Here is a 60948-nt window from a genome sequence, read left to right on the forward strand (position 1 = left end):
AAGTTATCTAAATAATGAAAACACCGTTGTACTCATTTCTGGCTGTTTCTGTATCTTAATATGTACTCTGCTAGATTATAGCATTTATAACATGATGTCAGTAAACAAAATTAATATAACTTTGGCTAATGTGTATAATCCCGTGAAAATAACTTTGCATTGCAAGAGTTCCGCTTACCTCAATGTGTTTCTTAAGATTCGAAGGTGAATTTTTGAAAGCCAGCAATTCTTTCCTTTGCAGCAGACAGCTGAGGCATTGGAATATCCACGAGTCCTTCTTGGAACCGATATATCTAAACAATTCCCTTAAATAGGGCCAAGGGTGGCTAGAATCAGTCTCAGTCTCCGTGTCCATGTTCGCACTGCCGCTTCCAAATACACGCTCTGCTGTCACTGGAGGCCGGGATAACAGAATGTGATTGGTTCAAACTTCCGAGGCAGCGACCATAGTCTATGAATGCATCCAATACTCTTTGTGAAGACATTTGGCGACTAATCAATTATAAAATGTAACAAGGTGCATTTTGGAAATGTAGTGAAGTAGAAAGTACAGATAATAGCTGCAAAATGTAGTGGAGTAAAAGTCAAAAGTATACTCTATATTTTTTACTTAAGTAAAGTACAGATACGTGAAAAATGTACTTAAGTACAGTAACGAAGTATTTGTACTCTGTTACATTCCACCAATGTATATATATCTATATATATATATATATATATATATATATATATATATAGATAGATATAGATAGATATAGATAGATATATAGATATATATATAGATGAATTGAAAAATTGGATGGTTAAATTGTTTCATAATAAGTCTAGAAAAGATCTCCTTGTATGTGGAGACTATAATGTAAATCTGCTAAAAGCAAAGAAACATATCCCCACAAGAGATTTCATTGAGGAATTGTTCAGTATAAATTTGTACCCCCTTATAACAAAACCTTCTCGAATAACTAAAAGCTCAGCCACTTTAACAGATAACATATACACTAATTTACTAGATAATAATATAATCAGTGGTTTGTTGTTAAATGATATAAGTGATCACTTGCCGATCTTTATGGTTTATGATGTTTACTGTAAAACTAAAGACCAAAATGGTTTTTGTCATAACAGGGTTACAACTGAACAATCAATAATGGCATTCAAAAATGACTTGGCTTCTCAAAACTGGGAAGCAGTTCATGCTGAGCAGGAGGTAAATGCAGCCTAAACTCCTTTTTGGAAACATTTGTTGGGCTTTACGACAAAAATTGCCCTATTAAAAAGCTCAGAAAAAAACAGGACATAAATACTCCATGGTTAACAAAAGGATTACGGAATGCATGCAAAAAGAAAAATCATTTATATAGAATATTTCTTAAACACAGAACCAAGGAGGCTGAATTAAGGTACAAAAAATACAAAAACAAATTAATTACAATCATGAGAAATTGCAAAAAAGATTATTACACAAAACAATTAAATAGCAAAAGAAATAATATTAAAGATATGTGGAATGTACTGAATACTGTCATTGGAAGGGGAGTTAAGAGCTTTTGTTATCCAGAGTATTTTGAAGAGAAAAACACATCAATTAGAGATAAGGAGGAAATTGTGGAAGGTTTCAATAATTTCTTTGCCAATATCAGACCTGAACTACCCCAGAAAATTCCAACAGACAATGCAACAATTGAAAATTTGATCAATGTTAATCCAGATTCTATGTTTCTCACTCCTATTATTGAGGAGGAAGTGTTGAATACTATTAAGAATTGTCATAACAAGACTTCATGTGATACCAACGATATTGCCATGAAAACTATTAAAAGGGTAGCGGAAGAAATTATTGAACCATTTACGTATATTTGTAACTTATCTTTTCAAAGTGGTCAATTCCCATCCAGTATGAAAATCGCAAAAATTATTCCGATGTATAAATCTGGTGATAAACATAGTTTTAACAGCTATCGCCCTGTATCTCTGTTGCTGCAGTTCTCCAAAATACTAGAAAAATTATTTGATAAAAGACTGCGTAATTTTATTGATAAATGTAATTTATTATATGAAAGTCAATATGGATTTAGAAAGGGTAGGTCAACATCTCTTGCTTTAATTGATTTAATGGAGGAAATTTCAAATTGTATGGATGCTAATAAATTTGTAGTAGGAATTTTTATAGATTTCCAAAAAGCATTCGACACCATCAATCATCAAATCTTAATTAAAAAAATGGAGAGCTACGGCATCAGAGGAATAGTCAAACAATGGTTACAAAGTTATTTGAGTGAGAGACTCCAATACAGTGCCTATCATAAGTATTCACCCCCTTTGATGGTTTACCCTTTTATTGCTTTCAGAAATCAATCATGGTCAATAAAATTTAGCTTTATTAACAAAAAAAATTATTGGAAAAAACTCTTTAATGTCAAAGTGAAAACAGATTTCTATAAAGTAATGTTAATGAAAGAAAATTATGTAAATGAAAATAATTGTTTGCATAATTATTCACCCCTTTCAAGTCAGTATTTAGTCGATGCACCTTTGGCTGCAATCACAGCAGTGAGTCTGTGTGGATAGGTCTCAATCAGTCTTGCACATCTGCCCACTGCAATTTTGCTCCATTCTTCTTTGCAAAACTGCTCAAGCTCTGTCAGGTTGTGTGGGTATCGGGCATGAACAGCCCTTTTCAAGTCCAGCCACAAATTCTCCATAGGATTGAGGTCTGGGCTTTAACTCTGCCACTCCAGAACATTTACCTGGTTCTTTTTTAACCATTCCTGTGTAGCTTTTGCCGTATGTTTTGGATCATTGTCTTGCTGGAAAATAAATCTTCTCCCAAGATGTAGTTCTCTTGCAGACTGAAAAAGATTGTCCCCCAGGATTTCATTGTATTTTGCAGCATTCATTCTGCCCTCTACCTTTACAAGCCTTCCAGGTCCAGCTGCTGAGAAACATCCCCACAACATGATGCTGCCACCACCATGCTTCACAGTGGGAATGGTGTGTTTTTGGTGATGTGCAGTGTTTGGTTTCCGTCAAACATGACATCTTGTCTGATGGCCAAAAAGCTCAATTTTGGTCTCATCAGACCAAAGAATCTTCTTCCACTTGACCATGGAGTCTTCCACGTGCTTTCGGCAAACTCTAGTCCAGATCTAATATGACTTTTCTTCAACAGTGGCTTTCTCATTGCCACTCTCCCATAAAGCTTTGACTGGTGAAGAACCCGGGCAGCAGTTGCTACATGCACAGTCTCTCCCATCTCAGCAGCTGAAGCTTGTAACTCCTTCAGAGTAGTTGTAGGGGTCTTGGTGGCTTCTCTCACTAGTCCCCCACTTGCACGGTCATTCAGTTTACGAGGGTGGCCTGATCTAGGCAGATTCACACAAGTGCCATATTCCTTCCATTTCTTGATAATTGATTTCACTGCACTCCGGGGGATGTTCAGTGCCTTGGAAATTTTTTTGTAACCATCCCCTGAATTGTACTTCTCAATAACCCTTTCCCTGAGTTGCTTAGAGTGTTTTTCTGTTTTCATGGTGTAATGGTAGCCAGGAATACTGATCAACCACTTTCTGGACCCTTCAGACACAGGTGTTTTACAACTCAATCACTTGAAACACACCCACACCACTTAGGTGATCTTCATTTCACTAATTGTGAGACTATTGGCAACAATTTGATGGACCTCTATTGAATTAGACCATTACATTAAAAAGGGGGTGAATAATTATGCAAACAATTATTTTTATTTATATAATTTTCTTTCATTAACATTACTTTATAGAAATCTGTTTTCACTTTGACATTAAAGAGTTTTTTTCCAATACTTTTCTTTGTTAAAAAAGCTAAATTTTATTGACCATGATTGATTTATTAAAGCAATAAAAGGGTAAACATCAAAAGGGGTGAATACTTATGATAGGCACTGTATGTAAATATGGACCAAAATAAATCAGGGTATAGGAATGTGACATGCGGGATTCCACAAGGATCAATACTGGGTCCCACTTTATTCATAATGTATATTAATGACATGGTTAAAATATCCAAATTGTTTAAATTTGTACTTTTTGCAGATGATACAAATATAATATGTTCAGGGCATGATATGAAACAACTTTTGGTGCAAATAAGGGTTGAAATAATTAAACTAAAAAAGTGGTTTAATGCCAATAAATTATCCTTGAATTTAAAAAAGACAAAACTTAAGTCATTTGGTAAAAAAGACATGACATACCTGTTCAAATTATCATTGACAACATAACTATTGAGAGAGTGAAACAAAATGTATTTTTAGGCGTTGTAATTGATGAAAAGATGTCATGGAAACCACATATTAGTTATTTGCAAACAAAAGTTGTCAAATGTGTCGGCATTATGAGGAGAGCTAGTCATGCTCTTAATCATAATGCACTACTTATCTCCAAGAAACATAAAGAACCTCTCAAAAATTTATAGTTTACTCTCAAAGACAGATTCTATTCACCTACCAACTCACAAATGGGAAGAAGACTTGTCCAAATCCTTTGACTCTGATTTTTGGACCCAGATCTGTGAAAACACATTTAAAATGACAAAAAACACCAACTTACAACTGATCCAATTTAAGGTTCTTCATAGAACGCATATAACCCAATATAAATTATATAAAATGGGCTTCTCAAACTCAGACACATGTACTCAATGCACCCAAAACATGGCTGACATATTTTCACGCTCTTTGGCTATGTACACCTGTCTATCAATTTTGGGCACTAATCACACAGAAACTCTCCGATATATTGGGCTGTGGGATTCCACATTACCCGAACATTTGCCTAATTGGTGACCTAACGCTAACAGCCTTACCGGACATCCACATCCAACCCACACTTGCAGCTATCGCCATTGCCAAAAAAACTATTTTAGTTAACTGGAAAGATAAGAAAGCCCTCAACATCATCCATTGGCTGAACCTCCTCACAGAACACATTTCACTGGAGAGAATGTCTGCTACCCGGAAAAAACAATTAGACTCATTTAAAGAAAAATGGTCTCCATTTATTAATTCATTAAATATTAACCTATAGCTCCTGCTTGTAGGTGGGCGTATGCCACTGCCTCCATTATAAAAAAAAAAAAAATTGTAATACCTGTTCTGTCTGTGCATATGGTCTAACTTTCCTCTGCTTTATTTCAGTTTATTAACACTCCAACTCTCAAAGATTGATAGCACCATGGACTTCAAGACCGTATGCATGCACTGGTGGTGTCCTTTCTCTATGGTTCCCGGGGTTGCTCTCTGGCTCTGCAGGATCGGGGTGGCTTGGGCCCCTCTCCCTGGTGGTGGATGTCTCGGGTGTCTCCCCCATTGAGCTCTGGGTCTGCTGGGTCTGCACGCTCTCCCTGGACCTCAGGGTGTCGGCGGCTGATCTCTTCTGGGGCGCCTGGCTGGTCCTGGGGCCTGGGGTGGGTCGGCCCCTCCGTTGCTCCCCTGTCCCTTCCTGCTCCGCTTCCCTCCTCCTCCCTCCTCTCCTGCCTGCTTGCCCCTCCTCGCCCCTCTCCCTCTCCCGTGGGGGGCCGGTGGCCCTCTGCGGGCAGGTGGTCTGGCGTGGGGGCTGGGTGTTCTCTCCTGGGGGGGTGGCTCTGGCCCACCTGGGCACAGGCCTTGATCCTGGCCTGCGTGCTCCCACTGGAGTCCAGTTTCTGCTGGCTGGGGGCCTCCGTCCGGGCCTGGTGCTGTCCTGGGGTGTGGTGGGGTGGGTGGGGTCTCGGCAGTGCTGCAGGGTGGGCGCCCTGCGTCCTTGGCGTACTGGCTCCTGGGTGGGTGTGGCGGCTTGCGGCCCTCGCTTCCTTGTGGCGCGGCCTGGTCCCCTCTTCGGGGTGGGGTGCCGCGTGCAGCTGACCTGTGTTGGGGCTATGGTGCCTGCCGGGGCGCTGCTCTGATCTGCAGCTCCCGGGGGGCTCTTGTGCCGGCTGGGCCAGTTGGTTCGTGTGGGCCCTCCTCGGTCCCTTGACTCTTGGCTCTGGGCGCCCTCTGCGTCAGTACCGGTGGTCTTGCTACCTGCCTCCCCCACTGCTTTGTCCTCTTGGGCCGGATCCACACCAGACTGCCTCTGATTGTGCACTTCACATTTTTCACACCTCACTGTAAATAGCAACCTTTAGGCACATATAGGGACACAACATTTAGGGCCCCGAGGGCAGGTGGGGGTGGGAACGATGGGCACTGTGGTGGGGTGGGTGGCAGGGCTATACGGCCCTTTCTCCCCCTCATCACCCTCTTGCCTGCTCTCCAATCTTTTTTTTTTTAATGCACCACACACACTCACCTTGGGGGTAGGTCTGGGTTGGCTGACGCCCCCCCAGCCTCCCCACTTTTAATGCACCACATGACACTTAGGGTTACACTATCACGGTGCTGGGATAATGTTTCCCGTTAGGGATTGGGAGACGTATTAATATGAGAGTAATGGGTGTGTAGCACGTACACACTTCAAAATATTTATGTTAATATTTTAGATTTTAAAATTTAAAAGTAGGCTAGATCAAAAGACTAGTTTCGGCTCTTGGAGGTGACAGTGCAATAATTAAACACAAGGAGGCAGAGAATTATGCTTGGTGTTGGTACCATATATTGTAGTGAATTTTAAGTATACAAAATAAACAAAAAACCAAATATTTACAATCTGCAGGTAATATAGCATGCATGCATTTAGATGGAATATTTACAAAGAAAAATAATAAACCAAACAAAACAACCATTTGACCCACAATCGGAAACCAGTTTGGTATCGGATCACACACACAAAGAAGTGTGATAATGCGTAGTTCATCCCGGCAAGTAATTCAGTTCAGTTCGACTGGGCAAATGTAAAGAATCCTTGAGTGCTCAACACAAGAATCTCTTAATGTCCACAAGCCCTGGATGATGCGCACAGGTGTGTGTGAGTAAACGTGGGGTGGATTTAAGGCTGCCACAGCCTCCTACCAGCACCAGCAGAAGGTTGGAGGCTGAGGTTCTGGGCTCAGGTTCTGGGCTCCAGGTAACTTAGCTCGCCATCTGGTGATCACTTCAATAGGACGCAAGGAGACCTGGCCTGTATAATATACAACAGGACCCATGTGTCACAATTTATCATCACTAGCTAGTTTTAAAATTAATGGAACATCAGGATTGTCAAGTTACTTCACTATCTTTCTGTGTACACAATATGCAACCATCAATACTTCATCACAACTCATCCATTTGTAGAAACAGAATCACTGAACAGTAACGAAACATTTCAATAAGAATGGTGTTGCAGAGTACAAATTAAACCAAATGGACTAGTGTTTACACATTAGTCTACCGGTATTATACCCACACAACAATGAATGAGAGCTATGTAGTCAAAATTACATTCCGTTTGGCATGCTAATGCTAACGCTAACGCTAGTTAGCACAACCAACAACACTGAACAGACAGACTCACCAACTCCCTTGACGATTCCCACATACCCAGCGATCAACGGTTCCTAATCTCCATGGTGGACGAAGACTAAAAGAATAACCGTTTGATGAGTATTTTTGATAAGTTAGACAAGTTATTTCGATGGAATTCAGACGCTACTGACCTGTGGCAGCCATCCAGTGTGCTTCCCCTGAAACCAACACCGAGCGGCTTATAACCATAGATATACACAAACGCCAGATGTCTCAAGACGGAGTCGGCGGCGTCGTCACTTGGCGGCCATCTTAGGACAGGGGACTGCTCTGGCGCACTGTACTGTAGTCAATGGTAAGGTGGATGATTTCCTCACATTAACACTCATAACTCGCTCAATTCTTGATTGATTTACAAACGGTTTAGTTTATTACAAGCCTTATTAACGTGGCTATGATTCAGGCTCAATTCCGAAATCGCAGCTTTTCGTTTTGAAAAATGCGGCATAGTTGTGTGTCTTTTCTGCCTGGCTACTCACATTGAAGATGGTGTTACTCACAATCTGATTTTCAATTATTAGGTTTTCCTGAGACCAACGTTTTTTGAGAACCTAATCTTTAGGTGAAATTACATTCTTTGTGGTTGTGGTTGTATTTATTTGCTTGTTAAGAGACTTTGATTGAGACCTTAGACTTATTGTTTGTATTCACCTTATTCAGCTCCGCCCATTTTCCAATGGGCGGGACTTCCTGTTTTGAGTAGCACTTCCGGTAACTCGGTCATGGCGGTGTTTACAACTGAGAAAGTGATGTGGGAAGTAACGAAAACCTCTTTAAAAAACAGAAATGGATCAAGTCTGCCGCATCCGTGACTTATTACAGAGTGGGAGGATGACATGAAAAAGTGGCCACAAGTCATGTATGGTGATATTTTTAAGTATTTCGTGTTGTCTTTTTGCGTTTATCGCTCGGCTATGAGGAATTATAACAGCACTGAAGCCTATCAATATTTGCACAGTGGTAAAGTCGGCGCTGTTCTGTTACATCAAGAACGGGAATATACGTTTCTTAAAGCTAATGTCAGCCCGAGTCAGGCTAGTACCTCCTCACACATGGCGTGGGTGTTGGTGACAGCTGATGAAGCGGTGGAGACCACAGGATGCTCCTGTATCGCTGGGTTGGGACGGTCCTGCAGTCACGCTGCTGCGATATTATGGAAGGTATGTTGATTTGAATAAAACTTTATTTGATTCATGTATATATGATGTGGTAGTGCAAACGGAGGTTGTTATTGTCATATCTGAAACAGCTCCTGCGGTTTACTGTGTTATTAGCCCTGTCACAAGCTAATGCTAATTCCCTGGAGCAACAAAAAACTGATTCTGACTAAACCGCAGTCATAACAACGTTTCAAAATAGCAGAGAGCATCTTTTTACCTCACTGATGGCACAGCTAGGTCTTTAGTGGAAACTGAACTTTGGTAGAATCGCTGTAGCTGCGCTGACAGTGACCGATGCAAGCTGTGTGTTTACATAGCCATGAGCTGGTCCGCAGCATTCAGATCTAACCTTTCCGTGCTCTAAACAATTCTGAGAGAAAGCTTCATTTTTCCCCAGTTGTTGTGGCACCCACGGACAGCGCAATTGATGCCACACATGTTAAAATCGCTTAAAAGAACAGTTAAAAGTAGCTACAGTAGCGAGAGGACTCGATGTTGTTGTCGTGCGAAGACGGTCAACCGGAAGTCGATCTCAAAAATGGCGCCGCCCTGCCTCACTTCCTGAATAAGGTGAATACATCTATGCCTGGATTAGTTAGCCTGCAGCCAAAATGCATTATGGGTAATGTAGGCACCAGGTTCATGAAAAGAAAAGACAACATCTCTGTTTGTTGTGCATTGATTTTGGTTGAGCTTTGTTTTTATCTGTGCATTAGAAAGCTGATAGTAATAAAGAAGTGCAATGCTAAATAATAAAATTACATTTACATCCATTTATGCTGAAAAAAGATGATATCTGTGTTCATTATTATATGAATTCAATGGTTTTAATTATTCTTATGTAAACAGTAAAATAAGTACATCTCTGACGTTTATAACAAACCAAGCTGTTCTAAAATCGGTTGAAAATTGATCAATCTACAGTGATTTTAAAATCCATGCTCCATTGACTTTAATGTTATGAGTGATCGAGCAGCCCTGTCCCAAGATGGCCGCCATGTGGTGACGTCGCTCCCCATAGGCTGACAGCGCTCATGAGCCATCCAGCGTTTGTATATATCTATGCTTATAACAAGCAGCACCGGCTGAGCGAGCGACGCAATTGGTCGGCCACAATAACCCGGAAGCAACCGGTCATATGACTAGGACTACGTGTATATATATATATATATATATATATATATATATATATATATTGTTTTAATATAATAATTTTTAATAGGATCTTCGCATATTTTTAATATATTACTCTTCGTATATTTTAATATAATATTTTAATATAGTCCTATTTTTAACCAGGGTTACAGGTGGGTTTCACAGTTATGGCCACGCTGGTGGGATCTGGCCCCCCATACGGCTATGGGGCGGCGGGGTGCACCATCATCCGTGTCGCTGTGGCTGGGGGTCCCCGGGGCCGGGGGGCCGTGGCCTCTGGGAGTTCTCCTGCGTGTCCGACTGGTCCCGGCTGGTGCGGTGGCTCTTGCTGGGCTGCGGGATCTGGATTGGCTGTCCCAGTGGGTGCTGTGGCTGTGGCGCGGGCTGGTTGTGTGTGGTGGCTCTGTCCTGGTGGGGGGGTTGGTTCGCGTCGTGGGATGTGGGGGCCTTGGGTGTGCTGTGCTCGCCTAGGGGCTGGTGTGGGTGGGTATGCGGGGTGCCCCCCCATTGGCGTTGCCGGGCCCCACCGCTCTGTCCATTTTTGCCCTCTGGACTCGCATTGGGTCCCGGCTCCGGTTCCCTCTGGCCGGCCTCCGGCGGCGGCCTGCCCGGTGATGGGCTGGTTGCCGTCCCTTCGGTGGGGCGCTCTGCCCCTGTGTCTGGCTTCCTGGCTGCTTGGGGCCGTCGGCCCCCACTGGGGGTGGGGTGCGGGTGGGGTGTGGGCGGGTGGGGTGGTGGGGTGCGGGGGTTTGGTGGGGGCTGGGGCAGGCGGGGTTGGAGTTTGGGTGGCGGGTGGGTCCTCTTGCCCCGGGCTGCCTGGGTCGGTTCTGGCGTGCTGGGGGTGTCGGTAGCTGCACCCTCTTGTCTTCGGGGTCCATGTGGTACACGGTGGCCCCGGTTGCTCTCTGGGGGCGCTGCCCCGTGGCTCCTCGGCCTGTGTGTGTGTGTGTGTGTGTGGGGGGGGGGGGGGGGGGGGTGCCCTGTCGGCTTGGCACTGCATTGCTGTGATGGCTGTTCTGGGCTTCGGGGTCTTTCACACTTGCATGTGCATGTTTGCTCAGGTCCCACCAGCTCCTGTTGAGCAGTGATGGGACCCGCCGTAATGTGCTGAGACTCTCTCCAGAGTCTAATCTCACACTAAACCCTCTCTCCTTTTCTCTAGTATCTTCCTCTAGTATCTTCTGGCCTATTCCACTCTATACTAACATGACACCCACAACTATGGTGTTCAGTACTGTCTGGCTAATTATTCATTTATTTATTTATTGTTTGTTTGGTTTTCTGTTCTCTTGTGTATGTGTTTGCTTGTTTGTCTTATTGATGGGTAATTATTAGTTGGGAATAACACAACACCTGATATTCTTCAGATGTAATAGCACCGCTTGCTAGTCCCTGTCCCTGTCCGTCCCCTCTCGTCCTGTCCACCCCTTTGTTTCCCCTCACATCACCACTGAGGTGTAGCACTGCCCTCCCTGGCTCTTAAACAGGGAAATGTAATAAAGAGTGTCAGCTTAGCTTTCAGGGAGGGCTGGTGATGGTCACACGCATGCACTAAATAATAAGATATTTGGCTGCAAGACTAAAATATGCATTAATCTCATAAAGTGTTGACACCCCTTCCATGGAGTTAAACAATGAGAATAAATGCAGACATAAAAAAAATAAAATAATAATGCACTACTTATTTTATATAATTCATTTGTAATGTCATATCTAAATTAGTGCGTTGAAGTCTGGGGTAATTGTTATAAAACCAATTTACTTCCTCTAATTGTATTACAAAAGAGGGCAATAAGAGTTGTGCATGGTGTACAGTATTATGACCACACTAATCCTCTTTTTCTAAAATCGTCTGATCTGAAACTACATGATTTGGTCGATTTTAAAACAGCACAAATAATGTTTAAGGCATCTAGAAACTCTCTTTCTGCAAATATACAAAGTCTTTGTCATGATAGAAATATCCATCATTCTTATTATTTGAGAGGAACTAATATGCTTTATCAACCAAAAGTGAGAAGTACTTTAAAATCAATGTGTATTTCTGTTTGTGGAGTTCAATTATGGAATAAACTTACAGAAGATGATAGAGCTTGCAAAAATATTTATCAGTTCAAAAAAGCATTTATAAGGAATGCTATGTTGAAATATTTGCAACAGAGAGACTGATGCCTTCGACTGTGTGGATGTGTGCGGGTACTGGAAAAGTGCTTACACACACGATGATGATGATGAGGATGATGAGTTGGGTGGGGGTCAGAGTCAGAGAAGATGGGCCTGTCTGTCTTTGTATGTCTGTCTCTGTAGTTTGTTTTTTCTTGTGTTGTTGTATTGTCATGTTTTTGTGATGGTGAGTGGGGGATTGGAAATTGAAAAGCTTTTGCTTCATCCATCCCCTTTTCAAACCAAGATATATTTTTATGTCTGTTGTTAAAAGAGCTGTGTGCAGGTTTGAAATAAATTTTCGGAACTAAACTGAACATACATGTTACAGGCCAAATTAGAATCCAGGCAGATTTTAAATCCGCCTAGGCAGAATTAGAATTTTGATTTTGCCTATGCTAGATTGAAATTTGAAGGGTTTTGAATATGATATGCTCTGTTAGTGTAATTATTTGTTTTCCCTAACATCATGTACCTTGAAATTTGGTTTTAGATGACTGACTGAAAATGAGTAGACATTGGTGTTCCTTATAATGTGCAGACTATAAAAGTAGGTAAATAGTGTAAACGATGGTTGCTGCTTCTATTTTCTTTTCTAGGTAGGGATGTCGTAGAAGTGACCTATATATATATATATATATATATATATATATATATATATATGTGTGTGAAAGGTCATTTGTTGTGACAAAACATTTTTTTAAAAATTATTACATCCGGACACTTGAAAATACAAAACAAAAAACAAAACAAAAGTAATTAAAAATAAATGAAAGAAACGGAAGAGTAAATTAGGTAATTAATAAAAATGAATAGTTAAATGAATTCAATATTAATATATATATATATATATATATATATATATATATATATATATATATATATATATAGGACTAAAGGTCTCTTAACGAATATCCCTATTGTGAAAAGTGAAATATTATTTGTTTTTATATATATTTTTTGGTTTCATGTCGTTATTGTATTTATTTTTATTTTATTTGGTTTTTCTTGTCTTATTCTTTTGGTAATATTATGTTACGTAATTATAGAGGATGTGTATGTATGTGTAGGTGCGTCTACGCATTTTTGTAGGTATGAATGTAGATGTATTTGTATCTGTATATATATGCATATATTATTCATTTCTTTTTTTCTTTTTTTTCTGTGGGTGGATGGGTTGGGGGTTGGGGCGCGGCGGGGCAAACAAAAAAAAAAAAAAATGGGTGTATAGTTTTGTTAATGTTATGTGTATAACCCCAAAATGCAAACTTGTGTCTAAATATTTATGGATATAGATTAGTTACACCTGTTATGACTGCTATCAGAAAACATCCACTGTAACTTCTATTACTGCTGCTGCTGCTTCTTTTGATGTTGTAAAGGGGCCAATAAACGGCAATAAAGGGAAAAGGACGAAAATTAAAAAAAAAAAATAGCATTACATCTGATAAGAATCGGTGAACTAGAATCAGCGAGTCGACTGTCTACATAATTTGTTTGAGGCGAAAGATTTACGGTAAAAAAAAAGTTGGAGGACAATGAATGTGTAAAATCCTTCAAATTAACAGAATCAGGAATTATTTGCAGTTTGGTCACAGATAAAAGTGGATGAGCAGCTCTGTAGTTTTACTTAGTTAATACTCGTGCACTGGAAAAAGAAAAGCAAAGCTGTTGTTCATTTAATGTATATTTTCACATTTGAATGACTGAAAATTATTTGGTTGATCACTGAATCAAATTTTTTTAGGTTTGAATCTAGTTTTTTTTTTTTTACATTTAACGAATGTAAAATTTGCCGCAGGACATGAAACTGGAATTTTTCATTTGATCAGGATATTTTTTTAGATTGAGCGTGGTTTGTGGGTGTAGTACACATATATTTCTAGAGGGCGGTATTGTGCCAGAATGGTGGTTGCACCTGTCTGACCTAGAAAATGAAAGAAGACGGAGGACTGATACGAAAAAGGTCGAAGTAGCGGCAAAAGAGAGAGGACAGTATCCATCACAACCTCACTGCTTTCAGAGAGCCTGTGGCACGAAAAGCAACGTTTGTGGTGAATATCAAACAGAAGACATTATATACCGACGGTGGTAACTTAAATTCAAGTAAATGTGTATCTGCTTTTGGCTTTACGATCGAGAGCGTGTGTGTGATAGCATGTTTTAGCTGGCGCTAATGTTAGCTTACATTGTTCTAACCTTAGCTAGCAAGCAGTGGCGGTTTTTTGCACAGGCCAACTAGACGGCCGCCTAGGGCAGCAAACTCAAGGGGGCGGCATAATGAAGGGGGGAAAAAATCATTATATACAATTCCCTTCATAAGCACACAGCTGAGTAAGCATCCATTGACACTCTGATGGTGTTACGTTACATAACAAATGGCGCCCTCTTCACGTCAAGACTCAGAGGTGCGCCCTCTGCTCTCTGACCGACGAGACCGTGGGGGCGCGCGGCTGCGGCGGAGACGGCCCGATAGTGTATAAATCCCAAAATAGCCACGGTCGCAGCCACCGCCGCCGTAGTCGCGGCTGTTGGCGGTCCGCCGCCATACAACATAACGAGCTGAGCCCGGTTGACATTTGCCCCGACCGCCGGCGACTCCCGGGCCTTATTGTGTTGTGGCGGACCGGCGACCGGGGCTGAAGCGGGCACGATATCTCCATTTAGAAAATAGCTGTTGCGGGCAGGGCGGTGTCAACCGCGGCTCATAGCGTTTTCCTACGGTGACCGGAGTTCAACCGGGAATCATTTCTGTGCCGAAATCGCAGGTGCAGGGGGTGGAGCAGGGTCGATATTGGTCTCACGGTCTAAAAAAACAAACAAACAAAAAAACAGAAGATGGCTCAGTGGTCGTTCAAGCAGTCCAGTTGCTGGTGGTATCGACCATTGCTTACTGTTATTCTGTTTGAGAAGAGTTTCTATTAAGTTTTGTGTTTTAGCCATGTGCTGAACAAACAGTACAGAAACTAGAGGTGGTTAAAGCTGCTGTCCGGAGTTTCCGTTTGTTTTCAATCTATGTATCATTTTTTAACAAAGCTTAAATGTGTTAGTCTAGTTCGATACTATAATATAATGTTAGTATAACGCCATATGAAAATTTATTCCTGAGCTCCGCCTTCCTCTCATAGACCCCCATGTTATTCCAAAAAGCGCCGGTCGCTGCCGACCAATCAAGTTCGAGCCTCCGCTTTGTCATGCTGTCAATCAACGGTTACGTGCACAGCAAGCAAGCCCATGCAGAGGTGGGCGAGCTACGCACTACGTAACCGCGCGCACATTTGTTTTGCTTGTGGAGGAGAGAGCATCAGGGATCAGCAACTTCCAGAAAAGTTACCAATCCCACGGCTTGTCAGGCCAAGAGACTGCAGGACGTTTCTTGGCTCGGGGTGCTCGCGTCGCTCCCCAACCACGGCCTCCATAGCCCGCCTGACGGCTTCGTTTAGATGCCCGACCTCTGGAGGAAGATGCTGGGGCGTCTGGGACATACTCTTCGTCAGAGGAGTCATGCAATTCTGAACTCTAGATAGAAATAAATAAACAATGTAACACATATACACGCGTAAATGCACTAAGTTTGATAAACAACGTCATCGAGAGGGATACACGAGTGTAATCACATATTGAAACTTTACTCGTTCGTCCTAGCACATTCATGTTATTTTGGTATTAGGACAAGTTAGACTCAATACAGAATTCTAACGTAATTCCTTTATTATTTACTAAATGTACTAAATGTAGAAGAGTGGAAAACAGCAAAACAGGCAAGATGCTGCAGCACTCCGGGCACTCCTCTCATGTACTGCACAAAATAAAGGGGCGAAATCAGAGGGAGGGAGGGTGGGACCAACAGTGTTTTGGGAGACGCTGCGATTCAAACTCCGGACACGAGCTTTAAGTCTCAATATTTTATTTTGATCTTACTGTTCTTCTGCTTTAAGGTTTTCAAGTCTGGTGTGTAAAATAGGTGGCAATTGCATTTACAATATTTGATGTGAAAATGTAAAATTTAGATTATTTCTAGATTCACTGCTAAAATTATTTTTTGCAAGGATTTTTCAATTTACTTGAATTTCCTTAAATTATGATTAATATTGAAGTTGCCACAATATTACACATTTTTGGGACGCATTAGTACACGTGACATTAGGAAAACAATTATTTCATGCAGTAATTATTTTTGCCGGTTTAAAATGGAACCATGAAGGACTCCTAAAGCTACAGATTTTAGCAAGTTCTGTCAATATTACAAGGGTATTTTTTTGTTCTTTGAAACAAATAATTATCTACAGTATAACTAAATGTTTCTCATTCAACTACAGGGAAGCACCTGCCAATCATTGCGTTCCTGCTGTGCAATCTGTTTAGGAGCTTCAGTCACGCATCATTGCTTGTGGTAAGTTGTGTGTACAAAATCGTGGACCATTTTTGGTAATTAGGTTATCCTACTAACTGGGTTGAGGAGAAATAGGAAATCTAATCAATTCCAGCAAGTTAAGCTGGGCAATTGTCTTAACTCTACTCAGTAAATAAATATGAAATTTGTTCTTTGTGGTGAACTGAAAGTATATTTTGTTTTTTTCTCTTGTCTCATGTTTCCTCAGTTATCCATGCATGTGTAAATGTAAGGAATGTGAATTCTAAAACTTATTTCTGTATGCTCTGGTGTGTGTTGTTTTCCAAATCAGTGCTGAGTTCATGCGAATTACAACCATTCCGTTGGAGACCAAGTTCTTGGCCCAGTTGGACAAGTACTCTCCAAAGCTACTGGAGGTCATCAGGAGCAAGGGTGGAGTTGTGAAAGAAAAGGCCACCAGGACCTTCCAGGTTTTAGATGAGGTATCAATGAATGAGTTCTGGATCTATAAATAATAAATAGTCCTTTTTTGAGTGCCTGTAATCAGTAATACTATCTGTTCTTTCTCAGACAGTGGACATAGACATCAGAAGACAATGCAGCCTCAAATTGGTGATGATCTACCTTGGTGAACCTGTTGACCACCTTATCAAAGAAGTCCAGGTAAAGGCATCTCTGTCACATGCACTGTTGCCAACTCCTCAGTATGGAAAGTCGCTATTGGCTGTCCTAGAAGTCGCTAAATGACGTCATCTCCTAATTTGCATATTTCCCAGTTTGCACGTTGTAGGAGAGAGGAATAACGTTGTGGAAGAGACCAAAAAGTGAATATAAAACACCCAAAATATGTTTTTGAACTAGAGGCTAAATGCTGTGGTTTATTTTAGTATGACAGTAAAGAAACATTTTCATTTATATCCCGCTCCGTAAGTCTGGATGGGATCTGTAGTGACTTTGCGCATGCGCGATTCATCTGCTGTCTGGCCACGGAGTGATCAGACACTGGGACTGCTGCGGGTTACTGGACTGACAGCCTGTGCTTTGGGACAGGGAGAAGCTCACAGCAACACCTGCTGCTCATTGAAAACAGTAACTGCGGAATGATCTGAGTTTTCCTGTCAGAGTCTCCAAAACGGCAGAAAAAGTCGCTAGATTTGTCGCTTGTCGCTTTTGACAAAAAAAGTCGTTAGGAGCTTTGAAAAGTCACTAGATTTAGTGAGAAAGTTGCTAAGTTGGCAACACTGGTCACATACTCACACAGCCCTGTTTTATACCTGGTGTTAGGGCTGGGCGATAAATTGAATTAATTCGCATTTTTAAAACCCGACTATTTGAAAATTTGCCAAATTGTAAAATGGAGGTGAGCTTAAATTATGTCGCAATACAGATTCTTCTTCTGCCTATCACGACTTGTGCACTGGCGTTTGCTTCCGCCTCTCATCTCCTTCCGCCAAAACACTCACATCCCCGTCATGGCGGACACAACAGCAGACGAAGAGTTGGTCGCGAGAAAAGGGCCTCATGTTACATCGATTATATGGAAGTGGTTCGGCTTTGACAAGACTGACACAGAGCAAACTACAGTCATGCAGTGTTGCCAACTTAGCAAATTTTTCGCTAAATCTAGCGACTTTCCAAAGCGTCCTGGCGAAAGAAAAAAATTGATGAACTGGAAAGTAAGAAAGCCAGGATGCTTCTATCTAGATTCATGGCTTAATGATTTTGCTGATCTGTTAACGATGGAGCAAGCAGCTCCATTCTGCAGGGATGGGAAACTTGGAAATTTGTGGTCATATGTTCAGGAATATATTAAAGACATAACAATTAGCATCTCTTACCTTCTTGCTTTGTTTTTAATTTCTTTTTTATCTTTTTTTTCTCCTATTTACATAGATTAAAGAAAGAAATTATGATTTAATGCACACCATCTCATGAATGTGTGCTTTGACAGCTAATTTACTGCTCCCTGACATCCTTGTTGTTTCATCTTTGTCATTTTTTGTTGTATGTAGTATTGGTACTGATGTTTGTGTATTTTGTTTCAACTCCCTTTTTTTCTTTTTTTTTTTTTGTTTTTGCTGTTGCTTGGCTGATTTGTGTGAATTGATTTTAATTTTTTCTTGTTATTTGTGTATGTGTGTTGTGTTGTTTTAATCAAAAATGTAAATAAAAAAAATATATTTACCTGAATATAAACTTTGTTTACCACAGCAGATCAACTCCTTCATGCTGCTGAGGGGAAGAAGGATGAACACCTGTTGCTTCAAATCAGTGGAAGAGATCTTGTTGCGTCAAGAGGCCGTGTATCACTACAGTTGCTTCGCAAATTACACAAGATACCTGAGAGGAACAAAGAGAGAGGTTTCTGAAGAGGCAAATCCGTATCAGGCAGACTACAGACATTTCTGTCAGACAGTGGTGGAAGAGCGCCTACTGGCAAACCGTGAAGTGTTGAGGCTTTCATGGCTAAATGACCTCTTTAAGGAAAGGTTGATGCTACAGGTACGGACCCGTACCTGTAGCATCTGTACTAGAGGTACGGACCCGTTAAGGTCACTGAAGAGCTGGCGCCGGTTAACTACTATTTGCTGCACATTACAGGCAGTTTATATGAATGACTTTGACGGCGAACATTGTATAATTTAACCAAAAATACACCGTCTCCTCTCACACTTTAGACATTGCAGTTTTTACGCTTTTAGACGCCGTGTCTAAATTGTTTGAAGTCCAGTTCCTATTAATTAGTTTACCGCGTTCAGTGGTGGAAGCGGCTGACGAACTCCATTGCAAATGTTCCCATTTAATTTCGAACGCTAATTTACAAGATAAAGTTAAGGATGTCGAATATGAAACAAACACTTGTGAATGGTGAGGAGCAGCTCTTTAATTCGGCATGAATAAAAAAAAAACCACAAACTCGATTTACTGTGATATTGTGAGATTTGTTTGTGGTGATGTAAATTAGCCATTCAACAGAGTCCGCTAACATTAAAGTGACTGACGTGCAGTGTCTGTGTTGACAGACGTAGAAAATACATCAGGGTTTTGTTTAGGTTGTTAATATGTAATAGTCTGTCGCTACTTTTGAAGGTAAAAAAATACTTGTAGTTTGCTGGCTGTTAGTTCCGCCATTTGTTTTGTTTGCTGTTTGTGCTTTATTAGAACAGGGTCACGTGAATAAAAAGTTTTGCTATTTTTAATAGTAGTGCTGATTTCAACCCCCAAATCGCTGTCCGTGAAAAAGTCAGATAATGATATTTATAAGACATTATGCATGATAGAAAAGAGAACAGCAGATGACTGACATGACAGGCTCGGCACGCAGATTCACCTCGAATCACGGAAGCGCCTTCATCACTCGGATTACCAAACCGGCTCATTAATATTTATGTACGTCGGATTACCAGCCAATCATAAAGCGCGTTCATCAGCCGGCTCATTAATATTCATGTACGTCTCATTAATATTTATAGAGAAGGGAAAGTGCCGTATCCGTAGGCCACAGGCTACGGGTCCGTATCTGTAGACACTACCTTAAGGAAATTGTTAGAGATAAGGAAGGACTGGACATTTCGACTTATAAAGCATTTAGCTTAAAATCAAGGAAGCCTTGATTTTATTTCATTTAGGACATGGATGGGACTTAGGAAGCTAAGTCCCATCCATGTCCTAAATTCCTTAAAGCAGCCAGAAATGACTTTGTCTATGTAGAGGACCTAACTGCTGATGAGGTCATCCAGGATGATCCTGCACAGCCTTCATCAGACAGCAGTGACTCAGAGGAGGATGGCATGGAACCCACTCATTTAGGCCATCAACACAAGAATGACCCTGCAAGCATAGGTTGGTTTGACATTTCTTAATCTACATTGTCCTTGTAATTATAGTTAAGTTGATGTTACACACCTTGCTTACCTGCATTTCACCATTATACCTGGTTGTGTAGTGACAGTCTCTGACTTCTCCACAGACAGACCCCTGTACCATTCAGCCATGCTACTGAAAGAGATCATAGAGACCAAGTGTAAAGTGACTCCAAAAATGCCCTGGCCACCAACATCACAAGACCTTAAGATGGACACTGCCTCCAGTGTTGCCAGTGCAAAGCACTAAAATGTGTGCAGGGGAGATGCACATGCAAACAGCACCAGCTACCATGCACAGACATGTGTGCATGTATTGACTGCTCCAATTCTGCAGGACACGAAACATAAGAAGAGAAAAAAGAGAGCAAGCTTCATGGGCATGCTTATGCCAAATTTGTGGCTTTCATAGCACTTTTTTGTATAAAGTTCATCTTGTTCAAGTTAATTTTTTTCTGGTGTCAGTTCATTTAATGTCCATATGATAACCTACGCTTGCATATCCTAGTCACTGATGCACAACAACTGAAGCTCTAACAAAACTACAAACTTCATTTCAAAAAAATAGAAATTAATTAAATATATATCAATAGCAAAGCTGATCAGATCGGGGAATCTAACGTGTTGGACATCTAATTACTGCCACTTGTTATCTTAAACATCTGCAGCTGTTGTTCCCGGTGGATCTTGACATGCTACCTGCAGCGACGTTACGTTTCATTAAACATAAGCTTCGTTTGCACCCATTGCATAAACTTTTCATATTAAAAATATTACATGATAATTGAGTAATTAATAATATCTCACCTTTTTCTCGTTTAAACATGTTGGACATCTAGTTACTGCCGCTTGTTAGCTTAAACAACTGCAGCTGTTGTGACTGGTGACATGCTACCTGCAGCAACGTTACGTTTCATTAAACATTAACATTAATTTCGGCATTACAATGTGCTGTCAATATGCTTCGTTTGCACCCATTGCATCAATTTCTCATAGTAATCAAAAGTTTCCACATGACAATGGAGTAATAATATAATATCTTACCTTTTCCTTCGTTTGCTCTCATCCCTTAACCAGTTGTGTTAACGTTCTGTTATGGCTTTACCAGAAGTACGAGGAATCTGATTGGCCAACTGAAGTCCATGAAGTAGTAACAAAAGCTCTCATTGGTTTGTGGTTGCTGGAGCTAACAGCATATCTATTAGCTCGTGTGACGAATATATCAACGTTATTTATGAAAATATGCAACTTTTGAGGTTGGAAACATTAACATATATGTTATATGATAATTATCTACACAATACTAAAAAGTCTGAAAATTACCGGCAGGGGATCAATTGTTTCGTAAACGAAAGCAGATAGACGTATTCGGCCCATTGCCTACTGGTGTTAACCTGCATTTGGTTGAATCTCACAGCGAGACAGTTTATAGTGCAGTTGTGATTACATATATTGAGGATGCAGTAAGATGAGAGAAGTTGGACGACATTTGGAGGTGGTCTGGGATGCATATGGCCACATTTTAGCAGTGTGTATGCACACTCATGAAAACTAAAGAAATCCCAAATTTTCTCTGAAATAACTTGACACTGACAAAAGTCATTACAATCCATCATTGCTTGTTCCATGATAAATAAAAATCAGACATTGCTTTAGATTTTTGATGCAACAAAATATGTTGAATAACAAACCAAATGAACTAAAGGAGGAATGAAGCAGTTTTTTTTCCCAATCAGTCCTGTGCAACACGTGATAACACTTACACACTGCTGACATGATTTAGCAGTACATGGTTTGTTTACAGATATGCTGACATTGCATTTTAGATAAAAAAATTTTCAGGAAGCGTTCTATTGTTGGGGCTGGTGGGCATTCTTTTAGTTTTACTAATGTATTGGGGTTTTTTGTTGTTGCAGGAAACAGAGGAAAGTGAGACTGAAGAATTGGAACAGACAGCCATGGCAATCGTCATCACTGAGAAAGAGGATCCTTTCCATCAAGCCAAAGACCTGAAGATCGTCACTGAAGGAACAGCAGTCCTAAATGAGTTGCCCTCGGTTGCAACAGCTTTTGCCATGTTCTTTGGGCTGGTATATGCGCTCAACCTCAAATATCCAAAAAGAGTTCAAACCACTTTTGAGTTTGTGCAGAAAGTTGTGATGGGACTTAATGGGAAAAAGATGTCCCCAAGAATTCACAGACTGAGTACCTTCCTGCACAAGTCAGAGTAGGAACAGCCTACTTATACTGACTTGTGTGAGAGTTGAAGTTCTTGTGTTCAAGATTTTAGGTACTTTTAAAAGATGTTTGAATTTTGCACTTGCTTGATTTTTTTTTCACTGTGTAGAGGTCGCCTATTTCAGACTCTGGATCTTTTTGTTTGAAGTTTTCATTTACAAAACATAATTTCCACTGCAGCATTGAAAGACTGGAAGTTTTACAGGCCAAAGTAGGTCATCTGGGTTCAAAAATATCTAAAACTGACATTTATAAAGGACTCTTTTGTAAGACATTTAGATGTTCCTGTTACATTGCTGATAAAGTTGAGTTGAAGTTGGCAGTCTGGATTTAGGGTCCTTACTTAATGTTTTGAGGTTGCACTTCACAGATGTTTACTGCTGAGTTAGAGGAACTGTAAGTGTCTTGCTATCACTCCAGAATTTGTCTCCATTACGTTTTGTCTGTTTAGCTAAAGGAGTGTGTTCATTTTCAAGTTGAAACAGATACAATATTGTCAATATGTAGTTTTAGTCTTAAGAAGAAATGTGTTCTGTAAAGAAAAACATTCTAAAGTGTTGCAAATTTTTGTCCTTCACTGGTTAACTAAGTTTGTGGGCGGAAAGATTTTTTTTTGTGTGAGCTACTTACACACATGGTTTTTAGTGGTTGGTGTTTGCTACACAGACTGTACCTTTTTTCCACAGGCAGACCTCATGCCCAAAGCAACATCATAGATTGGGGTGGGGTGGAGTGGTGTGTTACATGGGGTAAAAATCAACCAATAAGACAACTAACAAACAGTATGTTTGATCGTAGGGCTCAGAAATTGTATTAGAAGTTGTTGCAACTGTTTGCTGTCAGGATTTGTCACTTAAGGAGTACACTAATCTTGCCTTTGTGTATACTGCTTCAAGGTAAACCAGTATTTGTCAAACAGATTTGTAATGTTACATATTTATTGAAAAATAAATTGTACCAGTTGTGCTCTAAAGGAACGTGTCTTTAGTACTCATTGATCAAAATGTATTTAACATTTTTTAAATTGTATTAACTAAAAACTTCAGATCATGACAACAGCTGTTTTTTAATTTGTGACAACTTAAAATTATTTGATTGCTTCAACCCTGAAAAATGATTCACTCAGTTAACATTTCAGGTTATATTGAATGGATTATATACATTATGTCAGTGACACCAATGCTTTCCTTTAATTTGGCACAACCTAAAATTATTGGTTTGTTTCACTTTAAAAGAATTGCACTCATCAAATTCAAAATATTTAGATTAATCCAAATTAATGGTTTGCATTGAATTAATGTTGAATATTAGCTGTGATCTCTTACTTCATTTTTTTTAGGTTCAGCTGAGGTTTTATTTTTTGCAGTGTGTATGAATATCATCAATCATTCATCTTTCGTTACTCAGTCACTTGGTGAGTAAATCTGATATGTGATTTACTTGTTTCCAAGGTGCTCTGAGTCTTGCAGATCTGCAGTGATTTTTGAGGTGATTATACACTGCTCAAAAAAATTAACGGAACACTTTTTAATCTAAGTATTGCATCAAATCAGTGAAACGTGGGATACTGATCTGGTCAAATAAGTAACTGAGGGGCTTTTTAGTCAGTTTCAGCTGCTTTGGTGTTCATAAAATTAACAACCGATGCACTAGAGGGGTAACAATGAGACAACCCCCAAAACAGGAATGAGTTTACAGGTGAAGGCCACTGACATTTTTTTCCTTCCTAATATTGTCTGACTGTTTTTCACTAGTTTTGCATTTGGCTTGGATAAGTGTCACTTCTGGTAGCATGAGGCGATACTTGGACCCTACAGAGGTTCCACAGACAGTCCAACTCCTCCAGGATGGCACATCAATATGTGCCATTGCCAGAAGGTTTGCTGTGTCTCCCAGCACATTCTCAAGCGCATGGAGGAGATTCCAGGAGACAGGCAGTTAGTCTGGGAGAGCTTGACAGGGCTGTCAAAGGTCCTCAACCCATCAGCAGGGTATCTGTTCCTTTGTGCAAGGAGGAACAGGATGAGCACTGCAATAGCTCTACAAAATGACCTCCAGCAGACCACTGGTGTGAATGTCTCTGATCAAACAATCAGAAAGAGATGCAATGAGAGTGGTCTGAGGCCTCAGCGTCCTCTAGTGCCCGCTGTGCTCGCTGACTGGCACCGTGGAGCTCGGCTGGCAACACAGGAATTTGCAAGTCGACCACTGGTGCCCTGTGCTTTTCACAGATGAGAGCAGGTTCACCCTGAGCGCATGTGACAGGCATGAAAAGGTCTGGAGAAGCCGTGGAGAACGTTATGCTGCCTGTAACATTGTTCAGCATGACCGGTTTGGAGGTGGGTCAGTGATGGTGTGGGTAGGCATATCCATGGAGGGACGCACAGACCTCTACAGGCTGGACAATGGCATTCTGACTGCCATTAGGTATCAGGATGAAATCCTTTGACCCATTGTCAGACCCTCCATTGGTGCAATGGTCCTGGATTCCTTCTGGTGCATGACAATGCCCAGTCTTACGTGGTAAGAGAACTCATGCAGTTCCTGGAGGATGAAGGAACTGATACCATTAGCTGCTGGCCCCCATGCCCACCTGACCTGAATCCAATACAACACCTTTGGAACATTATGTTTTGTTCCATCCAACAGCATCAGGTTGCTCCTCAGACTGTCCAGGAGCTCAGCGATGCCCTGGTCCAGTTCTGGGAGGAGATACCATCTGTCATCTCATTCAGAGCTTGTCCCGGCATCGTCAGTCATGCATGCAAGCACATGGAGTCCATACAAACTACTGAATACCATTTTGAGTTGCTGCCAAGGAATTTCAGCAAGATGGACTAGCCTGCCACATCAGTTTTTCACTTTGATTTTGGGGTGTCTTGAATTTAGCCCTCCTGGTGGGTTGATAATTTTCATTCCCATCAAACAATCTGGCACTTTTCATTCCTAACACATTATCCAGTCCATATCAATGCTAATATCCAGTTTATTTTTCCCCCATATTGAAATATGATGTATTTTCAAAGTGTTCCTTTAATTTTTTTTGAGCAGTGTATTATTCACTGTTTGTTTGAGATGAAATGTCCTGAAAATTCCACAGCAGGTGTTTCTCTGATTTGCAGCTTTAGTTGTGGGCAGTGAGTGTAGGTGAGTCCAAGCAGGGTTTTCATTTGAACTTTTATCTGCTCATTGTAGGAGAGTTAAGTTTGGTTGTAACTTGTAGTCAGAAATCTTCTTGTTGATTCTCTTCGTTTCTTTTCAGTAGCATCTGTTGCCCTCCATTGCTCTTTTTTCTGTCTCCTGCGTTGTTTGATTTGTGTTAACTCAACAACTTCCTTCAATAAATCAGTCAGCTTTGGTTCAGCTGCGACCATCTGGGTGTTTTATTTCTTCCTTCTCTTTTACACACTGAACTGGTTGAGGATAAATCTAGGAGAGGATTTCTAGAGACTCCTGGAATTTGTCAGATTTGAAATGTGACTTTGACACAAACATGTCATGTATGTTTCAACATTTAGTTTGTTTTCCATCAGAGATCAGTGAGCTTGGTCTGAAGGAGGAACAAAGAGACAAGAAGAGAAACGGAAAGATTGACAGTGAAACAAAGAGTTGAAGCTCCTCAATGTTCACACTCGGTGTTCAGAGTCAGTAGATCAGTGAGTCTAATCCATCAGTTCTGCTCTGTTTCCTTCATGAAGCTCTGATGTTCAGGTTCAGTTAAAGCTGTTTCAGATACTCATCGTTGGTCTCTGTCATCATCCTGGAGGATGTTCTGTCTGACATTGGGTCTCCACACTGATAGAAATGAGCTCTGCAACATATGATATAAGTGTCGATTACAGAAATCAGATGCAGAAGTAAAATCTGTCAAAAACTTGTCAAAAATTGTGTTTTTTATTGGGCAAATAACAAACTGGAACATCTGAATAGTCCTTATTCACATATCTTAACCAAAAATCTGAATATTTTCTATGACCTCCTTTGGCTCTGATCACAGCTGCTTTCTTTTCTGTCATTTTTATGGACTTTTCAACAGTCTATTCTGTTATTGAACTCCACATAGTTTCTAGGCCTCTTCTTTGGAGCGTTTTCTAATTACCATCCTCTTTAATGGAGCCCAAGTCATCCTGAACCTCACTGTGAGAACACTTCATGTCTCAAAGAGCATCCAGCATCATGAAGGGCTTTAATTCAGACTCTGTCTTTCTCAGTGACTTCCTTACGCTTCACCATGTTGAACAGGAGTGAAGAATTTTAAACTAAATTTATGTTTTTAAACCTAATTTGAGCCCGAAGTCAGAAATGAATCCAGAATAAAACTGAACCACTAAAACACATTTTTCTGTTCAGTAATGTAGCAAGCAGCTGTAATTTGTTGTCTTCATTAAAAAAAAAATCATCATGTGCTTTACTGTGCTTTACTGTTTATTTCTATTTTTTTTCATAAAATAGTGAATTTGAAACTTTATGAATTAGTTATGCCTTATTGCTCCATTCGGTGCATAGGTCGCTCACAAGGTCCCTCCACTTGTCTCTGTCCGTCGCTCTGCAGACCATGGAATGCCAAGTCAGTCTCGCTTCCTTCTTCTCTTCTTCCCAAGATCGTCGCCAGGTGTTTCGGCCTCTTTTCCTCTTGCCTGGTGGATTCCATCTGAGTGCTTGTCTTGGGATACTGGTCTCCTTCATGGATAACAACAATAATTCTATTTTAGCGTTAAAGATGTCATTTTGATGAAAGAGTTTGGACATACTAGTGGATTAACCATTACAGAAACGCGGAGAAATATTTTGGTCATCAGCATTACTGTTCATTTAAGGCAGCAGTGACAAACATCTTACACTGGGTGGAGGTGGAATGAATTAGTTCAACGCTGGATATTAAGGACTTTCTTAGATTTTTGTTTTATTAATTTGCCCGTCGACCTACTTTAAGCAGTTTTTTTTCATTTATCAAAATTTGAATCTGTTTGAAAACAAACATCTGAGGAACTATTAAAGATAAAAACCTAAAAATGTCACTGTTATTTATCATTATGTCAGTGATTCAGAATCTGCAGTATTGGATAAGAAAAGATCAACTTTATTTCTCCATCAGGGAAAATTAGATTTTCCAGCAGCTGGATACAAATGAAGCAGAGAAGGAAGCAAGACAGGAAATACAAAAGAACAACCAGGATAAAAATCAGGAAATAATAAGGACTGAGTTCAACTTTCACATGTCCAGATGTGGCATGATGGATGATGGAGCCAACTGTAGGACACATGTAGTGCTATAATTAGATTTACATTCATGTAGAGCAACAAGTAACAGTGCTGCATGAAGTTCTTGTTCTTGTAATCTGTAAAATTTAGCTTTAGCCACAACATATTTATTCACAGTAAAACATTTTTAAGTAAGAGTACAAACACTTTAGTGTAATATTATTGACTAGATGTAAAAAGCACTGTATGGTAAAGCAACTCTGAGTATTTTCCTCAACAATTAACTCAAGTATATAACAATTTACTAGTAGCAACTAACCACCTCTGCTCTCAAAGTGATAAAAGTTAGCAGATAATATCTGTATTGTTATCAGAGTATTCAGTATTACCTACCCCGCCATGCAGGTGCAGTTCGCGGTTAGAATGCTGTTGTTCTTTTTGTTTACAATCACCCACACCTTGTACATCTCTGTCCTCTTTCCTTGTCTTTGACTTGGTAGCACCTCTGTTTTCAGAGCCACAAAGTTTTCTAGGTTGTAGTCATGTAATAAAATATCCTGCACATGGCTGTCCATTACATAGCTGTATGCATCCAGTGTTTGGTAGGATTTCAGGCTTCCCCGGGAATAGAGACTCGGAGTCTCGTACAGGTAAGAATGGATGTCTAGCCACTGAAGTTTGGGCCATTTTTTTTTGTCATTTATCCAGGCAGCAGCTTGCAACGCATATGGGTCGGTAAGGCGTATACCGCTTACTAATGTCAATTTAGTTGAATAACTTACTTTATCACTTGGCGATAAACTGTTGTAGTATGCTGACAACATCGCTAGCTAAAATTAAAACCGCTAACGACCGCGAATGCAGCTGAAAACTGTGTTGACAGCCGACTTGACAATTTAAAGGGTCCGCCTTTCTGCAGCAGTGATGCGCGCGCATCCTCTCTTGTTTGTAAACAACAAATCCCTCTATACTTACAACACAGAAGGCTTATTCAAGGAAAATTCCTTGTTCATTTTAACCCCTGTATTTTTTTCTACAGAGGCTGCTCTTTCTGGACCACACCAAGTATTCCACACAAAGTACTACTTCATGTTCTACCTATGATATTAAATGTTTAATTCACTCAAGTAGTACTTATTACAATGTCACAAGTTATCAAAATATTATTTTTATTAAGATAAAATATTAATGAAATCATCTGTAATGGCCTTTGCGGAGTGTAGATCTAACAGGAAAGAGACAAAACACAAGAGCAACTCTTAAGACAGATATATATTTATTTTACACGATAATATGACATAAAAATAAAAGCTGCACGCACACACACAAAATTAAGTCTATGACTCCCGCTGCAAAACGTCTGATCTCACTTCCTCCTGACAGAGACACATAGGCAGACATTTATTAGCATAAGTAGATATAGCACTGATTTATCTGATAAACTGGACATATTTCACTTATTTAATAAAATATATTGTATTTTTAACATTTCAAACCAATACACCTCCTTTGAAATGAGCAGCACGTACCAACTGAACAGTCTGCCTTCTTTCTTCCGGTCTTTTTTGATCCTTTGAGAGAATTCCTCCACTTCACTGAAATAGTAGTCAGACAACATTATCACTGCAGGCTTGACAGAAATACTGGTAACACTTAAAGAGGATACATTCACAGACATTGGTACACTTTAACGAAGGTGGCAACTACTTGTATTAATAAACAGTTAAAAAACAATAACATTTTAGTGTATTGTGTAAATTTAAAAAAAAAAAAACATCCTTCACTCTTACCTTTGATGGTAAGCAGGACCACTGAAAAAGACCTGCTCAGCCTCCTGCAGGGACAGATTGTCCTGCATAGACAGGCCATATATGATGGCCGACCAAAAGAAAACGGTTCATTTTTAAGCAATATAATTGACATATACCATTTTACAGCAGAGCAAGCCTTGTTAGACAGGCAAATACACAAATGATGCCATAAAAGGTTGGATATTTATTGAGCCTATAAAAGTGCAGGAGCAGAAACATGTACACTGACAGTCATTAAAAACTTTGAGACCATGTTTTTCAACATAATTTTTATTTTGAAGCCCGAAACTGTATTTTTCTTCATATGAATCATTTGTTTAGCATATTGGCATACAGAAACAAAAATGTAAAGTTTCAAGAATGATTTCAAAATAAAGAATTTCACAAAAGAAAACGGCACCTGCCAAACACAAAGTCACAACAGTCAATACCGAGTATGGCCTCCATTTGCTTCGATGCAGGCAGCAATCCGTCGGCGCATGCTTTGGACCAGGCTTCTGATTGTGGGTTGGGAACAGCCCATACGCCTGGCTACATCACTGTAGCTCAAACCGGCCTCCACCATACCCAGTGCCCGGAGACGTTGTTCATGTGATAGACGCGGCATGATGCTGTTCACTGGACTAAAAATGGTGGCCTTTTTTGGGCCTTTATATAGGCCTTCAAAACCCATTCTCAAATTGTGCAGATACTCACTGAGTATTGCTTGGTGTGTATTTGGTTCACTTTTGCAAAGTGACCAACCCATGTGCAATGAATCATGACAAAATGACAACTCATCATTATCTCAACTACCAGGACACTAGATCATCAGTAAATCCACAATGAATAATTACAACCCCCCTACAAGTAGAATTCTGCGTACATTTCTACCTCAAAGTTTCTATTGACTGTCAGTATATAATTGTATTACATGGCAAAGCCTACCTCTGGAAAGAGAACACCACAGATGAACTGCACTTCATCTGTGAAGCTTAGCTGTGTTGGTGTTCTGTGCAGTACAGCCTTTAGGAACCCAAAAAGCTTGTCCTGTTTTTCCTCGCTATCCAGGTAGACAGGCATCTGGCAACAAGAATCTAGGTAGAACATTTGCCACCAAGTACATCCTGAGGGCAACCCAAAATACAGAAACAATGAATTTCTGGAACTCAGGAATTCTTTCAAAACACAGCCAAAAAATGTTCTGTCCACTGATATTACTAAAAAAGGCCCTAAGTGAATCTTTTCTGAGTCCGTCTGCAATGATGAGAAAACAGGAACATTTTCCAAGTACCACCAAATGCTGCTCAGCTCCCTTTGACTGGATAATGAAGTCCACCAGTCTTGCTTCCTTTGCAGTGCGCTCAGTGACAGCCTGCATATGGAGTGGAACTTCCTCAGTGACAGCACCTCGCCTTGGCACTCTGTAAAAGGGCTTCAGGGTTCCTTGGAGCAGGCTTCTGGCTTCATTAGTCCAGAAAGCGAACCTCTTGCCATACCTTTCAAACAACAAAATTCATTCAAGATAAATAATGGGGATAAAAGCCAACACAGTGATGAAAAAAAATGACATGCACAAATACTCTCGACAAAGACTGCCATCCACAGTCTGCAGATGCTCTACTGACATGGCACTGATAGTGTGTTATCAGTTTCTAGAAGTGGAAGTGAACATCTAACTTGCAACTAAAATTCACACACACACACATATATATGTAGAGGTGATTTAAACTAATATTAATTACACTGTGACTGTTCAGTATTTCAGCATTCATAAGTGAGAGTGGAGTGTTCACTGATCAATAAAGACATCACTATTTCTCCCTTTATCACAGAACATAATTCTAGTTAAACTGTAACATCTGTTATTGTTTGGGCCATGAATCAAAAATCATTACATTTATACAGTCTTCAAATTCAGTTTAACTGTATATTTCAAATTGTATATGGGGGATTTGGTTCTCCAGCATCTACATGTATGCAAGTATACTTAAGACTCCCAACAATGCACATTTATGTATTAATTTTATGGATGAATATTTATTACACCAATTTATATTATGCTACCATTATTACGTTGGACGTTGAGCTCTCATAGCGAATATGTGTGGCTCTTAAAAGAGCCGTTGTGTTGTAAATGATAATCAGTTTGATTACTTGGAGCTGGTGTACTTGGTGACGGCCTTGGTGCCCTCGGACACGGCGTGCTTGGCCAGCTCACCGGGCAGCAGCAGCCTGACGGCCGTCTGGATCTCCCTGGAGGTGATGGTGGAGCGCTTGTTGTAGTGAGCAAGGCGGGAGGCCTCGCCGGCGATACGCTCGAAGATGTCGCTGACGAACGAGTTCATGATGCCCATAGCCTTGGACGAGATGCCGGTGTCGGGATGGACCTGCTTCAGTACCTTGTACACGTAGATAGCATAGCTCTCCTTCCTCTTGCTCCTCCTCTTCTTGCCGCCCTTTCCGGCGCTCTTGGTCACCGCTTTCTTAGAGCCCTTCTTCGGGGCAGACTTCGCTGGTTCCGGCATCTTTCTCTATCACTGTAGTAACGACTGAAGCGGAATGTAGAGAGCGGCTCTTCTTATACAGGCCGCATGGAAATACGACTGCGCAGCCCCCCGTCTGTCATTGGCTGATCTGCTCAGCTGCTTCAAGATTGGTTTCCATACAGACGACAGAAAAAGCTGGAGACCTGTGACAGTTTCAACGTAGAACTTCAGATTTCTGGGTATATACTAGATATAAACATGTACTGATTGAATATCATAAAACTCTCGATCCTTTTAATGTTAGACGGCCAAGACGCTGGCAAAGGTACAGTGAGAGGCAAAGAGGAAATATGTTTGCTTCTGTGACTTTTTTAGTGCTGGTAAGGTATCTGTTTTGTATAAAGCTATGACAGAGGCAAGTAACAGTATTTTATAAATGAAGTGCTGGTTGTCTTGCTACAGTCCAAGAGAAGTCTCTCATACCAGAGGACACGATTCTGAAAGTCACCGATGACCAATGTGTAGAAATGATTGAGGATGTCTTTCCAGAACTTGCAGTCAAAGAAATCTGTTTTGTCATCTCCACTGATGATGGTAGGGTATTAAATGATTTCTATGTTTGCAGAGAAAAATTATGGGTTTTATATCTTAAATCAAAGACAGCTTTCTGCAGAATGTCTACATGTGTGCTAGTGGAAAACAACAATATTAATAAATACAGCATTTTTTCCTCATTAACTCAGCATGGTTTGTATTTCAGAAGTCCCATTGGCTGAATCCTACAGGAACTCTTGTGACCACTCAGACAAGACAGAATATGTGACTCTTGGTAAGTAATGTAATATGAGGAGATGTTCAAGTTTCGTCTTATCCACTATTGTATCTGATCTTAGCCTATATAAGCATTACTGTAACTTGTGTTCTTCAGATCTCTCTGTTCTGCAACAATGTGGTGAAGTACCTTCTTCTCCAGGCCACCCTATTGGAACAATCAGGTGTTATTTGCATCACTAATGTAACACAGAACAATAACGTGATGAAAATAAACTCAAGCAGATCTGTTGGATACTAATTTCAATACACGAATCTGTCAGTTCTGGTCACTTATGTTTTTCAGTTTGTGCTCAGCACAGGGAAGCTGCCACCGACTGTCTTCTCACATTATGTCCGCAGTTCAGCATTAAACAAATACTAATCTGAACAATTAAATTTGAACTGTCAGTTTGAACTAATTGTTTATTAGTAGTAGTGCAAGTAGACAATTTTCTTTTGAGTTCAACTATGTGTTTACAGTACAGTATTATGGCTATTGAAAACATGTCAAATTTAACATTCATATTTTAGTCTGTTCTTTTTAACAAAGAATATTAACTACCAGTAAATAGTGCCTCCTCAGTCCTGCTCCTTTAAAAAGGGTGAACATTATCTAAGGCATAAGCAATTTACACAACATCATGGAATAACAAATTATGCTTAAACTATAAAATAGTTATATTGAAAATGGTAGTAAACTGATCTCAAAATATTTATACTTCCCATTCTCAGCTCCAAACTGATTACATTTTAGTTAATTTTTATGAACAAGTGGAATCTATCCAGTACAATATCAACAGCCAGTTGTTTTTTAACAGGCCGATGCAAATCTACTATTTTAGTGTTGAAGTTTTGAGCTGAACTTAGTGTTTCCATTAAAATGAGAGCAGTGATGAGTGTTGATGTAATGAGGCAGCAGCTCTTTAGTGGAGGCTGTGGTGGCTCTGAAAAGAGCCTTTGGTGATGAGTGAGTGGAGATGAAGCAGCTTCACTTCTTGACAGCTTTCTTAGCTTTGGGCTTCTTGGCTGCACTTTTCTTTGCTGCAGGCTTCTTGGCTGCAGGTTTGGGCTTCTTTGCTGCAGGCTTCTTGGGGCTCTTTTTCGGTGCCTTTTTGACAGCTTTCTTGGGTGCTGCCTTCTTCGGGGATCTCTTGACCGATGTCTTCTTAGCTGGTGCCTTCTTGGCCGCCACAGGTTTCTTAGCTTTAGCTGGAGTGGGTTTCTTGGCTTTGACAGGAGCCTTCTTCTTGCTGACCTTCTTGACCGGTTTGGAGACTTTGGGCTCCTTCTTGGCGAGCTTGAAGGAGCCAGAGGCTCCGGTGCCCTTAGTCTGGCTCAGAACCCCCTTAGTCACCAGCTTGGTGATAGCGGTGTTGATGCGTTTGTTTGCCTTGGCCACATCCATATTTTTGGACCCCAGAACCTTCTTGATTGCAGCCAGAGAGATCCCCTTCCGCTCTTTAGACTCGGCCACAGCGGCGACGATGAGCTTCGGGAGGCTTGGTCCATCCTGCTTGGGCCTGGAAGCCTTCTTCTTCGGGGCTTTAGCCGGAGCTTTAGCCGGTGCAGCTGCTGGAGCTTCTTCTGCCATGTTTCTGCGTCTGTTTGTCTCAAAATATCCGAGCTGAACGCAGGAGGCGGGGGTTATAGACACCATGAGAACCGTAAAGAGGCAACACATCGCGCTGGCCTGCCGCCGCTACATTTGTGTTTTTTCTGACACGTTTTGGACACAAAATATGCACAAAATCAACCTTTTCACACTCCACGGTCGGTGCCACGACGACGTCATACGTGTCCCTCCACACTCGGCTCATGTTCGGCTTCCAGCTCTTTGTCTCTCGCTTCCAGGAGGCTTCCAAGCTGTCAGACACACGGTGACCGAGTGCGGCTCGCCGACACTTTTCTGCACATTTGTGCTCCTAAAATGACTAAAAGCTCTTCGTTTGAGGTGGAACATAGATGTTCCGGTTAGCAGAGACATGTTGGGACACAGTGGAAGAAAAACGGCGGCGCTGCGCTGTTTTGTTGGCCTGGAAGGGGAGAGTTTCGGCCGCCGGTAAACACACGGACGCTGCCGGTGCTCTGGACGGCTGCTGGTGTCTGGATGAGCCGTTAGAAAAGACTCCGCCTGAACTAAATGTTGGATTATCGAAGCACCAAAACTTCAACGCTTTAATAAATCTCTGATTTAACTAACATTACATCTGCTCTACTAATATTTAGATTTTTAAACTTTATTGTCCTAATATCCAGTATTCAGATCCATGTTCAATCTTTCAAAATGTGTGTACATGTTATGATAATAATAGGAATAGTCTTATGGTGTCCTTTGTATGTTTAAATACATGAATTAGAAAATATTTTTGTTGCATTAACGTTTTTCATACATTTATTCATATCTTATTGAGAATTACTGATACTGAATATTCCTGTCAGTTTACAATTACACTGATTTCCTATTCATCCCGATCAGTACAGATTTACTTTGAAGAAGCTAAAAGTATAAAAATATCCACATTTTAATTGCAAATAAGTGATTTAAATCCAGACTGGAACTACACTGGAAGCTCAGCTCCTCATGAAATATAATGTGAAAATTTTTGGAGGATGACAGGATTTTTATGTATTTTTCATCCCGAATCATCTAAAATCAGCCTGTTATTGGTGTATAATTAAGAAATCAATGACTTTAGTAAAGACAGCAACATGCAGCTGTCACTAAAATAATTATTCTTTCAAAACAGAAAATTAATTCCTTAAGTGAATATATTTGCTTCATGATAAGACACGTTATATGAAAAAAAAGACATCAATAAAAAATAATTCTAAGAAGAGTAAGTAACATAGAATCTATCAAATCAATGAAAAATCTGGCTATCAATTTTGATTCTTGAATTTGCTTTTGAAACATCGACACTCCACTGCTGTTCCACAAATGGAAGAACAAAATGCGGCTTCATTGCAGGTTTTTCTTCTGACTTCAAGTTTAATTAAAAACCAGATGACCTGAAGGTTCTACAGGGTTTCTGAGTTTAAAAAAGGCAAGTCAGATAAAGACAAAGACTATTTAAAGCTTTATTTGCCAATTAAATGATCCAAAAACAATTCTAAAATAGACAACAAGATCAGAGACTTTAAACATGAGCTCTCCTGTTCTTTGAACTCATGCTGCCGATTTTTGAAGTCGTTGGAGAAGAATTATGGTCTTTTTAGGGAGATCAGACCAGAGATCATTACAGTAGTCAGTCCTGCATTTAATAAAAGTGTCGCGGCATTTGTTTTAAAAAGGACTGGTCGCAGTCAGGCAGGATTTTTAAGTGATAAAATATTTAATTTGGTAGTGATGTTGATAAGCCTGTTAGCATTCAGTGTCAGCATTTTTTTACTTTTCTCTCCTACTGACTGCTGTGTCACTTTCACTCTGTATTTCTTTGATATTCTTGTTTTCTCCTCTGATACCAAAACACTCAATATCAGAGCATTTTTACCTCAGTAAGGGACTATTAATACAATGAACCAGCAGGCTACTGCTCTGTAGATGGATTTAGGTAAATATAAATAAGTAGATAAATGTAGATATGGCATCTTAAAAATCACACTTCCACCAATAACTTTACATTAAACATTGTGTAATCAATCAAAATTACTCATGTATTTATAGCTGATCAATTCCAGCATAATAAAAAAGAAACGCAGATTTAATGAAAACTCGTATGAAGTAATATTTTGGAGCATGTTGGTTAGTCTCTGTCCCCAGGTTCAGAGTCACTCTGTCTTTGCCCTGAAGTCCGATCCAGGTGTCTTTCGCTTTGTTATTCTGTGGTTGGTCCTCTGCTTTCTTCCTACAGTTGGCTTTACACGCCCTGATCTTTTTGTACCCTCATCAGTTTTTCTGTCACCAGATTTAATGTTCTCATGTATAAGAAACAAAATGGGAACAGATATGAGCAGAACACACACAATATACTGAAGAAAGCTGACTAAAGAGAAAAGATCTAACTACTTTGTTCAGTAGCAGCATGATACCCACTTGCATATAAATTTAAATCAAATCAAATTGATTTGATTTGATATAAATTTAAGAATATTTCAGATATGTGGTTTTGAAACAGTTTCAGTTCTGATAATGTACTTTATCAATATTGAGTCAGAGGACTAGCAAGATGCTGCTCTGTAGAGGAGATGTGTGGTCCTGAAAAGGACCTTGGTTTTGCTGCATGAACGCTGACTTTAACCTCCGAAGCCGTACAGAGTGCGTCTTCCTCTTGGCGTGGTGTAGGTGACGGCATCACGGATGATGTTCTCCAGGAAAACCTTCAACACACCACGGGTCTCTTTGTAGATCAGACCAGAGATACGCTTAACTCCACCGCGGTTAGCCAGACGGCGGATAGCAGGTTTACTGATTCCCTGGATGTTATCACGGAGGACTTTACGGTGCCTGATGTCGTTTAAAATCTTTAAAAGTACTGTCTCTGTACTGTGGTTCCTCCTAAAGCCAGACTGATGAATCTCTAAAATATGTTTCGAGTTTAAAAATTTCATTCATTTGATTAAGAACAAGTTTTTCTAAAATTTTACTTAAAAATGGTAGGTTGGATACAGGCCGGTAGTTATTTAAAACATTGGGGTCTAGATCACTCTTCTTCAGAAGGGGCTTCACCACCGCCGTTTTAAAGGAGGTGGGGAAGACACCTGTCTGAAGAGAGCAATTGACCAAATACAGTAGCTGTTCCTCAAAGGATCCATAGAGTGTTTTAAAAAACGGTGTGGGAATTGGGTCTAAAAGGCAGGTTGTGGGCTTTACCTGGGAGAAAACTCGACCAAGTGTCTTCGCATCAACCAGGGTAAAACTCTCCAGGGTTTCCTCAGGTACAAGCAGTGATCCAGGTGTTAAAAGCTGTTGGGATAAAAGACTGGATCTTATGTCATTGATTTTTCTTCTGAAGTGGTCTGCAAAATCCTCACAAAGGGTGTTATCCGGTGTCTTGGAGGATCTTTTAAAGTTTTTGTTTATTAAAACATCAATTGTGGAGAATAAAACTTTAGGATTATTTTTATGGTCATGGATTAGGTTTTGAAAGTGGGAGATTCTTGCTTGTTTGACTGTGTTATTGTAAATTTTGAGGTGTTGACGTAGTATTTCATAGTGAACAGTCAACTTTGATTTCCTCCATCTCCTTTCAGCACTTTTAAGTTTTTTAATATCCTCAGTTCTCCACGGAGGTTTGGGTCTTGTTTTAATTGTTTTGATAAAAAGTGGAGCCACTGAGTCTAGTATTGACCTTATTTTATTGTTCAAATTGTCGGTGAAAAAATCGCAGGGTGCTGGTAAAATTTCGGCAGGAGTGCTCCGTAAGATCTGAATAAAATTTTCAGCCACTTCAGAAGTTAGGTAGCGCTTCCTCACTGTTCTCACAGAGGCGTCCTGCTGTTTAAAACTGGTGATTGTATAAAACCACCTTCAAGGTTATAACAGTGCAGCTTAAGTTGCATAAAACGGTAACATACAGACTGCATTAGATTTAGTTGTCAAAACAATAAAAGCATAACAGCACTGTCTGTCTAGTGCGACATTGTGTAACATGAGGTAAATTGAAGAATTTATTCCTCTTGAAGTACATAGAAACAAGGAAAGAGAATATCACATGGATCCTATTCAGATAAATCAGATAATACAATTTTCTGATAAAACATAAAATTGGAAATCACATCCATATGCAAAAAAAAAAAAAACAACAACAAAGAACGGTATGCATACTTAAGCCATCTTCTGTAATCTGTGCTAACGTACCAAATATAGGTAAACGACACTAGTTATTTTTAAATTTAGCATTTTGTGAATCTCTAGATTCAGTTATACCTTGTATTTGTTTTATGATAATTTTTCAAAATAAGAGAGGAATTGTGAGACTTAAAACAAATGTTTGTGAGAGACGTGAACATTATTTATGTTAAACATTAAATAATAAACCTTTATGCAAACAGATTTCAAGTCTACTTGGACAAATTACCTGGAACACGTTGCCAGAGACGTTTCGGGGATTTTGAGTTATTCTGTGCTGCGGATGCATTAATTGCGTTAAAATTTTTAATCAGAATAATTATGATGACGGATTAATCCGTTAATTTTGACAGCCCTAATTTTAATGCAACTTTTTAAAATTGATTTTTAATACCTACCAGTCCTTTAGCATCCAAGAAGTGAGGAAACATTTGCAGTGCATCAGCTGAGTGCTGTGGATCGTGCAGAATTTGCTGACAGTACTGGAAGATTTCTCTCATCCTCACGGTCTGTTGTGTGGTGGAGATGAGATATGACTTCCATACAGTCATCTTCCGTTTGCTGGTCACCTGTGGAAACTACGGTGGCTCTTGAGGATGTGGGACCTCCTTCAAGCACCACTTTCTTCAAGGATGGAGAGGCTGTTCTGGACTGATGTTGCACAGTCTTTACACGTCACAAAAGAAAACCTTTACTGCTCTGACTGTCATAAAAGTGTTCCTAGGAAAAAGAAGAAAAAAAACACAATGTTATGCACATTTATGATGCTTTTAGTGCTTATACACAGAAACTAAGGAATCAGCAGCTGTCATTATACAGATGGACTGCAGTGCAAACTTACATATCCCTTGCCTGAGTAAGAAAGTTGGAAACCGTGACACAATCGCCAGAGCATGGAACTGCTTCGTTGCGTTGCGAACATGACTCTGGTAAAAGGAAAAACATCATTCCTAAGAATTGTTGTGTTTTTTTAAATTATAAAGTCAAGTCTTATTCAGTCTTCTTGCCCTTCATTTTCACACGTGTCCTACAATGATGTTCATCATTATTCACCTCGTGGTATTGTTCAAACTCCCAGTTTCCTCATACTCTTTAATCACTGTCATTCCTGTTGGCTTTGAGGTCAGAATTTGCTCCACAGTCTAAAATAATCAATTATGAACGTAAAAAAAAATACATCTAACATTGTACATTTTTATATTTAGTACTTTGAGAATTCTTATTTTCAAAGGGCATTTGTTTTACAGGAATCATTCAGGTTCTAATTACATTTCTGGCATGGTTACTGTCCAAAGATGGTCTCTTATTAAATCCTGAATCATTTGTGTCACTACTAAGACATCTTGAGACAGATACAGCATCTGTCAGACCTGGAGAAGAAAGTACTTCACCACATTGTTGCAGAACAGAGAGATCTGAAGAACACAAGTTACAGTAATGCTTATATAGGCTAAGATCAGATACAATAGTGGATAAGACGAAACTTGAACATCTCCTCATATTACATTACTTACCAAGAGTCACATATTCTGTCTTGTCTGAGTGGTCACAAGAGTTCCTGTAGGATTCAGCCAATGGGACTTCTGAAATACAAACCATGCTGAGTTAATGAGGAAAAAATGCTGTATTTATTAATATTGTTGTTTTCCACTAGCACACATGTAGACATTCTGCAGAAAGCTGTCTTTGATTTAAGATATAAAACCCATAATTTTTCTCTGCAAACATAGAAATCATTTAATACCCTACCATCATCAGTGGAGATGACAAAACAGATTTCTTTGACTGCAAGTTCTGGAAAGACATCCTCAATCATTTCTACACATTGGTCATCGGTGACTTTCAGAATCGTGTCCTCTGGTATGAGAGACTTCTCTTGGACTGTAGCAAGACAACCAGCACTTCATTTATAAAATACTGTTACTTGCCTCTGTCATAGCTTTATACAAAACAGATACCTTACCAGCACTAAAAAAGTCACAGAAGCAAACATATTTCCTCTTTGCCTCTCACTGTACCTTTGCCAGCGTCTTGGCCGTCTAACATTAAAAGGATCGAGAGTTTTATGATATTCAGTACATGTTTATATCTAGTATATACCCAGAAATCTGAAGTTCTACGTTGAAACTGTCACAGGTCTCCAGCTTTTTCTGTCGTCTGTATGGAAACCAATCTTGAAGCAGCTGAGCAGATCAGCCAATGACAGACGGGGGGCTGCGCAGTCGTATTTCCATGCGGCCTGTATAAGAAGAGCCGCTCTCTACATTCCGCTTCAGTCGTTACTACAGTGATAGAGAAAGATGCCGGAACCAGCGAAGTCTGCCCCGAAGAAGGGCTCTAAGAAAGCGGTGACCAAGAGCGCCGGAAAGGGCGGCAAGAAGAGGAGGAGCAAGAGGAAGGAGAGCTATGCTATCTACGTGTACAAGGTACTGAAGCAGGTCCATCCCGACACCGGCATCTCGTCCAAGGCTATGGGCATCATGAACTCGTTCGTCAGCGACATCTTCGAGCGTATCGCCGGCGAGGCCTCCCGCCTTGCTCACTACAACAAGCGCTCCACCATCACCTCCAGGGAGATCCAGACGGCCGTCAGGCTGCTGCTGCCCGGTGAGCTGGCTAAGCACGCCGTGTCCGAGGGCACCAAGGCCGTCACCAAGTACACCAGCTCCAAGTAATCAAACTGATTATCATTTACAACACAACGGCTCTTTTAAGAGCCACACATATTCGCTATGAGAGCTCAACGTCCAACGTAATAATGGTAGCATAATATAAATGGGTGTAATAATTATTCATCCATAAAATTAATACATAAATGTGCCATTGTTGGGAGTCTTAAGTATACTTGCATACATGTAGATGCTGGAGAACCAAATCCCCCATATACAATTTGAAATATACAGTTAAACTGAATTTGAAGACTGTATAAATGTAATGATTTTTGATTCATGGCCCAAACAATAACAGATGTTACAGTTTAACTAGAATTATGTTCTGTGATAAAGGGAGAAATAGTGATGTCTTTATTGATCAGTGAACACTCCACTCTCACTTATGAATGCTGAAATACTGAACAGTCACAGTGTAATTAATATTAGTTTAAATGATCTTATATGTGTATATATATGTATGTGTGTGTGTGTGTGTAAAATCTGTAATGATTCCAAATAGACTATGCTAATAGATGTTTAATGGTTTTAAACGTGTTCATTGAGGAGCTGAAAACAACTGCTTTTATATTTTACTTGATTTATTGCTGCTGCTCTGCTGCAGGATTTGCAAAATATACTCTCATGCACTGACTTGAGACAAATATTTGTCCTTATGTATATTGTACATTATAAAGAATTTCAATGAATAAACACTTTGTGTACAGGATTAAACTTGAGTTTAAATTTAACTATGGCTTAATCTACTACATATATTTGTGCTCTTTTCCAGCAGAGATTCTATGTGAAGTAAACTAAAACCATGTTTCATTAAACTGCAGTTAAACAGTTTTTTTTTTTTAACTGAGGGGCCGTTTACAGGAGGACGCTTGCAGGTGAAAACGGCAAAATATTTCAACAAAACACCCTACCGTTTATACGAGGACGGCGTTTTGGGGGCTTGAAAACGCAAAAATATGAAACCGGCCTCCAGAGTGGAAAAGTAGAAAACGCTCCGCCGTTACGTTTCCGTCTAAACAGCAAAACGCAAAACTTTGCCGAGATCTGAGCACGTCGCGCACGCGATTACGTCACATACGTGCTTTGGTTTGCCGGCCGGTACAAGGACGTAAACAAAGATGTGTGATTATTTCCATCCTTCCTACCTTCAAGCAACTCTGGCAGCTCTATGTACACTACAGGAGTCGTACCAACAAACGTACAGAATCTGTACAGATTCCATTCATGAACATTTACCGCGGCGGAGATCCGAAAAGGGAGATAGTAAGCATGCGCGTAGTCATGGCGGAGTTTTATCACAGCGCCACCCAGCTGCCTGGCATGCATATCCAATCGAATTCCACACACTATAGAGTCACCGTATATACGCAGATTTCCTTCAAAACCACTCGTCTAAACGTGAAATGACAAGACGCCACTTTTGCGTTTTCTGTTAGGATGGTCCTCGTATAAACGGCCCCTGGGTCTTAATGAAGCGGCTCTTGGCGTTAGAATTACTCTCCTCTGATTGGACGACCACACGCTAAGCTCCCTCTGACCAATCAGAGAGCAGCCTGTTGCTCTATATAACTTGCTGCCTGTCTCTTTACCGTGATTCTAGTTTCTGTTTTCAGTGAGAAAGTGTGATAGTGAAACATGTCTGGACGTGGAAAAGGTGCCGGCAAAGCCAGAGCCAAGGCAAAGACCCGCTCCTCCCGGGCAGGACTCCAGTTCCCGGTTGGTCGTGTCCACAGATTATTGAGGAAGGGTAACTATGCGGAGCGTGTGGGTGCCGGTGCCCCCGTCTACCTGGCGGCTGTGCTGGAGTACCTGACCGCTGAGATCCTGGAGCTGGCTGGAAACGCTGCTCGCGACAACAAGAAGACCCGCATCATCCCCCGTCACCTGCAGCTGGCCGTCCGCAACGACGAGGAGCTCAACAAGCTGCTGGGTGGAGTCACCATCGCTCAGGGCGGCGTGCTGCCCAACATCCAGGCTGTGCTGCTGCCCAAAAAGACCGAGAAGCCCGCTAAGTCCAAATAAACTGTCCACATCCTACAACAAACCAACGGCTCTTTTCAGAGCCACACACGAACTCTCAATGAGCATCGAAACACCAATACTCAAATTGAAACCTGAGATTATTTTGCTTCTCCATGTTCAAGAAGGTCAGTTGTGCAACGGTGGTTGTGTTGGCGAAGGAATGTATTCTGTCTTGTACTGTATGTTTGTTGAGGTTTCCCGCCTTAGGTGGCGCTCCTTTTGATGTATTCAAAGAGAGGAGCTTGAGATGGACGTTTCTGTGATCTTCTACATCCATATATCTGACTTGATCAAATCTGTTCTTACTACTAGTATGACCTACTCTCTCAAAAAGTTTCTGTGAAGCGCACACTGTTTTAGTATAGATGGTGACTTATGTTTGCATATTGAAGCGCTTGCATTTTACATTTAAAATAGTGAAATATTTTCATGTTATGTTCCATCATCTACACTGTAAATGTAGAAAGAAACATTTCATGTTGATTCGGTCAGTTTGTCTCCGCCCACTGAAACTGCCACGGACTGTCCTCTTTTACGTCCGCAGCTCTGTCTGTTAGCAGCGGTAAAACCAAGTCAAGGATCAAATAAAACTAACGTCTCTTTTCAGAGCCACACACAAACTCACACTGAGCATCTGTCTGGTTCCGATTATGGAGGAAATATTCTAATACTAACATATAATTAATTAGGCTTCCTTCAGCATTTTACATTTAATCAACTTTATTATTTGTTTCTATTCTTTAAAAAAAAAAAAAAAGTTTAGCCTTTATTTAGCCAGGTTGTCCTGTTGAGATACACTGACCTGGCCGACAGCAGCCTGAGAAACATTAAAATTGCAACAATTAAAAACAGACAACACCATCTCAGTGAACAAAATAAATAAAATGCACAAAAGCACAGGATTAAGAATTTACATTAAAACAGGTGTGAAAAGTCGTTGCTGCAAGATCTTTCATACGGTTTTTATAAGTTCCAAAGGTGATGAGTTCCTTCAGATTCAGTGTCTTCTGCAGTGAGTTCCAAGCAGAAGGTGCAGAATATTTAACACAGTCTCAAATTCAGAATGAACCTTTGGCATGTTTAATGAGTGTAAATCATTTTAACGCTAACAGAAATTGCTGTTGGTTTTGGACATGTCGTCACATAAATAATGCGGAAGCAGACCTAGGACTGCTTTATAAATAAATGTGTACCAGTGCATAAGATGGCGCGTCGTCGAAGAGGGCCATTCAACTCGAACGTATAAAGTGTAGTGATGAGTCTCTACAAACCATGATGCACCTTAAGGCACTGTGATACACAGATTCTACTTTGAAATAATTAAAATTCATGAGGACAAATATGTACTTAGACACAACAAACCTCATGTATCCACAAAATACAAGAAAAAAGTCACCAAAGGATCAACACAAATGTGATGTGACTTTTGTTCTAGTTAAATTAAAAACACAATTTCTAGTGCCACAATGTTGTTTAGCTCTGACAATAAATATGTACCATCTTTCAAATTCTGTCAGAAAATATGGGGACAAACAAACACACATTTAAAAATGAACCTCATCCGGCTTCCTCCTTCTGGATTTAGATTGGTACCAATTAAATGGTTAATGTATTAGACTGATGAGTTCTGGACCACACCTCAAAACAAACCTTCATCCCCAAAGTCCAAGATTTTTTTAAAAAAATCTATTTTCTCAAAAGGTGAACCACCATCAAAACTAAATTTTATGTGTTTTCTTTTGGGTTCAACTTAAATTAGTTCCACACTAATTTCATTTCAGTTCTTATTTTAATATATAGAAGAGGCAGAAGGACACACACACACACATATATATATATACATATATATATACACATATACATATACATATACATATATGTGTGTGTGTGTTACCCTCAGTTGTAAATTGTTGGCTTGATTATTGAATATTTTTTAGCAGTTGTCAGAATTCAATTGGATTGTCTTTCTTTGTGGTGTTAGATAGGCAAAGTATTGTAAGTCTTCAGACCTCTCTTGTTACTTTCAACTTGTGAAACTTAAGCCAAATAACAGCTAAACAAAAAACACCAGGTGAGTTAATAAGCTTCAGTGAATTCATACATTCTGATACATTCTAGATTCTGCCTGATTCATGGTCTGGTGTGGACTTAATTAGATTGGTGCAGAGCAACTTTAACTGCTGAGAAAAAAAATCTAATTTGAATATGAAAAATTTATCACAGAAGTGTGATTTTTGTCCTTTTTGTTTAAGTCTCTTTATATCTATTAGTTATATATTATCTATAAAATTATTTTCTGAAACTCAGATATTCTTTTAAAACACAGCCCTGAAATGTTATGTCCATTAATTGTTACAGCCACAGCTTAGGCTGTGAGCAGGGCTCTCTCCTCCCTCGGCCTTGCTTTGTCTCTTACAGGTGTGTGCGGCACTGGTGAGGAGTCCAGTGTTATTATTATTATTATTATTATTATTATTATCTAAAGTAAACAATAACAAATGAGTTTTCTGAAAATTAATAAAACGGAGTTATCTGTTTTTGCAAATGAACTCTTCGATTTTAACTCATGTAAACATGCAACCATAAGAGGAATTCTACATTTCTACATTTTATCATAATATATAAGTATGCTACAGGGTAAATTAGAAGCCAGGCAGATTTTAAATCCGCCTAAGCGGATTTTGAATTTTGATTTCGCCTAGGCTAGATTGAAATTTGAAGGGTTTTGAATGTGATATGCTGTGTTAATGTAATTATTTGTTTTCCCTAACATTACGTACCTTGAAATTTGGTTTTAGAAACAAGGTAAATAATTACTTTAGAAGTAATGTCAACTTTTGTCCTCAACACTTGGCAAAATAAACAGGGAAAAAATTATGTTGTCAAAGTAGTTTCTTGGGGGGGGGGGGGGGGGGGTTCATATACTGTCTACCAAAATCCTGTTAGAGGGTTAGGGTTAGGGCTAGGGTTATTCTTTCTAATGTACAGGCTATTGATATATCAAGATTGAAATCTGTACAACAACCATGGCAGGATTTTGATTTCGCCTAGGCGCATTTAAAATCTGCCTGGATTCTAATTTGGCCTGTGACATGTACACACATTTACAAAGGCTTGTATGAATCTGAATACCAGATACGAGGACAATAATGTTTAAAAATCCTAAATATTAGGAGATCAAGTGTAATATTAGTTAAATCAGAAATTTATTAAAGCGCTGAAGTTTTGGTGCTTCGATAATCCAACATTTAGTTCAGACGGAGTCTTTTCTAATGGATCATCCAGACACCAGTAGCCGCCCCAAGCACCAGCAGCGTCCATGTGTTTACCGGCGGCCGCAACTCTCCGCTTCCAGGCCAACAAAACAGCGCAGCGCCGCCGTTTCACTTCCACTGTGTCCTCACATGTCTCTGCTAACCGGAACACAAATGTTCCACCTCAGACGAAGAGCTTTTAGTCGTTTTAGGAGCACAAATGTGCAGAAAAGTGTCGGCGAGCCGCACTCAATCACCGTGTGTCCGACAGCTTGGAAGCCTCCTGAAAGCGAGAGACAAAGAGCTGGAAGCCGAACGTGAGCCGAGTGTGGAGGGACACGTGTGTTGTTGTCGTGGAAACGAACGTGGAATGTGAAAAGGATGATTTTGTGCATATTTTGTGTCAAAACATGTCAGAGAAAACACAAATCTCGCCGCGTTTTTGAGCCGGCAGCAGCCCTGTGTGGTGTGTTGCCTCTTTACGGTTCTCATGGTGTTCTCCTGCGTTCAGCTCGGACACTTTGAGATAAACAGAGATGCAGAATCATGGCAGAAGAAGCTCCAGCAGCTGCACCGGCTAAAGCTCCGGCTAAAGCCCCGAAGAAGAAGGCTGCCAGGCCCAAGAAGGACGGACTCAGCCTCCCGAAGCTCATCGTAGTTGCTGTGGCTAAGTCTAAGGAGCGGAAGGGGATCTCACTAGCTACGATCAAGAAGGTTCTGGGGTCCAAAAATATCGACATGACCAAGGCAAACAAACGCATCAACACCGCCATCACCAAGCTGGTGACTAAGGGGGTTCCGAGCCAGCCTAAGGGCACCGGAGCCTCCGGCTCCTTCAGGCTCTCCAAGAAGGAGCCCAAAGCCTCCAAACTGGTCAAGAAGGTCAGCAAGAAGAAGGCTCCCGTCAAAGCCAAGAAACCCACTGTAGCTAAAGCTAAGAAACCTGTGACGGCCAAGAAGGCAGCAGCTAAGAAGACATCGGTCAAGAAATCCCTGAAGAAGGCAGCGCCCAAGAAAGCTGTCAAGAAGACACCAAAGAAGAGCCCCAAGAAGCCTGCAGCCAAGAAGCCCAAAGCTGCAGCCAAGAAGCCCGCAGCAAAGAAAAGTGCAGCCAAGAAGCCCAAAGCTAAGAAAGCTGTCAAGAAGTGAAGCTGCTTCACCTCCACTCACTCATCACCAAAAGGCTCTTTTCAGAGGCACACAGCCTCCACTAAAGAGCTGCTGCCTCACTCATCACTACATCAACACTCAACATCACTCCATTCATTTTAATGCTCAGCAACATGACAACACTAAATTCAGCTCTAACACAATGCAAAAGATAGAAATCTTGCATGCTCAAAATACTTTTTTTTCTCAGGAGAAATGTTCAGAATTTCACTTTCCTGACAACTTTTCATATAAAAATAGCACAAGTTCATCAATTATTACAATATTACATTTTTCTACTATATGCTATATATACTATATACTATATCTGGGAAGATATGTGTTGTTTCACATATGCTCATTCATTATGAGTTTAGTCAAAAATTAGTTTAACAGTTAAAAAAATGACAGTAAATGAACAAATATATATCTAGAGAAAAACATAAATTACCAGAAATAAATCAGAAAATGTATCTTTTCAATAGCACCATCTTAATGTAAACATGCAATTAGTTTTGAACTGTTAGTCCTAGCTTAGGTTGGTTCATTTTCAAATGTATTGTATCTTGTATTTTGTGGATTGATGAATTTTATTGAGTGTCAGTGCATATTTGTCCCCATGAAACTGAGTTCTTTCAAAGTAACTGTTCAAATATTATTGATAAAGTTAAAACACCTGAACCACCATGAATGTGAAGTTTAGTACTCAGCTGCTCAGATAGCTTTCCACAATTATTTGAAACTAAATAAATGATTAATATGCCATCATCTGGTTAAACGCTCTTCATGAATATGTGTGGCTCTTAAAAGAGCCGTTGTATTGGGTGTAAAAATGATGTGGTGGATCTAAGCTCTCTCTCCACGGATGCGGCGGGCCAGCTGTATGTCTTTGGGCATGATGGTGACCCTCTTAGCGTGGATGGCGCACAGGTTGGTGTCCTCGAAGAGGCCGACCAGGTAAGCCTCGCTGGCCTCCTGCAGAGCCATGACAGCGGAGCTCTGGAAGCGCAGATCGGTCTTGAAGTCCTGAGCGATCTCTCTGACCAGGCGCTGGAAGGGCAGCTTGCGGATGAGCAGCTCTGTGGATTTCTGGTAGCGACGGATCTCTCTCAGAGCCACAGTACCGGGCCTGTAACGGTGAGGCTTCTTAACGCCACCGGTGGCCGGGGCACTCTTTCGGGCAGCCTTGGTGGCCAGCTGCTTCCTTGGGGCTTTTCCTCCGGTGGATTTGCGGGCTGTCTGCTTGGTTCTCGCCATTGTGACTTCTCTGTCTTCACTGCTCTAACAGCAAAATACAAGTGGAGACTGAGCGGCAACAGCGAGCTTATATGGAGAGCGGCGGAGCACCGGCAGCTGTGATTGGTTCAGAACGGTTTGGGGCGTGGGACATCAGACCGCGTATTGGATGAAATGAATGTGACGTTACAAATAAACTCCTCCTCCACAGCAGCCGCCATGTTTAGTAAATTCTGATTTAAACTCCCCTCGTTTTATTTCATGATTAATAGTTTCAGTGTTTTTATTAGTTCAAACATCTAACTCCAGTTTCTTATAGACATTTTAACACACTAAAGAAAGCTTGTATTATGTTAATATTGGAAATGACACTGATATTCAGATTTAAGTATCTAATGTTTGGCTGAGTTTTACAGCATGGTGTGTCATCAAATATCAAGTTTATCCGTGTGCTTATTGTGACTTTTTCATCGGCAAAATGCTTCATCTTAATAGAATGAGGAATTTCAAGTTTGATCCTACAGATCAGTTTCAACACAGCTGAAAGTGGATCTGAAGCTCTGCAGATAAAATGGGTGGCTCTTAAAAGAGCCGTTTTGATGTAACTGACGATCAACTTGCTTACTTGGAGCTGGTGTACTTGGTGACGGCCTTGGTGCCCTCGGACACGGCGTGCTTGGCCAGCTCACCGGGCAGCAGCAGCCTGACGGCCGTCTGGATCTCCCTGGAGGTGATGGTGGAGCGCTTGTTGTAGTGAGCAAGGCGGGAGGCCTCACCGGCGATACGCTCGAAGATGTCGCTGACGAACGAGTTCATGATGCCCATAGCCTTGGACGAGATGCCGGTGTCGGGATGGACTTGCTTCAGTACCTTGTACACGTAGATAGCGTAACTCTCCTTCCTAGTCTTTCTCCTCTTCTTACCGCTCTTTCCGGCGCTCTTGGTCACCGCTTTCTTGGAGCCCTTCTTCGGGGCAGACTTTGCTGGTTCTGGCATCTTTCTCTATCGCTGTAGTAACGAATGAAGCAGAATGCAGAGAGCGACGCTTCTTATACAGACGGCATGGAAATAGGACTGCGCAGCCCCCCGTATGTTATTGGCTGATCTGCTGATCTGATTGGAGTCTGGTTACCATGGGAACTACACAAAGCTGGAGCGTTTGGGTTGGACTGTAAATCAGCCACGACAATGCTGTTAGATAATATTCTTTCAGTCGGTTTCTGTGTTTATAGATCCACCCAATGAAATATGCAGCTGATTAATTGCTCAAGTTTGAATTGAACAAAGCAGAAAAAAAATCACACTGTATCCTGTTCAGGGACAAGGTACGTTTTATCCGTTTGTTTCCTGGCTATAAAAGACACAAGCAGAAACAAAAAATCAAGCCGTTTTTTTCGTTTTTTCTTTTTGAACAAAAAAAAAACAAAAAAAAACAGGAAACGGTTCGTTTTTTCGTTTTCACCCCAAAAATGAAAATACGACTCCATATTCCGTTTCATTGGTGGGCGGGGCTTCGGAGCCTGCCAGTGCACAATAAAGCTCCTGCTCATCACAATAAAGCTCTTGCGCTGGCATTCATAGACAGACTGACTTTCATTGTATTGCCTGCCCCCACTGCACTTCCCCTAACTCTAAATCAAAGCAAGTCGTGTACACAGTAATGACAGTCATAACCAGTGGTGTAGTCTAGTTTTTTCTACTGGGTATACTCCAACCTCATAAACCAAAGCCAGGTCAGGTTCTCATATATGTGCGCATGCACTCACATGTCCACGTGCGCGCGCGCACACACACGCACGCACACACACACACACACACACACACACACACACACACACACACACACACACACACACACAGCAGCAGCAGCTCCTTTATTTCAAACTACCAATTAGATACTTATAGACATTATAGCGTCAGCAGCTCCTCCTCCTGCCATCAGGTAGACCTGATGTTTCCTCTTCATCAGGTAGAGTTGATGTTTCCTCTTCATCAGGTAGAGCTGATGTTTCCTCTTCATCAGGCTCCCTTTCCTAAACTTTAACCTTAGCTCCAGCTGTAGTGTTCCCTAAAGTGGCAGTATTCACAGGACAAGCAACAGGCTTATTAAAACACTGAAATAGTTTCATTTAGCTTTGCTTTCTTTTTCTTATTTTTTCTCCACTGACTGATGTTGGGTCATTAGAAGTTCTAGACTCATGTCCCTCTTCTTCTAAGCCAGGGGTATTCAGCTAAAATTCAGAGCGGTCCAGTCAGCAAAGGTCCAGAACATCATAATGTCTAACTTGAGTTACTGTGATATATGCTGATGTAACCTGGTAGTTTTATTAGAGTCTGCCTGTAATCAAAAACTGACCGTCAAATAAATTCAGTACGGTTCAAAAACATTTTGACATTTATTAATAAATAACTTATATATAACTGTATATCTTAAAATAAAGTGCAGAACTTAAAAAAGCATGACTGAACAACCTGAATCAACTTCTATACATCTTTTACAATACCTAAATCTCATAAATGTAAACATTTGAACACTTTTACATTTTTGTCTGTCTCATATCACTCCCCTAATATCTCTGCAGCTTAATGGGAGAGCTGAGCTGCTGCTTGTTTGAGCCGTTCTCAAAACATATTTTGATTATGTTCATAGTTGAGAAAGCTGCCTTACAGCTGTTTGTTGAGCCAAACATGGTCAGCATGTGACCACAGTCTGTCCTCCAGAGATGTATAAGGCACAAAAGATACGACTCTCACAGCCGATGCTTTGTAGTGAATCTGAAGAGCCGACTCCTAACGTATTTAATGGAGTATGGAGTTTAACACTGTCCTAGCCGAAAACATGTTACTGGATCCTAGATTAAAGAAGCTTGCCTTCAGTGACAACAGAGCTGTTGATGAGAAACTTCAGAGAATAAGAGCAGCAGTCTGACACCTCCACCATTAGAGGACCAAGTGGAGGAGGAATCTCAAACTTCTGCTGTGTGGAGGCTCTTTGATGGAAGAGCTACAGGAGATGATTCAGGAGAAATCCTACAGCTGATGTGGTAATGGAGGATCATATCTAGAGGAACCCCTCATCCAACCAGCAGACGACCCACTGAGCTGGAGCAGGACAAGGCCTCAGTCTGCCCCACCTGGTGAAGGTGATGGAGGAGAGACAACTTCTTCCATCTGAGAGAATCTTCTCAAAAACACGGCAGATATTCACTGAAAGAAGAAATGGTATCAGCCCATCCAAGCTCAGCCATCTGATTTTTCTGAATGTCAGCCTGCTCTGAGGACATTTATACTGTTTGAACACTGAGTCTGGTTCTGTTTCTGTTCTGGTTCTGTGGGTTCATGTGCAGAGTTTTGTTCATTTATTTTTTGTGCAAAAAAGTTTGGTTGAAATAATAAACAAAAGCAAGAATACCTGTTTTTGTAACAGAGCAAATGTACAAAATGAGTCAATTATGAGGCTTCTCATAAAAACACTGAATGAAAATGAGTTTGTCAAAACACAAATGATTCATATTTGCCAGGTTAGGCTAAAACATGAGGCTACAAAGAATAATAAATTAGGAGCCATTTGGGAGCTGAAAGAACCGGCTTTTCTTTGGAAGCAGTGCCAAAAGCTCTCTAAAAAAGAGCCGAACTTCTATCACTACTGTCCTCTCTGTCCCTCATCTCTCAGCTGCTTTTTGAAGGCAGAGCTGCGATGCGATTCAGCGACGTCATTGGCTGAGTAGCATCACGTGGGATGCCTGAACTCGTACATAATTGGTCTGTGCGTTTCTGAGCCGATAGACCAATGATAAACACTGGAAAGCTGCACCGGTAAAATAGAAGCGACTTGTCAAATTTACACCCGTATAGACGGCGTCTGGGTCCGGATCCGGACCGCGGTCGGCCTTTAGTGAGCCCTGTTCTCAGCCAGACACCTTCCCCCGTCCCATACAGCTTCACCGCTTCCTGACACAGAGAAAAGTGAACGTTATGTCACAAAAACAAACTAATACATGTGTTTGCGCATTTTTAAGTGGTTATATGGAAATTCAGACCGTATCTTTTGTGCCTTATACATCTCTGGAGGACAGACTGTGGTCACATGCTGACCATGTTTGGCTCAGCAAACAGCTGTAAGGCAGCTTTCTCAACTATGAACATAATCAAAATATGTTTTGAGAACGGCTCAAACAAGCAGCAGCTCAGTTCTCCCATTAAGCTGCAGAGATATTAGGGGAGTGATATGAGACAGACAAAAATGTAAAAGTGTTCAAATGTTTACATTTATGAGATTTAGGTATTGTAAAAGATGTATAGAAGTTGATTCAGGTTGTTCAGTCATGCTTTTTTAAGTTCTGCACTTTATTTTAAGATATACAGTTATATATAAGTTATTTATTAATAAATGTCAAAATGTTTTTGAACCGTACTGAATTTATTTGACGGTCAGTTTTTGATTACAGGCAGACTCTAATAAAACTACCAGGTTACATCAGCATATATCACAGTAACTCAAGTTAGACATTATGATGTTCTGGACCTTTGCTGACTGGACCGCTCTGAATTTTAGCTGAATACCCCTGGCTTAGAAGAAGAGGGACATGAGTCTAGAACTTCTAATGACCCAACATCAGTCAGTGGAGAAAAAATAAGAAAAAGAAAGCAAAGCTAAATGAAACTATTTCAGTGTTTTAATAAGCCTGTTGCTTGTCCTGTGAATACTGCCACTTTAGGGAACACTACAGCTGGAGCTAAGGTTAAAGTTTAGGAAAGGGAGCCTGATGAAGAGGAAACATCAGCTCTACCTGATGAAGAGGAAACATCAACTCTACCTGATGAAGAGGAAACATCAGGTCTACCTGATGGCAGGAGGAGGAGCTGCTGACGCTATAATGTCTATAAGTATCTAATTGGTAGTTTGAAATAAAGGAGCTGCTGCTGCTGTGTGTGTGTGTGTGTGTGTGTGTGTGTGTGTGTGTGTGTGTGTGTGTGTGTGTGTGTGTGTGTGTGTGCGTGTGCGTGTGCGTGTGTGTGCGCGCGCGCACGTGGACATGTGAGTGCATGCGCACATATATGAGAACCTGACCTGGCTTTGGTTTATGAGGTTGGAGTATACCCAGTAGAAAAAACTAGACTACACCACTGGTTATGACTGTCATTACTGTGTACACGACTTGCTTTGATTTAGAGTTAGGGGAAGTGCAGTGGGGGCAGGCAATACAATGAAAGTCAGTCTGTCTATGAATGCCAGCGCAAGAGCTTTATTGTGATGAGCAGGAGCTTTATTGTGCACTGGCAGGCTCCGAAGCCCCGCCCACCAATGAAACGGAATATGGAGTCGTATTTTCATTTTTGGGGTGAAAACGAAAAAACGAACCGTTTCCTGTTTTTTTGTTTTTGTTTTTTGCTCAAAACGAAAAAACGGCTTGATTTTTTGTTTCTGCTTGTGTCTTTTATAGCCAGGAAACAAACGGATAAAACGTACCTTGTCCCCTGTTATAAAAGATTAATTTATTTCGGGTGTCTTAAATAATGTTCTCAGACTAACATTGAGTCATTGAGGATCAGTAGGATTCTGCTCTGTAGAGGAGATGGTGGTCCTGAAAAGGACCTTTGTTTTGCTGCATGAACGCTGACTTTAACCTCCGAAGCCGTACAGAGTGCGGCCCTGTCTCTTCAGAGCGTACACCACATCCATGGCGGTCACCGTCTTCCTCTTGGCGTGCTCGGTGTAGGTGACGGCATCACGGATGACGTTCTCCAGGAAGACCTTTAACACACCCCGGGTCTCCTCGTATATCAGACCTGAGATACGCTTGACTCCACCGCGGCGAGCCAGACGGCGGATAGCAGGTTTAGTGATTCCCTGGATGTTATCACGGAGAACTTTACGGTGCCGCTTGGCGCCTCCTTTACCGAGTCCTTTTCCTCCTTTACCTCGTCCAGACATACTCGTTATTTTTACGGTTTCTGCTCAATGATGCCGCTGCTGGCTTCACGGAGAATTAAGTCTCTATTGAGGACGTGATAGAAGACAGAGGCGGGCCTCTTCCTCCTCCCCCTCCTCCCCCTCCTCCCCCTCCTTCACCTCCTCCTCCTCTCCTTCTGTGTATTTCTCTGCTGCTGCTTTGCTCCATCAGCGCCACCAACTGACCAACAGCAGGATCAGCAGCTTCTGTCTTTATGGATCCTTCAGCAGGAAATGCACACATTACAGCAGCTCAGAAGATACAAGAAGAACTGTGTTTAAAACATGAACAGTTTCATCGTAGAGCACACACGAGACATGAATTTAACGTGTCATATTCATATTCAGTGATGGTTTTTAAAATAAACGGCGTTGAAATTAACGGCCTTACTTTTTCAGTAAGGGGTAATCTAGCTCATTACTATTTCCATTGTTCCAAGACCGTTGCCGTTACCGACAATTAAATAAGGCGAGTTAAAACCTAAAGCTACTCATTGAAGCTCTTCTGATTGGACTTGGCTCTCAGCCGCAGGAGCTGCAAAGCTGTTTCTTCTTTCCTTTGGTGATTGGGGGGCGAAACGACCGCATAGTGATAATGATTAGCTTAGGTAGAGTGAGCTTTCACGGTAAGCCAATCAGAGGCAGTGTTCGATTTACACACAAATCACATACATGACATGCACACAGCAGCCCCACACACCCAAACCAGCAGAGATCAGCTGCAGTAGTGGCGAGTCTGGATAGGCTATGGGCCAAAGCCAAAAAACGTGTTATTCATTGATCCCAGCCATGTAAGGAGGAATATTTTTCACTGCAGACAGAAAAAATTATTCTAAGCATATTAGTAGTTGTTTCCAACTTCAGTTTGTGCACATTAATGAAAGAGAGCAAGCAATAACTTTTAATTTTGAGCAGGCAAATGAAGGGGGCTACTTACGTCATCTCCATGACAACCAGGAAGAAGCCTCAGACTACATGGTCAATTATTATTTCCTAACAGTGTTATGGTACACTTGCACAGCAAAAAATCAATGCTATTGTTTTCTCCTGCCGTTAAATATCCAACGTTCTTTGACCTTCTTTGTCATATTTCACACTACATCAGCTTTCCAATTCAACACAGCAGCCACTATTACAGTGTCAAATGAACAATATTTAAAGCAGTTTTACTTAAATACCAGAATGTCTAAATAAATGGATAAGTCTCTGCCATGGTCTCTATTGCTGTGGTCCGTCCCTTGGTCTGTCCTTTCACTTGACCTCTGCACTGCAGTTCCGCACACACACTTAGACACATACTGTACCCCCAGAAGAGCATCTTACACTGTGACACACCCCCCACATGTTTGGTAGTACGTAGGAAGATGAAGTGCTGCATGCATTTAGTCTGACACAAAGTCTGCAGTAACACCTTTTTCACAGAAAAGCTGGGAGAAATTTGTCTGTTGTGCCAAACAATGGGTTACCCTCAACACTGCAGAAATGCTTATTGCTGAAAATGCATTTTCAGCATTTAATAAAAGCATGAAGATGTCCCTGACGTGCCGAGCAATGTGGGATACCACAGAGAATGCTACAGTGCCTTCACAAACAAAGACCACATCCGAAGAGCAAACTGTAAGCAAGCCAAGTCAGCCCAAGAAAATGAAGGTTTGTATCAAATCCATTATCTGTATTGCAATACTGCAAGTATGATGACCAAATATGTTAAAGATGTGACATACTAACTCATTGCAAGCCAATACAGTTCACAGTTATCTGTGAACATACTAAAAAAAGATATGTTTCTCCATCTGAGTGAATGGAACAGTCAAAATTGAAAATTAATCAGACAAGATCACAGTGATGCAATGATCACATTTCTTTTACATGTACTTGATTGTAGTGCACCACCACAGCAAAATAAAACTCTCCACAACATCAGAAGTATTTTTTTTTAAATTTACAAATGTATTTTATTTATAACAATGTGAATTTAGATCATTTCCATTTATTGATCACTTGTAACTTACATTTTAGTGCCATTACAATGTTCAGAAGAACCGCTGCCAGATACCAGTGATGGTGCTGCATCCAAGGTTCGGGTTCTGCGCTCTTCAAGTGGCCCAGAACAACCCAAAAGGGCTCCACACCTCCTGCCTGTTGCATGCCTGCTATGCAAGGAGAACAGATATATCAACATCTGGCACAACAGAAAGAGGGTTAAGGAAAAACTCTCTCAAATGTTCAAAACAGGAAAATGTTTTGAACAACGTCTTCCTCCAAATAAAGACTCCATACATTTGCACATTCAGCATGCAAATTACTAGGCAGCAATATACAGGAGAAGCCTAGAAAGCCAGCCAGACATCCCAACACCAACACAACATGGATGGAGGATTGAAAAAGAATCCTTTGCGATCCATTGGATGACACTTCCACCAGCACCGAAAAGTGTTTTGGAGCTAGTGCATTGCCAGTGCAAAGCACTAAAATGTGTGCAGGGGAGATGCACATGCAAACAGCACCAGCTACCATGCACAGACGTGTGCATGTATTGACTGCTCCAATTCTGCAGGACACGAAACATAAGAAGAGAAAAAAGAGAGCAAGCTTCATGGGCATGCTTATGCCAGATTTGTGGCTTTCATAGCACTTTTTTGTATAAAGTTCATCTTGTTCAAGTTAATTTTTTTCTGGTGTCAGTTCATTTAATGTCCATATGATAACCTACGCTTGTATATCCTAGTCACGGATGCACAACAACTGAAGCTCTAACAAAACTACAAACTTTATCTCAAAAAAATAGAAATTAATTAAATATATATCAATAGCAAAGCTGATCAGATCAGGAAATCTAATGTGTTGGACATCTAATTACTGCCACTTGTTATCTTAAACATCTGCAGCTGTTTTTCCTGGTGGATCTTGACATGTTACCTGCAGCGACGTTACGTTTCATTAAACATAAGTTTCGTTTGCACCCATTGCATAAACTTTTCATATTAAAAAATATTACATGATAATCGAGTAATTAATAATAGGTAGTTGTTAGAGGTACGGACCCGTACTTTCCATTTGCCAATCAGATACGCGAGATCTAGTCACGTGACTCCCGGTAGATGCTAGAGGTACGGACCCGTAGCATCGGTACTACAGGTACGGACCCTAAACCCGACCCTAACACTAACCCTAACCTTAACCTTTGCTTACCTTTCAACAGTTTGCAGTGGTTAGGAGCTTCTTGACTCGCGAGACTCGTGTACGGGTCCGTATCTGTCTGGCAAATGGAAAGTGCCGGCTACGGGTACGGGTCCGTATCTGTAGACACTACCTTAATAATATCTGACCTTTTTCTCGTTTAAACGTGTTGGACATCTAGTTACTGTCACTTGTTATCTTAAACAACTGCAGCTGTTGTTCCTGGTGACTGGTGACATGCTACCTGCAGCGACGTTACGTTTCATTAAACATTAACATTAATTTCGGCATTACAATGTGCCGTCAATATGCTTCGTTTGCATCCATTGCATCAATTTCTCATAATAATCAAAGGTTTTCACATGACAATCGAGTAATAATATAATATCTTACCTTTCCTTTGTTTGCTCTCAACCTGTCTTAACCAGTCTTCACAAGACGTTGTGTTATGGCTTTACCAGAAATACGAAGAATCTGATTGGCCAACTGAAGTCCACGAAGTAGTAACAAGAGCTCTCATTGGTTTGTGGTTGCTGGAGCTAACAGCATATCCATTAGCTCGTGTGACGAATATATCAATGTTATATATGAAAATGTGCAACATTTGAGGTTGGAAACATTAGCTTATATGTTATATGATAATTTATCTACACAATACTAAAAAATCTGAAAATTACCGGCAGGGGATCAACTGTTTAGTAAACGAAAGCAGATAGACGTACTCGGCCCATCGCCTAGGAGGGGAAATTAACGTTTTCAACTTGACACCAACTCAGTGTTACTGATGGCTACTTTACCAGTGAATAACATTATCGTGAAAATAACTCCAGTGTAAATAGTCATGTCTAATACTACAATGCACAAACACTAGACAGCAGTTCATTCTTTTAAGATGTTCAGACTCACAAAATTTTGACATCAGTATCAGGGTGATACTCACTATAAAATGAGAGTGAAAACAGACTTGATGCCAGACTATAATCAACTCATTAGGAAAGAATCTAAATGTTAAATGCCATTATTGTTAGGTTTAAGGGGATACACAGCTTTTCATTATGAATGACAGGTGCAGAAGGCTGCACAGTGACTCAGTGGTTAGCACTTTGGCCTTGCACCTAGGAGATCCCTAGTTCGCGTCCCAGCCTTCTCAGGATCTTTCTGCATGGAGTTTGTATGTTCTCCTTGTGCATGCGTGGGTTTTCACCAGGATCTCCAACTTCCTCCCACAGTCCAAAAACATGCTGAGGTTAACTGATGATTCTAAATTGCCTGGAGGTGTGAATGTTAGTGTGATTGTTTGTCTCTGTATGTAGTCCTGTGATAGACTGATGGCCTGTCCAGGTGTCCCATGCCTTCACCCTAAATCAGCTGGGATAGACTCCAGCCCCTATGTTAGGGAATTCTGCGATGTCGAAAGAAGAATCAAGAGGCAAACTTCATGGTCAATCCACATCTTGCCTTGCCTTTTATCTTTTATTTCTCCTGATTGGTATCAACATGATAATTCTTAACGTGCCTGTCAACCGCATGTTCATATTTGGTATCATTCTGATCCACTTCCTGTCAGTAATACACCTAGGTAAATTATGTTCTCCAAATTACAATATTTTTGGAGTTCTAATATCACCAAATTACCTGCACGTACACACGTGGACAAAATTGTTGGTACCCCTCAGTTAAAGAAGGAAAAACCCACAATTCTCACTGAAATCACTTGAAACTCACAAAAGTAACAATAAATAAAAATTTATTGAAAATTAAATAATCAAAATCAGCCATCACTTTTGAATTGTTGATTAACATAATTATTTAAAAAAACAAACTAATGAAACAGGCCTGGACAAAAATGATGGTACCTCTATAAAAGATTGAAAACTATTTGACCAGAGTGACATGATTAACTCAGGTGTGTCATTTAATTGACATCACAGGTGTTTCCAAACTCATAATCAGTCAGTCTGCCTATTTAAAGGGAGACAAGTAGTCACCCTGCTGTTTGGTGAAAAGGTGTGTACCACACTGAACATGGACAACAGAAAGCGAAGGAGAGAATTGTCCCAGGACATCCGAAAAAAAATTATAGACAAACATCTTAAAGGTAAAGGCTATAAGACCATCTCTAAACAGCTTGAAGTTCCTGTGACAACAGTGGCTCATATTATTCAGAAGTTCAAGACCCACGGGACAGTAGCCAACCTCCCTGGACGTGGCCGCAAGAGGAAAATTGATGACAAATTGAAGAGACGGATCGTTGGAATTGTATCCAAAGAGCCCAGAGCAACCTCCAAAGAAATTAAAGGTGAACTCCAAGGCCAAGGTACATCAGTGTCAGATCGCACCATTCGTCGTTGTTTGAGCCAAAGTGGACTTCATGGGAGACGACCAAGGAGGACACCACTGCTGAAAAAAACTCATAAAAAAGCCAGACTGGAATTTGCAAAAATGCATGTTGACAAGCCACAAAGCTTCTGGGAGAATGTCCTTTGGACAGATGAGACCAAACTGGAGCTTTTTGGTAAGGCACATCAACTCTATGTTCATAGACTCAAAAACCAAGCATACGAAGAAAAGAACACTGTCCCTACGGTGAAACATGGAGGAGGCTCAGTAATGTTTTGGGGCTGCTTTGCTGCATCTGGCACAGGGTGTCTTGAAAGTGTGCAAGGTACGATGAAATCTGAAGACTATCAAGGCATTCTGGAGAGAAATGTGCTGCCTAGTGTCAGAAAGCTTGGTCTCAGTCGCAGGTCATGGGTCTTCCAACAGGACAACCATCCAAAACACACAGCCAAAAACACCCAAGAATGGCTGAGAGAAAAGCGTTGGACTATTCTAAAGTGGCCTTCTATGAGCCCAGATCTGAATCCCATTGAACATATGTGGAAGGAGCTGAAACATGCCATTTGGAGAAGACACCCATCAAACCTGAGACAACTGGAGCTGTTTGCTCATGAGGAGTGGGCCAAAATACCTGTTGACAGCTGCAGAACGCTCATTGACAAATACAGAAA

The 60948-nt window shown here is 40.7% G+C and overlaps 8 protein-coding genes across 9 annotated transcripts; 3 read left to right on the forward strand and 5 right to left on the reverse strand.

The window, feature by feature from the left end:
* Positions 1 to 29355: 29355 nt before the first annotated feature.
* LOC127533371 (histone H2B-like) lies at positions 29356 to 32051 on the reverse strand. 2 transcript variants are annotated; one of them, XM_051946233.1, is made up of 2 exons: positions 31542 to 32051; positions 29356 to 30883 (listed from the first exon to the last, which is right to left on the reverse strand). In XM_051946233.1, the coding sequence occupies exons 1-2, from the start codon at positions 31910 to 31912 to the stop codon at positions 30448 to 30450; spliced, it is 807 nt and encodes a 268-aa protein (XP_051802193.1). In that variant the 5' UTR covers positions 31913 to 32051; the 3' UTR covers positions 29356 to 30447. The 2 variants fall into 2 exon arrangements, with proteins under 2 accessions (XP_051802193.1, XP_051802194.1); XM_051946234.1 differs by lacking the exon at positions 29356 to 30883 and having other exon boundaries at positions 31522 to 32042.
* A 1038-nt stretch (positions 32052 to 33089) lies between these two features.
* LOC127533373 (histone H1-like) lies at positions 33090 to 34701 on the reverse strand. The gene has a single exon (XM_051946237.1). The coding sequence runs from the start codon at positions 34365 to 34367 to the stop codon at positions 33675 to 33677; it is 693 nt and encodes a 230-aa protein (XP_051802197.1). The 5' UTR covers positions 34368 to 34701; the 3' UTR covers positions 33090 to 33674.
* A 5963-nt stretch (positions 34702 to 40664) lies between these two features.
* On the forward strand, positions 40665 to 41198 carry LOC127533379 (histone H2B-like). Its single transcript, XM_051946253.1, has one exon. It carries the CDS (start codon positions 40775 to 40777, stop codon positions 41147 to 41149), a length of 375 nt encoding a protein of 124 aa, XP_051802213.1. The 5' UTR covers positions 40665 to 40774; the 3' UTR covers positions 41150 to 41198.
* Positions 41199 to 42242: 1044 nt separating this feature from the next.
* Positions 42243 to 43226, forward strand: LOC110972362 (histone H2A-like). The gene has a single exon (XM_022222750.2). The coding sequence runs from the start codon at positions 42779 to 42781 to the stop codon at positions 43163 to 43165; it is 387 nt and encodes a 128-aa protein (XP_022078442.1). The 5' UTR covers positions 42243 to 42778; the 3' UTR covers positions 43166 to 43226.
* A 3739-nt stretch (positions 43227 to 46965) lies between these two features.
* On the forward strand, positions 46966 to 47568 carry LOC110945935 (histone H1-like). Its single transcript, XM_022187515.2, has one exon. It carries the CDS (start codon positions 46966 to 46968, stop codon positions 47566 to 47568), a length of 603 nt encoding a protein of 200 aa, XP_022043207.2.
* Positions 47569 to 48397: 829 nt separating this feature from the next.
* Positions 48398 to 48836, reverse strand: LOC127533376 (histone H3). The gene has a single exon (XM_051946249.1). It carries the CDS (start codon positions 48823 to 48825, stop codon positions 48415 to 48417), a length of 411 nt encoding a protein of 136 aa, XP_051802209.1. The 5' UTR covers positions 48826 to 48836; the 3' UTR covers positions 48398 to 48414.
* A 575-nt stretch (positions 48837 to 49411) lies between these two features.
* Positions 49412 to 49806, reverse strand: LOC110945937 (histone H2B 1/2). The gene has a single exon (XM_022187518.2). It carries the CDS (start codon positions 49798 to 49800, stop codon positions 49426 to 49428), a length of 375 nt encoding a protein of 124 aa, XP_022043210.1. The 5' UTR covers positions 49801 to 49806; the 3' UTR covers positions 49412 to 49425.
* Positions 49807 to 54402: 4596 nt separating this feature from the next.
* Positions 54403 to 54748, reverse strand: LOC110945936 (histone H4). Its single transcript, XM_022187517.2, has one exon. It carries the CDS (start codon positions 54737 to 54739, stop codon positions 54428 to 54430), a length of 312 nt encoding a protein of 103 aa, XP_022043209.1. The 5' UTR covers positions 54740 to 54748; the 3' UTR covers positions 54403 to 54427.
* Between the last annotated feature and the right edge of the window lie 6200 nt (positions 54749 to 60948).

This window comes from Acanthochromis polyacanthus, chromosome 3, assembly GCF_021347895.1.
Source record: "Acanthochromis polyacanthus isolate Apoly-LR-REF ecotype Palm Island chromosome 3, KAUST_Apoly_ChrSc, whole genome shotgun sequence".
In the NCBI taxonomy this organism is placed as follows: Eukaryota; Metazoa; Chordata; class Actinopteri; family Pomacentridae; genus Acanthochromis; species Acanthochromis polyacanthus.

Excerpts from the sequence above, each read along its gene's own strand:
- LOC127533371 (XM_051946233.1), bottom strand. The coding sequence starts at position 31,912 with ATGCCGGAACCAGCGAAGTCTGCCCCGAAGAAGGGCTCTAAGAAAGCG. Across the intron at positions 30,884-31,541 it reads ACCAAGTACACCAGCTCCAA|GTATGGCAAGAGGTTCGCTT; the intron begins GTAATCAAACTG and ends GTTGTTTGAAAG.
- LOC127533373 (XM_051946237.1), bottom strand. The coding sequence starts at position 34,367 with ATGTGTTGCCTCTTTACGGTTCTCATGGTGTCTATAACCCCCGCCTCC.
- LOC127533379 (XM_051946253.1), top strand. The coding sequence starts at position 40,775 with ATGCCGGAACCAGCGAAGTCTGCCCCGAAGAAGGGCTCTAAGAAAGCG.
- LOC110972362 (XM_022222750.2), top strand. The coding sequence starts at position 42,779 with ATGTCTGGACGTGGAAAAGGTGCCGGCAAAGCCAGAGCCAAGGCAAAG.
- LOC110945935 (XM_022187515.2), top strand. The coding sequence starts at position 46,966 with ATGGCAGAAGAAGCTCCAGCAGCTGCACCGGCTAAAGCTCCGGCTAAA.
- LOC127533376 (XM_051946249.1), bottom strand. The coding sequence starts at position 48,825 with ATGGCGAGAACCAAGCAGACAGCCCGCAAATCCACCGGAGGAAAAGCC.
- LOC110945937 (XM_022187518.2), bottom strand. The coding sequence starts at position 49,800 with ATGCCAGAACCAGCAAAGTCTGCCCCGAAGAAGGGCTCCAAGAAAGCG.
- LOC110945936 (XM_022187517.2), bottom strand. The coding sequence starts at position 54,739 with ATGTCTGGACGAGGTAAAGGAGGAAAAGGACTCGGTAAAGGAGGCGCC.